Here is a 72,089-nt window from a genome sequence, read left to right on the forward strand (position 1 = left end):
GAGTAGAGGGCATTACCATAGACGAAGGAGTAGGGGACAGGGGCGTCGCATCGGTTGCCACGCTAGCAGCCATGGCAGAGGAGGGACGAGGCGCCTTGTATGCCGTCGTGCTGGGAGGGGGCACCACGCTGGGGAAGGGATCCTCTGCACAATAGGGACGCCATTAGAGTCGGCAACCACAGCTCTCAAGTTGTCCCTAAAGGCGACAGTGGTGGCGAGCTCCATGTCGACAGGATCCATCGGGTCGAGGGGCAAGGCACCGCCTTAAACTGCGCCGGAGAGGAGGAGGGGGCCGCCTGGATTTAGCCAGAGATGAGGGCATTGCTGTTAGGGTTTGAGAGAGGAGAGATAGATGAGAGGTGAGAGAATGAGTCCATACGGAGAGTGACGGGGTGGGTCGGTTCTCGTGTGGGATCAATAGGTAATGGTAGAGGTGGGTAATTTCAAACCAATTTTGATAGTTAATTCAGTAAGATAGAGTTTTACAATTCGTAGAAAGCTAAAGGAAATCAGTTTATTGGATTATAACAATCTAGAATGTGAAGTATTATAATCCATAAAAAAAGTTAATTATTTATTTTAATTTAAAATTGTAAAAGCTATAATTTATAATCCTAAACTGAAAAAAAAAAGCCTGAGGCGCGGCACGCATCGGCAGCGGGCAGCCACCTATTCCTGCCCTGCCTGCGCGCAAGTGGCCGGCCGGGAATCTGCCGCGCGCGCCGTGCACAGCACAGGCATCGCTGCAGCCTTGCGGGAGTGGGAACTGGCAGCGGCGGCAGAGGACGTGCAGTGCAGTCGTCGAGAGCATCCGAGAGGCAGCATTGCAGCAGAGGCCATCATCGGTTGCCGTCCAGGCATCCACACCGGCAGCGTGTTGTGTTGGCTTCTTTTTTATGCTAGGGGAGTAGCATAACTCCCGATCGAGTATAACTATTTCTGTGTTGGGGCCACGGTGAAGATATACTGCATTGCTGCATATGTAAATGGTAGGAATGACGATTAGAAACAAATGAATATATGTCTCAACAAATTTATTTGAAATAGGTAATTTTTATTTTTTTCACTCAATACATCTTAAGAAGAAACTACCACAAAAAGCAACGAAGCAGAAATTCAGACTCAACCCGAAAATTTCGATTCAAAAATAAAATTTGAAAATCCAACAAAATATGGGCCTCATAGTTGGAATCAAACCCTAGATTCTATAGCAAACCAATCCATAACTTAACTCCACACAAAATTGAATCTTTAGGGAAAACAACAAAAACTCAAAAAGATGATTACCGGGTGAATAAAATCTCAAAGTTGATGCATTAGAGGCAAATAAATTCAATACTCAATCGTGTAATTTTATACGCGAATTTTATGCCTCTAGCAACTAGAAGATTAACTATAACAAGGTAAAAAAAATTCAGCTCAAGCACGAAAACGAAAATCGCAACCGAGATTAAAAAATTGTAAAAAAATCAAAAGAACTAATAGAGGAAAACTAAAAGGAGCGAAATTCAAGCATATGCAAAAACATAAACTTTATTACTCAAAAAGATGCCCTATTTTAAACAGATTAAAAAGATTTTTCTCTCAAAACTCCCATCTATTACATAGATTAAACACTCATCATTTCTCTCCTCTAAAACACTAACACTAAGCTATCAAGTGGGTGAAATAAGAAAGTTTCTTAGCTTGTTAATAAAATATTTCTCTCTTGTAGTATACTCCTATCTACCACCGAGGGTATTTTGGTTCATTTCTTACTCCGTCTATCGAACGATCGCGTCGCCTTCACGACTTAGCTTTGCCTCGACGCAAGCTTCACGATGGTGTCACATACTCATCCAATCCTCCCACGGTTTTGAGATCCAATTGTGAAACCCTCTGCACTCTTGTCAATGGCTCGTCACTTGCTTATACCTTTAGCAAGCTCTTTGATGTCGACACGTGTACTTCGTTTTGCAATCCTGACCACCGGCAAGTCTCTCCTGCTTCTGATCCCTCGGACCGTCTTGTCACTTACACCGACATCCCTTTCGCTTGACTTTATCAACACGCCGTCTTCATCCTCCGTTTTATGCTTTGTTTAATCTACACGTGTACAACTAGGATCACCCTTGACTCCGTCTAGCTTCCTTGATCGTCCGGCACCAAGCACCCCTAGCCCCGGTCACCCGCTGTCGATTGTCAAGTTGCATCCGTCACCTGCACACCATGAGATAAGTAAACATATTTCTCCAACTCCAACTCCAGTTAGTCCATAGTCATAATGCTCAAACCAAGCTCAAGTAATTAAAAACTTGACAAACCAAATCGACAACCTTGTCAATCATTCATTATATATAAATCAAGTCATATTTCAACTTAGTTTCTCAATCTCCCCCTTGATGAGTGTATTTACAGCACCTCAAAGCACAATGATTTTGGTTTGAAGAAGATAGGCTCATTTAAATAACCAAAAACTCAAGAAAAAGCAAAAACATATCACTTGACATAAGAAAGTTTGCATAAGGTCTAAGAGAGGCTAAGACAATCCAAAAACCTCAAAAGGGTCATAACAACTCAAAAACATAAAATCAAATACTCCACCATGATGAATGCATATTTTTTATGTAAGAGTTTTCTTTGATTTGATACAAATTTTTTTATTTCTCTCATTTTTCATTCATTTCCCCCCTTTGTGAATGCAAACATCAATGATAAAATATTATGCAATGCATGAACATGCAATCTTAATAAGCTTTCACAAGTATACCACAAAGTATTTGCAAAAGCTAGAAACATCAAAGGGCTATGAAAAGTAGAAGATGAAGCTCACAAATACACAAAGGCTCCAAAAGAAATAGTGACACAAGAACATAAAGATGTACAAGCTAAACCCAAAAAATTAGTTGGTCCATTTAATTTTATATAGTTGAATCATATTCAAAACTACCACCACATAAGTATCCACTCGTGCCGAGGCAATACAAGCATTAAAAACTAGCCAACTTCGATCTCAAACTACACAAACAAGCATTCATGACAGTAGGCTTTGCAAATGATCACATATGAAATCAACACTTAGTTAGATCAAGTGATTTAAAACAAAATCGAGTAATTTAGGCATATTCTTTTATTTTTATCCTTAAGTTGCCTCTTATCTAAGCAAAGTATCGCACGATTGGATACGATAAACATCTTGAAGCTTCAAGACAATTGTATTGGATCACATTTTAGCACAAGATACTTGATTTCACAAGATTATTTATATTTTTACAAAGAATCAAGTTTTCACATGATTAAGTCAACTAGTGTATTTGCAACACAAGAAACACATGTTCCACTAAGGTACTATCATGAACTAAACATTTGACAAAGACAGAAAATACAGTACAATGTTTCCCAATCCACCGACTTGAAACAAGAAGCCTAAAGCAAGATATTCATCAAACTAGCCTTAACACAAGCATTGACTAAGCCAAAACATTACGAACATGATGATCAAGAATGTAGCATTTTATAGTTTACATGATTCATAAAATTGCTAAATTTCATCTTAAGAAAAACTACCTTGCTTGAAATATTTCATGTTAAAGCATCGAGAAGAGCCTAAGATTAAAAGCTTGTTCCGCACAACTACTTAACTTAGTCCAAATTCAAGTCTAGCAATCGAAAATGCTGAAGACATACAAGTCGAAGTTCAACTACTATGATTATCTTACATGATGCGATGCAATACAAATACAACAAAAATAAAATAGAATATATACAAAGGTAACTTCTCCCACAATACCATAGGGATGACACACACTAAGCTCTCCTCTCAAATAGGCAAATCTAGTAGCATCTAGAGGCTTGGTGAAGACGATGGCTAGCTGGTATTGGGTATCAATGTATTTCAAGTCTATATCCCCCTTCTCATTGTGGTCTCTCAGAAAGTGGAATCTCACATCTATATGTTTAGTTCTGAAGTGCTGGACCGAATTATTAGCTAAGCTTATGGCACTAATGTTGTCATACAAAAGTGGCACACTCCTGAAATCTAACCCAAAATACATCAAGGTAGTAACCATCCACAAAATCTGTGAGCAACAGCTAGCGGCAGCTACATATTTAGCTTCAACAGTAGACTACGTAAAGCTAGACTACTTGCGAGAAGACCAACACACAAGAGAAGTACCTAAGAAATGACACGTATCCGAAATATTCTTCTTGTTAATTCTACACCCAGCAAAATCAACATCGGAAAAACCTCAAAGAGAAATCGAAGACGAAGCAAAAAACTAGAGTCCATACCCAAGAGTATGCTTGAGGTACCTCAGAATGTGTTTCACCGCTTAGTAGTGAGACGTCCTCGGTGAAGTTTGAAAGCGCGCGCAGAGGTAGACGGCAAAGTGGATGTCTGGTCTTATCGCCATCAGATACAGGGAGAGCCAATCATGCTCCTGAACTCCCGTTGGTCCACTGCTTCGCTATCTTCATTTGGATCAAGCATAGTCAAGGTAGCCATCAGTGTTGCCAAGGGCTTCGTGTCGCTTATATCGAACTTCTTTAGCAACTCCTTGGTGTACTTTGTTTGGTGGACAAATGTACCTTGCTTGTATTCCTTAATTTGAAGTCCAAGGAAGAAGTTGAGCTCGCCCATCATCGACATCTCGAACTTTCTGCTCATAGTTTCTGCACCACAAGTGCATAAGAAGAGCAACAAAAAATAATATCATCCACGTAAATCTGAACAAGTAGAAAATCTTTTTACCATACATGAGAGTGAACAAAGTTTTATCAACCGACCCCATGACATACCCAGACTCTAACAATAAAGACCTAAACCAATCATACCAAGCCCTAGATACTTGCTTAAGCCCATACAAAGCTTTCTGAAGCTTGTATACTCTATGTGGATATTTGGTGTGCTCAAAGCCTGGGGGTTACTTGACATAGATTTCTTCCTGTATGAAACTATTTAGGAACGCACTCTTGACATCCATTTGATATAGCTTAAAATCCTAGGATGCCGCAAAAGCAAGAAGCATCCTAATGGCTTATAGACTAGCTACCGGTGTAAATGTCTCTCTAAAGTCTATCCCCTCTATTTGAGTGAAACCCTGAGCCACTACTCTAGCCTTATTTCTCACTACAGACCCATCCTCCCCCTGTTTGTTTTTGAAAACCCATTTTGTGCCTATGGTGTGAACATTAGGGGGTGGCTCTATAAGGATCAAAACTTGGTTTCTCTAAAAAAAAATTAAGCTCTTTATGCATGGTCTTGATCCAATTTGAATCAGATAAAGCATGTCCAACATCATAGGGTTCAAAGGAAGCAACGGATGCAGAATCAATAAAATAAGCATGATGAGTGGACTTGGACCTAGTTACCCTCTCATCGACATTGCCGATCATCATGTGTGGAGGCTGTCATCACTGAATGTGTTGAGGAGCCTCATGCCTTGAAAGAATCTTCCCTTCAAACATAGCTAGTGCAGGCTCGAGAGCAGCTGAAGTGGAAGTAGTGGTTGTAGGACCCTCTACTAGAGTAGAAGAAGCAGGAGCCAGCTCTGGAGCAGGAGTGGTCGAGGGAAATAGTAGATCATCATCGTCGTCACCAAGAGCTGGAAGTTGCTTTCTACAAAGATGCTCTAGCTTATCTCTTGATCACCTGCACACTCAAAAATAGAACTAACACAGGGGGTTGATTCATCAAAAGTTACATCACATGATTCTATGATGGTGTTAGTGTCAAGATTGTAAACCATGTAAGCATGACTATGAAGTGAATACCCTAAGAAAATCATATCGAAAGAACGCGACTCGAACTTGTCGAGATTGTCACGTTTTAAGATGAAGCATTGACAACCGAAAACTCTCAAACGTGAAACATTTAGCTTCCTCCAAAAGCGCAACTCATAAGAAATCAAATTCAAGATTGAGCGCGAGAAAATCTGATTTGAGATGTAGTACATTGTGTTAATGATCTCAGCCCAAAACTTGCTAAGAGTCTTATACTAATCGAGCATTGTCCTAGCTATCTCCACCAAAGTCCTGCTCTTTATTTCAACCATGCTATTCTACTGAGAAACACGTGAGGCAGAAATTGATACTTAATGCTATGTTCAAGGCAGAAAGTATCAAAGAGATAGTTTTTAAACTCGGTTCTAGTATCACTACAAATTGCTTTCAATGGACCTAGAAGTTCTTTGAACAATTTCAAAGCTAAGCTCTGAAAGTGTGAGAACACTTCATCCTTGCTTACAAGAAAGAAGACCCAAAAGTAGCTAGAGTAATTATCAACAATAACAAGTACATACTACTTCCCTCCCGCAGAACGAATCCGGGAAGGACCAACAATGTTTATATGGAGAAGTTCTCCCGGTCGTTCAATCATCACCAGATTGACTGGTGGGTGATGAGTGACAACCATCTTACCAAGTCGACAAGGAGCACAAACAAGGTTCTTCTGAAACTTAAGCTTGGGCAATTCTCAGATTAAGCCTATGGCACTCAAACGAGTAAGCAAATCAAAACTCATGTGGCCTAGTCTCCTATGCCACATCCAAAGCTCAGAAGAAGGTTGAGCAAGTAAACACCGAGAAGAATCAGAAAACTTAGAAAAATCGGCTATAAAAACTTTCCCAACCCTAAAAATCTTGAAAATAAAAGTGCTAGAAGAATAAAGAACTCGAGAAGTATCACACTTGAAGTGCACTTCTAAGTCCACATCTAGCAATTGAGATATAGAAAACAGGTTATATCCCAAATGCTTAACCAAAGCCACATCTTTGAGAGTGAAACTCTCATTTACCTTTACGGTCCCTTTGTCCTTCACTCTATCTTTCCGATCATCACTGAATGTGATGTACTCACGATGCTTTGTTAGGGTGAGGCTGGAAAATCATGATGAATCTCCGATCATTTTGCGCGAACAACTGGAGTCGATGAGCCACTTATTCTTCAGACCTCCACCTACCACCTACATATGAGAAGAATATAAGGTGGATGGCTCAATATTAGGGTTAGTCAAAAATCTCATGGGAATCTAATACTGGGTCATCCATCCTGAAGCAGAAACAGTAGGTGCATGCAACTCAACACCAACACATTGGGGGCGAGTACCACGAGGAAAACGTGGTCCGCCACAGTGCTAGGACTCAAAATCTCTTACACGTGAACCAAAACCATATGAGTCATAATAAAATCCACACCGAGAAATGCCTCTAGAAAAAGACTGAAAAACGCTAGAGACTCATGGGTAGGAGCAGGGAGATGGCTCATGTACACCAATAGAGAGGTGGTACATGTCCCAGATACTTTACTCCCACTCACGCTGCTCATCTCTCCTACGGTGAAAGCAAAACCTAACCGAGTAACCTTTCCTCTGGTAGTAGGTGCAATAGTAAAGTCTCTCGAGAGCTCGATTACCGGTTACTCTATGCTTTCTCACAGGTGCCCTCATCTTAGGCTGTGGATCTCTCTTGAGTGTGGATTTCTTCTTTATAGGTTGAGGTGTAGGGTTGTTCTTTTCTCGTATGGATTTTGAGGCATTGATCTTGGCTTTCTCTGACTCTAGGTTAGTAGGTGAGGTGAAAATAGTCTTGCTAGAAATGATGTAAGCAACTCTCTTAAAGCATAAACCCAAAGCTAATCTAGCCTTATCAGCACACATTTTGGTCTTGGCCAAGATCAAATTCATTTTACCCTTGCCTTCTAAGCACTTCTCCAAAAGAGAAAGGAGACACTCATTATCAGCTATGAGCTTTTCAACTTGCCCTCTAATCTAGCTGAGCTTGTCTTTAAGGATCATGCAGGTGGGATACTTTGGTTGTACATCCGTAGAACTCTCAGCACTGCCAATCTAGATTATAGCTCCTTTATGCGCTTATCTTTCACATCAGTATCCTTTGAGAACAAAAGGCAATTCTTGCAAGCGCCTAAGAGAGTAGGTCTAGATTCCTCCTCAAGGAGCTTCTTCTCGACAGTCTTAAGCCGACTGGTGACTTGAGCATACATAGTTTAAAGCTCAGCAAGCTCACTCATGACAACCAAGTAACTCTCACAATCTTTATTCTCATCCTTGGACCTAGACCTAAGCAACTCAAGCTTAGAAGAAACAGACTCATACCTGGGCTAAGCTCTTTCAAATCACTTACAACTTTCTTAAGTAACCTATTCTAGCCAATGAGAGCATAATTCAAGGTATCGACTTGGATGGAAAGCAGGTCGTAGTAAGATAGTACCTCGAAGGGATCAAGCTCGGGGTTGCTGTCGTTGTTGTCATCTGCCATGAAGCAGAGGTTGATGAAGTCCTTAGCCTTTTTCTTGTTTTTCACTTACGGTTCTTCCTCCTCTGAGCTCTCCTCCTCACTTGAAGAGGTGTCAATGTCACTGAGTGCTGCCAAGAACGCTCTAGAAACCTCCTTGACCGCCTTCTTTACCATCTTGTCACTGTTCTTCTTAAAAAAGGGTTTCTTGTTCTTCTTCTTGTGCTTATCGAAATACTAGTCGCGATCCTTCCTCTTCTTGAGCTTGGGTAATCCGTCTTGAAGTGAGTGGTATCACCACACTTAAAACAAGCATGGGATCTCTCTCTCCTCTGGTCTTTTCTGTTATTCTAGAAGCGGGTGAACTTCTTCACAATGAGAGTAAGGTACTCATCATCCATTGTATCCACCTGCTCCTTTGTGATAGAAACCAAGAAATATAAAGCAAAACCACTCGGTGAAGTGTTAGTACAAGAATAGCTAGCTCTAGCATGATTGCCACAATTAGGCCTGGAAACCAACGTCATGTTCTGAGACATAGGGTTTCTGGGGCCTATCCGAGCCGCCTTGGCTATCTCGGGGGACTTGAGCTTATTGAAGAGTTCATCACAAATTAGCATATTGTAACTTGGTGCTTTAATGCTCTAGATCTTCACTTTCTATATGCTACGATCGAGAGTATAGAGAAGCTTGATCGCCCTCTCATGATTAGAGTAGAGCAAAACACTAGTGGATCTAAGGTTGATCATAAGTCCATCAAAATAAGCAAATATAGCATCCAGAGATTCACCGAGCTCTTGTACAAATATTTGATATTCTTGGTTGTATGCGCTTTGATATCTGGCCTTAATCTGATTAGTGCCTTTATGAAAGACACTCAAAGTAGTCCAGATCTCCCGGGCAGTATAGAGGTACTAGACCCTGTCAAACTCATTCTAACTCAGGTTATTTTTGGTCTTGTTGTTGGTCTCATACTATTTAATTTAAACCTGAGTCGTACGAGCAACAAGGATTGCATAGTTGGAATCAACTATTGTCCATATTGCACTTCCTTGACTTAGAACATAAGCCTCCATGTGCACCTTCTAGTATGAAAAATTCCGACCATCGAACAAAAGAATCTTTTCACTTTTCTCCATATCGCCTATAGATCACAAAGCCGGTTAGGATCAACAAGTGATCAAATCGGCTCTGATAACAATTGTAGGATCGAGAATGACGACTAAAGGAGATGAATAGGAACCTCAACAAAAAAATTTCGAAAGAGATGACATTTTCCTATTTTCACCCAACACACATTAAGAAAGAATCACCATAAAGAGCAACACATCAGAAATTCAGGCTCAATCCGGAAGTTTTGATTCAAAAACCAAATTTAAAAATCCAACAAAAGGTGGGTCTCATGGTTGGAATTGAACCCTAGGTTCTACAACAAACCAGTCCATGACTCAACCCCACACAAAAATTAGATCTTTAGGAGAAACACCAAAAACTATAGAAAATGATCACCGGGTGAAGAAAACCTTCAAGTTGATGGATTAGAGGCAAAGGAATTCAACACCCAATTTTGTACTTTTATACGCGAATTTTATGCCTCTAGCAACTAGAAGATTAACTCCAACAAGGTAGAAATTTTTTGCTCAAGCACGAAAACGAAAATCGCAACCAAGATGAAAAACTTGCAAAAAATCAAGGTAACCAATAGAGAGAAACTAGAAGGAGGAGAATTAAGCATATACAAAAAGATAAACTTCATTACTCAAAGAGGTCAGTCCTATTTTCAGAAATTACAAAGGTTTTCCTCTTAAAACTCACACGTATTATATAAGCTAAGCACTCATTCTTTATCTCCTCTAAAATCCTAATACTAGGCTCTCAAATGGGTGGCACAAGGGGCTCAAGTGGTTGATTCAAACTTTTCCATTATCCATCTATTTATAGGTCTAGAAAACTTGAATTCTAAGTTTTATAGCTTGTTATCAAAGTATCCCTCTCCTATATAGTACATTTCTACCTACCACCGAGGATATTTTAGTCCATTTCTTGCTCTGTCCATCAAACGACCGTGGTGCTTTTACGACTTAGCTTCGCATCGACACAAGTTTCGTGATGGTGCCACATAGTCCTCTAGTCCTCCTACGGTTTTGAGGCCCAGCCATGAAACCTTTTGCACTCTTCTTAAAGTGTGACACATCACTTGCTTACACCTTAACCAAGCGCTCTAATGTCGACACGTGTACTCCATCTTCCGATCCTAGCTGTCGGCAAGTCTCTCCCGCTCCCGATCCCTCGGACTGCCTTGTCACTTGCACCGGCATCCCTTTCACTTGATTTTGTCAATATGCTATCTTCATCCTCCATTTTATGTTTTGTTTGACCTCCACGTATATAGTTAGGATCACTTTTGACTCCACCTGACCTCCTTGATCGTCTAGCACCAAACATCCATCGTCGATCGTCAAGTTGTATCCATCACCTGCATACTATGAGACAAGCAAATATATTTATTCAACTTTGACTCCAGTTAGTCTATAATTAAAATACTCAAACCAAACTCAAGCAATCCTAACTCGACAAACCAAATCGACGACTTTATCAATCACTTATTATATATAAACCAAAACATATTTCATTTCTCACCAATAAAATACAGTCAGTCAATATCATAAGAAAAGCAACACTTTAAACCACTTCCTACAATTCTACATTTTGCCTCTCACATATATATGTTCACTTGAAAATGGTTCATCTGAATTTAACATCATTGTGATAAAATCACTATGATTTTAACGACAGAGGATCCTCTAACTGTTCACTCGAGTCCGCCGCTGCTATCCATGAGTACGATCGAACTGTTTGGTCACGTGGCGTATGCATGCGAGGCAGGTTTTAAGCGGTCAGTTGCCACGTTGGCACACGCTCCGGATACGTATCCGGAGTATATGTTCGGAGCACCAACTGTTGCTACTCCCAGCCTCAGCCCTCACGGTGCTCGATCGATGTGGTTAGTCTTCCTGCAGCTCGATCCAAAAGGCTAATCAAACGCCTCAGTTAATCGCTGGTTGATCGATGCACGCAAATCTGTTTCATGAGTAGGAGGACGGCAGCCTGCAGCCGCCACCGCCAAGCCACGAGTTGGTCCGCTGGACAAATTTGGCCGTCCCACCAGCCTCAGGGCCGCAGGTGGCGAATGGCGATGGATGTTAATGCGAGCCCGTGCGGGCGCGGGGAGCAGCGCTGGGCACGGGCACGGGCACGGCAGGGAGCACCGGGACGCGGGTCGGGTGGCATGGACGTGGGACAGCGACGTGTCCGCGGGACCGCGGCGCTGTCGGGGGGAGGAGGGGCTCCCTGCCGGCTCTCGTGTCGGCGGTTCCAGCTCTGCGCCCCAACCCCACAACCACGGGCGCCTTAATTCCTTGGGCACGCTTGTTAAGTATTGATGATCAATTTTTTTATTGAACCTGGTTAAAGCGAAGTATTTATTATCGTAGAAAGTAAATAATAAGGATAAGTTTGTTTGTATGAATTTGTTATAATCTAATCCAATGGACATGTATAATTTTGAAAAGAGGTTTAATTAGCTTGTATGGTGCGGTGAGATGCAAATACACCCTCCAATCAAAAAAAGATGACGTTTTTGCCTCTATCCTAACAACCAAGGTACCATGATGAGGTAAATAATGTGACCATGCTACGCATGTTATTCAAAGCGTTGCATGTTTACTGCACGTGTCCATGCACCCTACATCTTTAAGTTTTTTTTTTAACCTGCCGCCCTTTGAGTTTCTTTTCTTTTTGGCGGACAACAGCGCCACATTTTTTTGTTTGGCGCAGAACAAAGCCAAAGCAGGCGTCAAAGGCAAACTGAGGTTGAGAGAGAGATATAGAGAGCTGCACTCTCATTTGGATGTGGCAAAACAACCATGAGTGCCAAAGACTATTACGTGGTATAGATTTGAACCTGGAACCGCATGAAGGAAATATTCTTGGCCACGAACAGTCATCTTCAAACGATAATTATTCTGTCTTTTTTTTTCTTTTGATGATATCTATGTTTATTTTCCATAAGTCAGGACAAAATCCTTCATCTTTTACAGTCATATCAACACTGACTAGATCATGCACACAAGTGAATCTTGGTGGCCGAAGGCCATTAGGAGAGGTAGATTTAAATTCAGTACCATTTGAAGAAATCGTTCCTGGCCATGGAATGACCTCCTTGAATGATAAAGTTTATCATTTTCTTTTATCATTTCCATTTTCCCATTCCACTGTCTTTGTAAGCCAATGAGCACTAGTATTTTTTTCATTTGAATATTCAGGTTTTGGACATACTTTAGGTTCCATAGAGCATGATGGGAATTCTTTGGATGGTGGGATTGGTGATGGTCAGGAGAATAATGAAGTAGTGAATGGCTCTAAAAAGAATCTTTTCGATGATAAACGGAGAGAAATACATGAAGCTTTGCTAGGCAAAAGCTTCAATGGAAACAAGGTCAAGAAGTTGCTGCATCATTTTCAGTCAAGAAAAGAATTGTTCAACGGATTTGGAAACAAGGTCAAGATTGTCGTAATCAAGGAATTATGGTTGATGTTTGTAGCAAGAAGGCCAAGAATGGTGGTCGAAAGAAAGTTGAAGTGGACCTTAACATGCTACGTAACATTCCTTTGTCAAAGCGGACAACACTAGAAGATGTGCGTGCTCATTTGTCAGAGCAGAATAAGAGAAATAGACTGCAGTGGTGCATATCTATGCTAGAACCAACGAGCATACCTAATAACCCAACATTCAAGGGTTTGTTTGATTATGTTTTCATCGATGAAAAATGGTTTAATGTTACAAGAAGAAATAACACGTACTACTTGGTTGTGGGTGAAGATGAGACTATACGAACATGTAAAAGCAAAAACTTCATTCCAAAAGTCATGTTTTTGTGTGCTGCTGCTCGTCCAAGGTTCAACAATGAAGAACATTGCACTTCTAATGGGAAAATTGGGTGTTCCCCTCTTGTTACATGGGAACCGACAAAGAGAGCTAGTGTCAACCGACCTGCAGGGACAATGGAGATGAAGCAGATCACATCAGTGACGAAGGAAGTTACTCGTGCTTTTTTGATTGAAAAGGTCATGCCTGCTATAAGAGCGAAGTGGCGTGAAGACGCTAACAGACCGATCTTCATCCAGCAGGATAATGCCAGTCCACATATTGATCCTACTGATCCATTATTTGTGAAGCCGCAAAACAAGATGGCTTTGATATTAGACTTATCAGTCACCTTGCAAATTCGCCTAATTTATAACATCTTAGACTTGGGCTTCAAGCAATTCAGTATAAGGAATATGCAAATACGACAGCTGAACTTCTTCCGGTTGTTGACAAGGTATGATATCCCTTTTTCTATTCTTCTATAAGGTTGTCATTTTATTACACCTTTTACATTTTCAAGTAGGCCTTTCAAGAATATTCAATGTCGTTAGCGAACCAAATATTCTTGACACTACTTCTTGTTACGATGGAGACCATGAGCATAAGAGAAAATGGATTCAAGATTCCTCACATGAAGAAAGGAGCCTTAGAAAGAGAGGGGCGTCTACCTTTACAAATCAGTTGTGATTATTCATTTGTGCAAGAGGCAAGGAGTAAGCTCACAGAATAGTGCAAGTTCAAAATGGTGCAAGAGCCTTAGTAAATGTTTGTTTAGCTGTTTGAGCGTGGAAATTAACCGTATTTCCTGATGCCTATTTTGTTGTAGTATGATTCTAACTGTACCATATAGTGTTTCCTTTATACCATGATTCCTGTTTGTACCACAAAGAAAGAAACACATTTGAATGACTCGAATCATATATATCAATCAGGTAACAAAACGAAACAAATCCAACTCACCATATTTTTCCTCCGTCTTCCTGCCCATCACACAAGTCTTGGCTTTGGTTGCCTCACCAGCCATAGCATGCACAATGTTCTCATTTTCTCCTTCTTATGTTGGTGTAGGAGTAGTACTCATACATGACATTAACTACTACATGCATGATTTAGTGCTTGGAGAACATGCACACACTTATTTCCGCGGGGGAAGAAGAAAAGCCATGCAGGGAATTAACTCAGGCGAGGGTAGAAGTGGCAAACCGGATTGAAACTTCCCAAATGTCACTTATGTCTGGCCATTATATTAAGTGCTAAAATATTATTCTTTTTAGACTGGAGGGAGTACACGATCTCATCTTGTCCGGGGTTGAAACTCTGTAGCCTGGGCATTTACATTTATTAGTGTCATATAATTATTTTCATACGAGCAATCAATCATAATTTCAACTCTTGTATCCGCTCATGCAGCCTTAATTCGGTCCACCAAATAGAACTCAGCTAAACCTATCCAAACAGATACAACCAAATATTCTTCTTTTCAATAAATATGACTCTGCTCAACCTGCTTCCTCTTCGCCTGCATATACGATACATGTGGGTAAGATACCGTTCAGGCAACCAAACACACCATAACATGTTTGGTTGAAGGAAAAGTATTGCTCGATGATGATTTTGTGCGTAGTTGCCCAATCTCCACATCCATTACCCTACGCCATGTGTCATGACATTGTAACCCTTGTAGCAATGTTCCAAGACTGACATTTCCATTTCATTCTTCTAGTGTAACATCCCCCAAAAAAATTCAAAATCCAAAAATATTTTTCAAATGAATCAATTCAAATCAAAACCTTTCCTCCTCTCCTCTCCCCTTGGGCTCAATCCAATCCAACTCTCTATCTCGTCCTAGCCCACTCTCTCCTTCTCTCTTCCCTTTCCTCTGGCCCGCTCCCCTTCCTTCCACTCCTTCCGGCCCACCACCTCCTTTCCATCCCATGCATTGACCCAGCCCAGCTAACCGCCCCTCATTCCTCCTCGTGAATAGCAGTAGCACCCTCCCGCTCCCACTGCCGCACGTGTGCCCACGTGCGCCAGCCACGGACCTCACACCAAGTCCCCGCTTGCAGCTTCGCCGTGTCGCCTTCGCCACCATGTCTCCCTCCCGTCTCTGGGAGGTCGCCATGCATAGAAGCCGGCAACGAGCACAAATCACCCGCACGGACCGAACCGCGTACAGGTAGCAGCAGGTCACCACCTTGCCTCCCGTCCTGTCACTCACTCGCTCTATTTGTGCTTGCACGCGCACGCAAAGCTAATGGTGCAAATTGACGCTAGCCTCGCTGCTTGGCCAAAAACCTCACGTCATGGCCTGACATTCGCCATGATTGCCAGGCATTGCCGTGCCTATCCCCCCTCCACCTATAAAAGGCTAGCCTGAGTCGCCTCCTCCCATCGTAGCTCGCCGTCCCTCCCGAGCAGGTAGCTCCCCCTCCTCTCTCTTTTCCCTGTTAATCCAACCATCGCTCGTCCCTCTCTATCTCTTCAATCGGTAGAGCTCCACCACAGTCAAGCCACCCAAAGCACCCCAGACACCTCTGCCACCCTCTTCCTCACTTATCATTCTCTCCCTCGCCCTCCATCGAGCCCCCCACAAGCTCGGCGAACCACAACAATAGTGGCTTGCTGCTGGCATGTCTCCACCCCTTTCCATAGCTCGGCGACCCCCAATATGGGTTCCCCTCATCTCCCTCATCCTCCCCGTGCGCTCGGTGTCATGAATGGCGATCGGGAGCACAAATCCAGCGATGCTCCGATGAGCTCGCCACCATAAACCGAGCGTCACCGCTGCCCCCTCTCGGTTTGGCCTCGCACCAACACCCATCGCCATTCTCTCCCTCTTTTTGGTCATAGGCCTAGTCATTAATGGTACTGCCTCATTGTTACCTCCCCGCCTAGGTCAAGCTGGGCCGTCATAACCCAGTTGTAGCGAAAATGGCCCTATTAGGCCATAATTATGATTTTGGTAATTAATGACAACATATTCAATGGGATTAACATGTTTGTCAAGAATATATGTTAGTAGGTCTATTTGATGCAATACATGAAGAAGCCACCGTAGCTGGGACAAAATTGGACTGAATTGGAGAAGTCCCAGGAAGATTTGCCTCACCGGATAGTCCGATGCTCTGGGTGTTGAACTCACCAAAGGATATTTGACAAATGGGTGAGAGAGGCTTGAAGACTTCACCGGAAGGTCCGGTGATTAGCAAGTGTGCTCACGAGAGTAATTCTTCCAGAGAAGGGTGTCGTGCTGAAGAATGAAGGTTAAGTCTCACTGGATAGTCCGTTGATCAAAGCACGGCAACACCAGAATATTTCTGTCTAGAAGGCAGAATGAAACAACCCATCGGATAGTCTGGTGATCAGAGAATGATACACATCGGAGCATTTCCACCAGAGAAGGTTGCAGCCGTGGAAGATCGAAGATCAACACGCAGGAAGGTGTAGCATATTGCTGAAGTCTAGAGGAAGCTCATACACACTTGAGAAGGCATCCAAGCCACCAAAGTGCTTAAGTGATTATCCAAGGTGATTAAGTATAAGATTAGTGAGTGATTAGTGTATATAGGCCTAGAGAGAGTGTTGCTAAGTTATTGCTACCTAGAAAGTGGATCAAAGAGTGATCAAACCTTGTACCAAGTGGTATGCCGACACCTTGGAGTCTTGGTGACTCACCGGCAAGCTTGTTGACCCTCCGACTTGGTGTGGAGCGGTGGCAAGACACGTGTACGGGGATGCGAAGATCCTTGTCTTGGTGGTTCAAGCTTCGAAGTGATCATGGCGATAAGGAACTAGAAGAGAGGTAGTGGTGAGACCTTACCTTGGTGGCTCATCTGGGTGGAGGCCTTGTCTTTATAACTTGGTGGCTCAAAAGTTGTGATCGGGTGCCGATCGGGAGCATATCTTTTGTAGAGCACAAACGTGGACTAGGGGTGACATTCATACCATTGATACCACGGGATAAACATTCTTGTGTCAAGTTTACTCTCTCTACCTTATTTACGTTTCCGTATTTACTTTCTTGCAATTTACCTTTCTAGATAGGTTGCAAGCACTTTGATCGGTAGAGTAGACACACTAGATAAACCTATAGAACATTTAGATAGAAATTCATATAGGTTTATCTGGTGTAGTTTTTGGAGCCGAATAGATTCTAAGTGTCCTAATTCACCCTCCTCTTAGGATGTCACTGATCCCTTCACCAGTGGCATGCAAGCACAGTAGCCCGCACAACTGTCACATCCCAAAATGCTAATTACGCAATTAAGCATCTATAGTCATCATGGCGTTATGTTTTATACGATTAGTTATTGTTTTGGATATTTTTTAGAGTAAAATAGTTTAGGAAGAGATAGGAAGACCCTAAATACCTTGGACAAAAGAAGAATAGAAAGAAGAAAGAAAAGAGAGGCAAATTTAGGAAAACTCAGCAAAGGATCCCTCTCACGGTCTGACTAGGATTCCCCACGGTTTGACCGCCAGTGGGCAGCTACATGAGCTTGCCACGTGAGCTTCCCGCGGTCTGACCGTCACAGCGCAGAGGCTTCACTTAAGGAAATCAATCAACTCTCTCACACTCACACTCTCTCACAACCTCGCTCTCACTCACCCTTCACCCACACCAAGAGAGAGGGAGAGACCATCTCGACGTCCACAACGATCAGAAATTGATGAAGGGAACTTCCTCGAGCTCCCCGAAGGCTTCCTCAAGCTAATCCCCTTTCATCCTCGTCATCGGGGAAGTTCCTATGTGCGTTCATCCACCTCAAGCCCCTACACCAACCCAGAGCCCGATCTCCAAATCAGAGCTTCCCCGGAGTGAACCCCTCAAATAGAAAACTTCTTTACGCTAAGGTGAGGCATCCCCTATGTCATGTCCCAAATCCGCAATTACGTAATTAAGCCTAATCATGCTTCATAAGCATTAGGTTTAATTTTGTGTAATTTTATTTCGGAGCATTAGAGCGCTTGGTTTTAAGCCAATTGGATGAGAGAAGAAAATTCAGGAGAGAAAGAAAAGAATTCGCAATTGAAACAGACTTTTTCTCTAATACGTGGGTCGCACCCGGTGGGCCAACCACCCCTCACTCTCTTGGGAAGCAGCCCGCCTGCCCTCTCTCTCTCTCTCTCTCCCTAACTCCCACCCTCACTCCCTCTCCTCTCCAACAGGCTAAGCCAAAGGAGCCCCTCCCTCTCCCAAGCACTCTCTCATTCTCCCCAAAATCCCACCTCAAGAGAAGGAATCAAGGTATGCATGTATTATTAATGCGATCCTTAGCTCCTAAGCTCCTCATCCATTCAATTCATTTTCATTTTCCTGAACGATTCGAGTTGATTTTGATGTCTTTTGGTGTTCTTGGTTGAAGCACGAGGAGTACCGGCGTTCTTCCTCTTCCCAAGCTTTTCCACCTTCCACCGATGGTCACCAACCTCGGCAAAGAATTTTGGATGAGTCTCCTAGGCTCCCATGGCAAGGATGCATGTTTTGGTGGGTCTATTTTGAGTTTGGAGCTAAGTTTACTAAGTTCTCGAGTTCTTGAGCTTTGGAGAGAAAAAATGAGAATTCAAATGAGTTTTGTGCTAGGAATCGTGTTTCTTGGTTGGTGAGTGAGTTCTAGACTCCATGAACTATCTCAAACATGTTTTCCTTTGGTTTGGAGAGGTTCACAAATCAAATCGGCCAAGTTTTCCCTCTCGAAGCAACCTCTCTGGACAACCTGGATAGTCCGGGTAGCCCAGTGAAAACCCTGATGAGTTGTGCTCAATAAAAGTTAGGGTTTAGGGTGCAAGTAGAGTCTAGAACCCTTTGTATAGTGTATATGTATGTTTATGTAGGATAGATTTAACATGCAAGTTAAATCGGTCGAAAAGACAACGCATAACATGTATTCTGTCAGAACCCGAAGGGTCCGAGTTCAACCCGGAGGTTCCATGTGATACTAACCAAAAAATACTCGAGGACCCCCACCCGGAGGTTCACCCAGAGACCCCAAAACCCGGAGATTCTGAGTTTAACCTGGAGATTCCGGGTGATCCTAACCAAAAATACCTGAGGACCCCCACCCAGAGGTTCACCCGGAGAATTCGGAACCCGGAGGTTCTGAGTTCAACCTGGAGTCTCCGACCTTCTGTTAACTTTCTGAAGTTGTTTAAATTGCAAAGTTTTCTATTATTTCACATGTCTTGAACTGTTAGCTTGATGTTATGCATATAGTACCATATATTGTTGCACTTCATTCATACTCATCATTGCATGCATTCTTCTTTAGTGAACGAGGATCTGGAATGTGATGTGGGTGTGATTGAAGGTGACACCGAGTCACACAGGTTCTGTGAATTCTGTGTGGGTAGCATCAGACAACCGCCTGAGCAGCAACGCAAGCATCTAAACATATTTCTCCTATTAATTTGGATCATATGTGTCAAATATGATAACATATGCTTTATGTACGTTATGCATGTTGTTAAGTTGACGTCAGGTTTGGTATTGGTAGAACCTATATTGGTGCATTACATCCCATGTCTTGAGATATTGATGATCCATATCCTTATAACTGGGGTTTAACTTGATAATAGTCTAGTTTAAAAGTCAACCAAAATGCTTAGCCATGCATAGATTCTTCAGTAGAAGCCGAGCGGTGGTTCAATCCTGTTCACGAGCTATAGGCTTTAATTACTATCACATTGATAACAATGTTGGATTGATGGTGTTGTTTGGTTGAGTAGTGAGGAAGAAGCGAGATGTGGACGGTGTTAGGGGTGTTTCTCCTGTCTCGATATGGAGTTCCCTGGGGTAGGTCGGGAGAGGAAGCCGAACACCATAGACTGCTTGCGTCGCTTAAGCACCGATCGTTGATGTAGTTGGCTCTAGTAATTACTGTACTTACCACATGTCGATCTAATGGTAAGATAAGCTGAATACCTCTATAGCTGTAATCATTTGAGCTTGCACATTGATGGTGTGAGCGGGTGGGCTTGTAAGAGACACTTGAAGTTGCTCCGGGAGTGAACCTAGATGGGCTCCGCACCGAGCGATGCCTGATTCAAATGGTTAGGGCTTATTGGCAAAGGTTGGCACGAGTACCCCCTAAGGTGAACCTGTGTGGTCACTCAAGCTGTATGGTTCTTGAGTCTTCTGGGTAAAGTTGTACCCCCTTGCAGGGTGTAAAAACATTTCAAAATGACACGCTCTCGGTCATGAGCATGCTTTTGTCTATTTGTAGCAGTCGTAGAGTTTCGAGTTTAGTTTGAGGTGGTTGATGGGTTGAGATGGTTCTTTACAGATATTATTACTATGGTTCCTTTTATATATATGTTCAGTTGATGGTTATGTGTTAGATAGTTGTGTTGGTTAAGTCTAGAGGCTCACACATATTTTTGTCAAACTTAGCTTTCGCATATAATTTTACTTAACTTGTGGCCGTATTCTTGCTAACATCCTAATTCATAATCCTTGGAGTCGGGTTATCTATAAGTATGCAATATGAATTAAGTCTTGCGAGTACCTTCGTACTCACAAAGCTCTTTTAGGTGCTACCGGCTAGAAGGGGCTGATCTTTGGCTACTTCACGTCCGTCGAGAGTGGTGGTGGGCACGAGTAGACAACTACTCGGAAGACGCGCTTTTGTGATGGAGCCTAAGGGCACATGACTCCATCATCCTTTTATTGTTTATAGTTTTAGATTCCGCTGTATAGTTCTCTTTTGTTTAGAAGTTGATTAGTTTCAGTCTCCTCATAGCTCTCTTTTGCTGCAAATTGTAAGAAATTATGGATGCTTAAGAACTTGTAATATAATTAAATTACTCGCTTTTGTTAAGCTTTGTTGTGATGTGATATGTTGGAAAAGCATGTGTTCCAACCTTAGGGTCAAAACACGTGCCGGGACTACCGAAGTGGTATTCTGATTAATCATTGAAGTCATGATTAAGTAAATGATTGATTTAATGATTAATTAGAATACTATTTGGAAAGTTTGTCACACCCTACTATTTCTCCTTGTTCCCGAGCTCTAATTGGTCCCTATTCCGTTTAGACCCAAGTTCAACCCAAGCCTAGAGTTTCTCCATGGGGTATTTTGAGTTTAGCCCGGTGAATATTGTCCAAATCACCTTAGAAGTACTCCCCTAGTCCCATAGACCATTTCGATACCCTTCACGGTTGAAGGCATTACTAGAACCTTCACTGGCGACCTTCGAAAGGTGCTGCTGGCAGATTCTAGTGGTCTGACCTCCACTAGGGTTGGTCTGAATGCCGACATACCATCGGTCCGATTGCCAGACGCCAAAACCTTCTACAGGCCGATGGTTAGACCGCCACTTCCACGTCGGTCTGACCGCCAGCCATTCAAGGTTGTACATACTTAAGTTACCTTGTCCGGGGTTTCAAACATTGAAACCCTAATCTTTCGATGGTCTTTTGCAAATATTTTCGAAACACGACGCTCTATTAATATTCAAGCATACATCATATCAACACTTTTTCATTATTTGATTATTTATGCAATGCATTCTTGATTCGTTTAGAGAGCGTTACGCCGAGGGTCCAAGCGAGTGAAGGTGACGCCAAGCTACCTGAGTTCTGTGAGTGCTCTGCGGGCAGTATCAGGCAACTACTAGAGCAACAAGGTAAACATCTAAGCATACTCAACCTACTACTTTGGATCTCGTATTGTATAACTTGATAAATTACTCTTTATGTATGTTTGCATGAGTAGTGGGTTTATTGTTAGGTTTATATGGGTAGAACATATATTGAATTGCGTTACATCTACCTTAAATTGTTGATTATCCATATTCTTGTAGCATTCATAACATAGTTGATCTCTAACTTAAGAGTAATTCAAAATGCTTAGTGTCAGTTAGAAGTCGAGCGATGGTGCCACAATTGTTCACGAGCTTAGGGCCTACTTGTTGTTTACAAACACAATGACAATGATGTTGGTCGGATGAGTTCTGAGGATGAGACGAGATGTGAGCGGTGTTAGGGGTATCTTCTGCACCGGAGGAGTTCCTCGTTGTACTCAGGAGAGGAGCCCGGATGTCATAAACCACTTGCATCGTTTAAGCACCGTCTGTCGGTGCAGTTGACTTTAGCACTTTTCGTACTTACTACATGTTGCATATGTCACGTCCCCAAATTCTTAATCACGCAATTAATCATAATCATGCTTTTTAAGCATTATGTTTAATTTTGCGTAATTATAATTCGGAATATTAATGCATTCGTATGAAATCATTTGGATGAGAGAAAGAAATACGGGAGAGAAAAGAATCGAATTCGCAACGAAAATGGACACTTTTCACTTACATGTGGGCCCCACATGTGGTCCCACCCTCCAACTACTCAAGTGGGCAGCCCACCTACTCTCTCTCTTTCTCCCACCTGCTCCCTCACTCCCACATGTGCAGCAGCAGGTGGAGCTCCCCCTCCCCACTCAAGCTCTCACTCCCTCTCTCCATTCCTTCTCAAAGTCCGAGCTCAAGTGAAGGATTGGAGGTATGCATGTGGCACCATTGCATTCTAGAGCTCATAAGCTACTCATCCATCCAATTCATTTTTGTTTTCTCGAAAGATTCGAGCCGAATTTGATGTCTTTTGGTGTTTATGGTTGAAGCACAAGAAACACTGGAGTTCTTCGATTTCCCTCAATTTCCTCCACTCCTCAACGGTCACCCAGTTCCACAAGCATCTTGAGTAAGTCTCTTAAGCTTCCCATGGCAAGAATTTGTGGTTTGGTTGATCGATTTCAAGTTTTAGCAAAGTTCATGAGTTCTTGAGGTTTAGGACTAAAATGAGAATTTAGATGAGTTTTGAGCTAGGAATCGAGTTACTAGGTTGATGAATGGATTCTAGACTCCATAATCCATCCCAAACAAGTTCCTATGTATTTTGGAAATGATCAAATTTTGATTTGGCAAGTTTTTCCCCAAATTAGGAGAGTTCTGGGAAGTGCGGAGTATCCGCATAAAAGTGCGGATAGTCCGCACATGTGCGGAGGTTCCGCACTAAAGTGCGGAGGGTCCGCACTTTCTGGAAAAATAGTATTTTGAATTGTATTCAAGATTTTCCTAGGTTTGAGCTGCAAAGTTAGTCTAGAACCTTTGGTATAGTATATGCACAGGTGTATGTAGCATAGATTCAAGTTTGGAGTTGAATCGATCGACAAATCGTCGAAAGACACATTTTAGCTAGGTCCGGAGTGTCCGGACAAAGTCCGGAGGGTCTGCACTTGTCCAGAGTATCCGGAGAGAAGTCCGGATAGTCTGGAGTTTGCCTGAGTTGTGCAAATGTCCGGATGTTCCGCAGAATTTTGCGGATAGTCCGAAGGTTCCACACTTTCAGTAACTTTTCAAATAGGTTTGAGTCCCAATTTTGTTCTAATTCGTATGTTTGCACTTTTAACATGTTTTACGCATCATATGGCATGCATTGTTGCATTTCATCCATACTCATGGCATTGCACGCGTTATTCTTTTTAGAGAACGTTGAGCCGGTTTTTCAGGAGAGCGAAGGAGATTTTGGGCAGCTACCTAAACAACAAGGCAAGCAACTAAGCATATTGATCCCTCTTGTGTAATTGGATAAGTCTAAAATTGATAAACTATGCTTATGTATGTATGCATATTTAGTGAGTCAGTGTCGGGTACCAATGGGTAGAACCTATGCCGATTGCATTCTTCTACTTTGAATACTTGTGTATTTACATTCCTTGTAGCCTTGAGGTGTTGTCAATGTCTAGACGCGAGTTCGACTTATATGCTTAGCCATGCTTAGGTCATTCGATAGAAGTCGAACGATGGTGCGTTCCGTTGTTCGTGAGCATAGGACCCTCTTATGGTTACGCACACTTGTTGAGGTTGGGATGGTTGTATAAGTGGTGAGTATGAGACGAGATGTGGGCGGTGCTAGGATGGTGTTTTGTCCTGCCCGGATGTGGAGCTCCCCTGGGTAGGCCGGTAGAGGAAGACCGGACACCGTAGACCAGTTGCATCGTTTAAGACCGATCGTCAGGGTAGTTTGCTTTGGCACTTACCTTACTCACCACATACCAATCTAATGGTAAGACGAGCCGAATACCTTCGCAGCTGTGGCTTTGTGGGGCCTGAACAACGACGGTGTGAGCGAGCGGGCTTGTAAGCGGTACTAGTTTGCTCCGGGAGTAGTTCTGGTACCGCCACGCCGAGCGTTGCATGTCGCATACGGTTGGGGCTGGTTGGGAAAGGTTGACACGGATACCCCTTATATGCACTTTAGCGGGTGGCATAAGCCGTATGGTCCCCGAGTCGTGTGGGTCTAGAAGTATCCCTTTGCACGGTGTATAAACAGTTCAAACTGCCGCGCTCTCGGTTATGAGCATGCTATTGTTTCATTTGCACCCAGTCGTAGAGTTTCGAGTATGGTTTGTGGTTTGGTATGTGGGAGATGGTGATGTGGGCACTTGTTAATTATTGATATACATGTTGTTACAGTTAGATGTTTCAGTTGTTAAATGCAGGGTAATTTTCATATGCTTTGGTAAAGTTTCAGTCGCTCAAACATATGTCTAGGATGCTTAGTGCTTATATTTTACTTAACCTGTGGTTCATCCTTGCTAATGATCAATGCATAATCATTGGAGTTGAGCTATATATATGTGCTCTACATGGTTTAAGTCTTGCGAGTACCTTCGTACTCATGCCTGCGCTTTCAGGTACTCCTGTTGTTGAGGAGAGACGGTGTTTGGCTACTTTGTGCCTGCCGATCAGGGTGGCGGGCAGGAGTAGCACACTCTACTCCAAACTCGGTGTTCTGGTATGGAGCCTAAGGGCATGTGGCTCCATATCCTTTTGTTGTATAGCTTTTAGTCTTCCGCTGCTTAGTTTTTTTGCTGGTTAGGAGTCGAGCAGGTTTTAGTGTCCTCATAGCTCTCTTTTGCTGTAAATTGTGATAACTTATTGCATGCTTAAGAACTTGTAATATAATATTATTTACTCGCTCTTTCTTAAGCTTTGTTGTGATGTACATGTTGGAAAGGCATGTGTTCCGATCTTGGGCACAAAACACGTGCCGGGACTACCGGGATGATATTCTGGTTAATCATCGAGGTTATGATTATGAATAATGATCCTCCTGGTAATTAATTAGAATATTATTTGGACGGTTTAATTATGTAGCCTAAACACCATTAGAACGTTGTTTAATAAGTGTATCAAACCCACTAAGCAACCAACTAAAGTTTACTTATGCATTTTTCTGTCAATATGTATAAATCTGCTATATTATACCCCTAAGAATAACGTTTGAGGTTGTGAGGCTCATTGGGGTGAGACGCATTCGAGAAAGATACGTGTAGTTCAGAAGCGAGCATACTTTCATGTTTCATTGCTCATTTTGCATCATGCCTTCGAACACGCATTTTCATCAATATATAGTGTATGGATCCAAGTAAGTGAGATCCGACATAGCAATGTAGCATTAGTTGGAGTTTAATTTTTTCACCTATGTCAGAAATTAACCTTCGCCTCTCTTTCTTCTCATCATCACAATAGGATGAGAACCCGTGGCAGTTTGGGAGATCTTCCCGAGGGTTCTAATGAGAACAACCCTCCGCCACCTCCACCACCGAGCATGGCGGATGTCCTAATGCAAATCGAGCAAAACCGTCAAACTCAGACGGCGCTCCTTGAGGCCCTCGTGCGCAACACGACCCCTCATGGAGGAGGTGGGGCTGGTCGCCAAGATGACTTCTCGGTTTTTCTAAGGACTCAGCCGCCTACCTTCACGCGTGCTGAGGACCCGCTCGACGCTGACCATTGGCTTTGCACCATTGAGCAGAAGCTCGCTCTCCTTCGATGCGAGGACCACGAGAGGGCACTTTTAACTCAATTAAGGATCGAGTTGGTGTGATATCTTACCTAATCTTCACTGTACAACCACTCGGCCTTGTATATGACAAGGCTTAGTCTAAACTCCATCAATTAGTCTACTGGTTATCCAGAGGCAAGAGTGCAACGGGAGACCATGGAGCAGGTGCAAGTTGGTGCATGCTTTTCGACCCGGTTGGAAGCCTAATATATGTCAGAAACCCCTGGTTAGCTCTCGTAGGCGACTAGTGGGATGATGCTATGGTGGGTAATAGCTTTGTTGAGTCGCACTTTTATAACGATGATTTGTTGTCAAGCTCAACTTATGGGTAAAGTGTACCATTATGCAGAGGTAGAACTATTCGAATAGTCATATCTATGGTCACGGGTGAACTATGGTTTAGTTACAACAACTAGCATGAGTTGTTTGCATTTCCTTGGAGCATGAGTGGGCAGGGTATGCCCATTTTTGGAAATAGATTTGACAGTTGTCGTGGGTTGCTGTGCACTGAGTGTCCAACAATATAAAAATTTGGGCTCTGGTGAACTTTCACTATGGGTGAACCCCTTCATTAATATCAATGATATTGTGCTTTCACAAAACTTGCCTTATGAAAATGAACCATTGCATGCTTGAACTTGGTTTTTCCACAAATGTTAAATTTATTGTCTTACCATTGCCAATACTATATGCATGTATTTATACCATTTAATATAGGGCAAGAGTTGTAACTTGCTGAGTATGTTTGTACTCACTTTTGCTTATGATTTCAGAGTAAGATCTGGACTTCAGCGACGTCGACGGTGAGGCTGATAAATAAGACTTGGTCACGTCCGTAACTGAGTTGTCTACGGAGTGACATGTTCTTCATACTGATCCCGTTGTACCCTCTAGTGATATGGATTTTGTTCCTCGTGCATCTCTGTGTAGTTCTTTATGTATTACTAGTTTGATGGAGTTATTTACTACTCCCTTTGTTAGATGACTACAATATATTATCTAATGAAAGATTTATATTTATTATTGATCGAATAAAAATTAATATAATAAAATTTTAAGCACGTGATAACCCAGGGCTTCATGGAGGCCCCAACTTATTTCCTTGCATCAATATTTTTTTGGTCATGTAAGCTGTTGGAGTATCTCCAAGCTGGACAAGAACAAACTTGCTTGTGAGACGTACCGCAACTGGGCTTCTTCCGCATGTGATTAGCTGATGCATTGTTTCCAAACCAGGGTTCAGCTTATGTATGGTTAACGCTTGAAAATCGCGGTAACTGGGCTTACCGCGTCGTATCGATAATAGAAATCGTACCAGTTTTGAATTTAAATTAAAAATTAGAAAAATAAAAAAATAAAAAAATCTTAAAAAACTAGAGTCAATTCTGAGACCTTCTGTGAATTTTTTTTAAAAATAACGTTGTTCGCATCATATTATATACGGAGGAAGATTGAAAAAAAAGAAAAAAGTTGAAACGTGAAACTTATTTATTAACTTATGTTATGGAAAATCTTAACATATAAATACATATTTTTCTTATATAGGAGTATCTTTAAAATTGGTTTCACTTCATTTAGAATTTTATTAATTTCTACATGATTTTTTACAAAGTTCACAAGCATAAATCGAATAGGTTAAGAAACATCAATGTAATTAACTTTGTTATATCTACCATTATTTTTCTACATAAAGCATAGTATAAGTAAACTAATAAAAGTGGTTTCACTAATTTTGGAGGTGTAATGAGTTAGTTATGAATTAATCTAGTTGCAACATATTTACATAATCATGCATGTAACGATAAATATTTCATAACTTCATGTATTTTTAAAAGATATAGGATCATGTAAGAAAACTAATAAAATTGGTTTCATGATTTTTGGATTAACAAAGTATAAACTATGCATTTAACTAAATTTAGTAAATACAATTTTTCACAGAGAATATTCAACTTTTTTATGAGTATAAATACTTTTATCATGTAGATCATGTTAAAGAAAGCCAACAAGAATTTGTTTCACTTGATTTGAAGCTCAGATGATTTAGTCATTGATTTTACAAGATTGAGCTATTTTTTGTTTTTTGAACTTCACTAAAATTCGAGAAAAGTGTTCGATAAATCACTAAAATCGAACGGTTATTGATGAATTCAAACGATTATCGATAATTCGAAAATATGGAAATATCGCTCGATAAATCGCTTAATGTGGTTGGTAATCGTAGCAAACCGACCGGTTGACGTTCGATTGATTTGGTTCAAATTCTCGCTGAATTTTAAATTTAACCGAGTGAATTTTGAACAAATTCTCACCGAATTTTTTATCACGATAACCGTGATTTTTCGGTAACCACCGGTAAGCAGTTTTTGAGACCCAAACAGTTTTATGAACCTTGTTCAAAGTAGCACCATCACGTAGCATTAGACGGTGGACTGCTCCTCGTTGGCATGTTTTCCCCAAGAGGGCAGTATTCCCCTTTGGTTTTGAGAGCTTTCTAGCGTTGCTCGATTACAGCTGACTCGCAGTCGTCCACCTGGAGCGGACGCGGCACAAGACGACCCCCGCAGAGTAGACTCCCACACCGAGACCAGAGGCCAGCAACCAAAGCACAAGCACCGCGCAACAAGAAGACAACCGGACAAGGCCCCCGGAAAAAGAAACCCCACCGGGGAAAAAAAGCGAGAAAACTTCGTTAAAAATCCTCCCGGTCGGCCACTTTTATTAACAACGGCAGGTCATCGGCTCGTCGCTCTCCCCGCTCCAAACAAAGGGGTGAGAAGACCACCTCACCTCATCGCTCTCTCTGTCTCTTCCCCACCCCACCCGCCCCAATGTCGCCGCCCCTCGAGCCCCGCGACTACATCGGCCTCTCCGCCGCCGCCGCCGCTGCCCCGCCGACCCCGACCTCCTCCTCGTCCTCGTCCTCGTCCTCGCCGGCCCCCCGCCTCACACTCCACCTCGGCCTCCCGGGCTCCGAGTCCCCCGACCGCGACTGCTCCGTGGACGTCGCCGCCGCGCTCTCCCTGGGCCCCCTGCCGGGTCCCCCCAAGGCCGCTGCTACCTCCACCAAGCGCGCCTTCCCCGACTCCTCCCACCGCGCCTGCCCCGTCTCCGCAGTCGGTGTCACCAGGACCAGCGCGGACAAGCAGGCGCCCCCCGCCGCGCCACCGGCCGCCAAGTAAGATTACATCGATTCGCGCAAAGGTGATTGCTTTCGTCTGAAATTGGACGCGGCCGGGCTGATCGATGCGGTGCTGTGGCGCCTCGCAGGGCGCAGGTGGTGGGATGGCCGCCCGTGCGGAACTACCGGAAGAACACGCTGGCCGCGAGCGTCTCCAAGAGCAAGGGGGCGGTGGCGGAGGAGGGCGCGTCCGGAGGGGGACCGATGTATGTGAAGGTGAGCATGGATGGCGCCCCATACCTGAGGAAGGTCGACCTCAAGATGTACTCGAGCTACGAGGACCTCTCCATGGCACTCGAGAATATGTTTAGCTGCTTCATCACTGGTGAGTCCCCGGACTGTCTAAGCTTCTTTCTGATGCACTTCGCTCTTGTGATTTCACAACCTTTGTCTTGGTAAGTATGTTGCTGCTACTTTAAGAGTCAGATTGATTCGATCCATTGCCATCTTAGTTTTGTAGATTTACTTGGAAAGCTTAACAGAAGAGTTTAGTAATTATCATCGAATGAAAACTGCTGTCCTGAAAGAGAGGTTCATAAGAACCCGCATGAAGTTAGTCTTCATACATGAGGTTAGCATTCATCAAGCAACGTGCTATGTATATATGATCATAAAGAACCACCATTTACATTTTGCACACAGGGAAAACACACTGCTCATCTGCCACGATCTAAGTACCTTCTTTGTCTCTTTTGCTCACTTTTTCATCAAACTTCTCTGTAGCTCAAGTATCTTGTAAGTACAAGTGTACAGCTGAGAACCTGAGACAAATGTGCACAAATTTGATGGTTTAAGGATGAAATGTAAACATGCAAACAATACCATACAAATTATTTTGCAGTTTTTTTGCATAGTGTTTTTTAATGGGGATATTTATTAAGCCTGTGAATTTTAAAGGTCAAAGTGGTTTGCGTAAATCACCAAGTAAAGACAGGAGTACTAATGCTTCAAAGACGGATGCCCTCCAAGACCAAGAATATGTCCTTACGTATGAAGATAAGGATGCTGACTGGATGCTGGTTGGTGATCTTCCATGGGAGTAAGCTCCTTAGTACATTGCGGTATCCATGTGCTGCCCTATGAAAAAAAATTATTTGCACAATCATCGCATGTGCAATGTTCTGCTTATATATGTTGTTTCTTCACTCCCAATGTAGCAAGTTATATGACCATATTTGGGTGATCTAAATGCAAGTCTCATAGATCTTTAATTGGGCAGTAAATACTACAGCTTGATCTAGTTAGTGTTAGATTGTTGTGGATCTCATAAAGAAAATACTGTGATATCAAAACATCCAATTTACTATTGACCCACCACCTTTTCCCTTTTCTGAATGCATAACCCAATAGCATCAGTAGTTCAGTTAGCATACAGAGAGTTCTTATTCTTAATTCCATCTCAAAACCAGTGCTGACTGTTAACTGTTCCTTAACCAGCAATGGTGATTTATTCAAACAACAGAAAGATGACAGGAAGTGCGAATCTGTAGTGTCCGTGCTTATAAACTTTTGCTTTGCATCCTTGAAGAGTTTTTTTTAGCGAGAAATCAAATTTCCATTAAGCAACAGAAGTACAGAACAGAATTGTTTGAATCATAGTCACCAGAAATTGGGCCGATGCCGCGATCCACGATCCCAGATCGAACGACCCCACGGGTTTGGTTCTCTTACCGGTGAGTCCAGATGGATCTCCACCCGGCGCCGATGCAGGAGGCGGAGGAGGACGCCGGCGGCTTCAAGCAGAGAGTGAGGTGGAAGCTAGGTGCGTCGTTCTTTGGCGGTGCGTGCAGGTGGAGAGGCGGCTGTGAGGACTGGAGGTGTGGAGATGATAAGGGTATCACTTGAGTAGGCTGGTGGGCTTTACTTTGATAATGGGCTAAGTAGTAGGTGTGGCATGGGCCAAATATGTCCTTAGTCTTTACAATGAGCCATTGACCCGGATGAATCGGGGTCGTATTCCGCATCGCTAGTTTGTCGTTCCGAAGAGGTATACCCCCTTGTACCACTTTTTTTTAGATGTTGACCCGCACCCGGCGACCCTGTTACTCAATCCAAATTTCTAGTGACTATGGTTTGAAGTTACAATATGACGACATATATACTTAGATGTACCCTCCCATTCTCCTTGGACTTTGGTATTCAATTGGCTATTGAAGTTCCTTAACATCTGCTGTATTAGTTTACTATAAATTGGTTACCCTGTAGGTATCACTCGATACTAATATTTTCAAGGAGTGCTGACTTGATTTGTTCCTTTGCAGCTTGTTTACCACTATCTGCCGGAAACTGAAGATCATGAGAGGATCTGATGCGGCTGGAATAGGTACTTGCAGTTCGTAAGAATAGATCTATAGAATGCGCCTGTATGTGATTTATATGCTTCAGCAGGCAAATTCATTTCTCAAGCACTAAGGTTTGCAGTGCCATTAAATACATGCAATTTCTTTATATCTCAATGTTTTGCATGAGTGCTGGTCACTAGTGCCAGTCCTCTGTAAATAAATTAGAACAAAGTATTGAAGTGTTACCCGAAACTAATTATAGCTGCTACCAAGTTATAGCTTGTATACGCTTTTAGGTAGAAATCATTTATCTCGGCTGATTAGTGAAGTATGTGATTTCTATGCTTCACTGGACAAATTTATTTCTCAATCACTAAGGTTTGCAGCGCCATTAAATTCATGCAATTGCTTTATATCCCAATGTTTTGCATGAGTGCTGATGACTAGTGCCAGTCCTCTGTAAATAAATTAGAACAAAGTATTACGGTGTTACCCGAAACTAAATCATGGCTGCTACCAAATTATGGCTTGTATACGCTTTTATGGAGAAATCATTTATCCCGGTTGATAAGTGAAGCATAAACTTGAGGCAATATTATGATAAAATGCTGATCAGAACAACTCATTCCAAGCTACTAAGGTCCAGGTACTGAAAATGTTAATCAGAACAAACAGTAGCTTGGAATGTGCTTCTGTGACCTGCAACTATCACAATTCACCACTGAATTTGATGACTTATTCTGAACATTGGGAGCATTGTGTTATTCAGCGGTAATTAACTTTGGCTACCAAGTATGCTTTGATCTGAACTATGTCGGTCTACCTGCAGCGCCAAGATCGCTAGAGCAGACAGGTCAGAACAAATAAGGTTGACTTCAGGTCTGCGCTCGATGAAGACATCTGAGCTAGCTGTGAGATGATGTTGAAGGCTGAAATTGGTCGTGGGAAGTTTCTCATTTCTCAAATGTCAGTAATGTAGTTTCATGTATTTCTTAGGCGTGTGCATTTGGGTTGTCTGTGATATGATCCTTGAGATCGTGCCACCGTGGGGTGCCCGTCTTTTGACCTTTGAAGTTCAGGCAATACACTCTGCTTCCTGTGTGCACGTTTTCCTACATTTCCTATATACTCTATTCTGAAATCATCCATCATGTCACAAGAACTGATGTTGCGTAATGTCAAGAAAGCTGTCCTAATTGCGTAATGTCAAGGAACCTCGTAATTGTGTTCTTTCACATGAGAAATGGGCAGCGCTCTGCTTGCTACCACATTGGTACCCAGTACTGACAGCGCATTTTACATACAGAGAACTAGGGTTTTGAGTTTGGGGTTTGTCACGGCTCACCGTTTGTTTGGGATCTCCAAATCTCACACGTAGTGATGCAATGGGCGGTGGCTGTGCCTTTTGCGGCCCTTTTGCCCCATGGCTCGCATCACTGGGCTCCGATTTTTCCTGGGGGACTTCCTCCGCAGCAACTAGAGAGCCCGGCAGGCGGCAGCAAGCGCAAAGTTTATCCTCGGTCCTTGCCCAACCAGCCGTTCTCGCCTGTGAAGGATCATGATGAATAAACGAGGTGCATTGGGTTTTAATTTTTTTTCGAAATCTAAAAACTAAGAGCAATAAATTAAAACAACACTAACCTATACGTGCTAGTATGACTATTGGGAGATTGGTACCACGTTGACCTCTCCCTTGACTTTAGCTGACCTCAGCTAACCCTAAAGTCAGGAAGCGATTGGTGATGCTAGCACTTCCGTTAGACTACTTTGGTCGTAGGTATGGATTCAAAGGGTGGCCAAGGAGCGGAGCTTGAATGCTAAACCTCCGAGAAGTTGAAGACCACTGAAGGTTTAGCCCTTTGTTGGAGCACTTGCCTAAGGGTAAGGGTGTAGCTCCCTCTTGATCCCACAAAGGAACAAGTGTTCTCTAATAATAGTCATTCTTCACTCTGGATTGGTGGACTTCCAACCGGTACATTTTCAACTTGAGGCTTCAACAACACTTCACCATAAATCTCACCAAGATCAAACATCACCAAGTGTAACAAGCTAAAAACATCAATGTGACGCTAATCACCAAGAGTAATAAGTTAAAAACCTCATTTGACCTAATCTAAACCAAAGAGATGGATGAATGCACACTAGCTACTCTCATAACACTAATGATGTCCTTTAATCTTGCAATTAAGGAGCTTAGAAATCACTCAAGTACTTCTTCATCTTGATTCTCCAAAGATGTGAATGAACTCACCAACAAGCCAAAAAGCCCATAAAGATGCAGAGGGGGTCTATTTATAGTATTTAGGGCCGAACTTCGGATTTAAATTGTGTCTCCATTTAATTTCTTGCAAGTTATTCATTCATATTGCTATTTGAGGCTTTGCCTCAAATTTATTGCTTGCGAGTATTTAATTGTGCCTCTATTGTTCAGTAGAATATATCCTTCTTAGAGTCACTGTGATAGCTCATAGTCTTTAGTAGAATCTCTTAAGCTTACTTAGTTTTCGAATGTTCTGTATAGTCTGGATAATCCGAGTCAATTCAGATACTCCAGTACTTGAAGTATCCGGAACTGCCCAGAGTCTTCGGACCCTGTTTAATCCGCTGCTGAGTTTTAATTTTCAGAATCAACCATTCACCCCCCCCCTCTAGTCGACATCAAGGACAAATAATTACTCCTTTACATGTACTCTCAGGAAGCTATCCTAATTATTCATCCTGAACCTCGTAGATGTACTCTTTTACTACAGGAGTAGTGACATTGTACGACTGCATTTTGATGCATGTGTGCTCCATGTTCATATGTATGCCTTTACATTTAGAATACGGGCATATATATGTATATATATGCATAATATGTATATACCAAAAAAAAAGAGAGAGAAGAAGGAAAGGAAAAGAAGAGGGTCGGTTCCTGGGCAAGGTGGGCTGCAATGGATTCAGAAGGCCTGTGCGCCCCTGCCTTTTTCTCCCCCTCACCTCTCTCTGGTTGGGCTAGCCTAGCACCGACCCCCTTTCTTTCCTTGTCGCCAGCACCCAACCCCCCAACCTTATCTCCTTCCTCCGACAGAACACGGATGCGGCTCCTCTCTCCTTCCCTGTGTGCGCCGCTGCCAGGGGAAGGCCACCCCCCGACACTTATCTCGGTCCAAAATCGTGCCTCCCCTCTCCTTATCCTCTCACGCACCTGAGCTATCCCTAGCCGATCGGCTCCTGTGTCTCTTCCTCACCCGACTGAGCCACCTGGGCACGCTGCTCCCCTCAACTACGGGCGTCACACCGCACGCTCAAGCCGCTATGTCCCTCTACCTCGCGCTGCACCCTGCGCCAAAGCCACCACTCTTTTGCTTGATGGTCTCTTCCCCCTTATCTTTATCCGCGTAGAGTCCATTTTCCCCTACGTGTTTATCTCATCTCTAGATCTTCAATCAAATTTGGTTGGGATCTCCTTTACCCCAAATTCGAGCCGGGCCTATATCATTAGGGGAGGCATCAGTTGGGAGGGTGGATATCGATTGGAGCTTGGCGAAGCCTTGCCACGATGAGTTGTCTTCGCCGCACTGAGTCGCCGCTGTCACAGTGCTCCTGTTCCTTGCAATCCTCGCCGATGGAAAAGTTCACCATCACTGCTCCTTGTGGTGGGTTCTCGCTCTGAGCCCCTTTGTATCTCCTTTCTTCCTGTGCTGCAGGTTGTCAGCCATTGGTGATGCCACGAGCCTTTGTTGGCTGCTAGTGACGCCGTGCGCTGTGATTGGTTTTGCCGGGGATCGCTGATGAGAAGAAGCCTGAGGCCACCCGTTGCTATGCTCCTGCTATGTTCGAGATCTCGTCGTGGGTCGGTGATGTATGTGAGGCCCTGGTCCGCGTCGCCTTTGCAATTGTCGTGGTCCTTCCTCCTACTCTGTGTTGATGCCCAGCCTTCGTGCTGAAGTGTTGTATTCTGTGACTGGCCTCCATGTCATAGACGCTAGAGCTCAGGCCGTGTGTCATAAGAAGTTCTGGGTTCTAACCGTGCACCGTCGAAGTTTTGTACTCTGGCCACAAGCTAGCTAATTCCGGGCCCTGGCCTCGAGTCGCGATAGCCTTGTCGTCGTGCCGCCCATGCGTGCCATCATGCTCCTCTCTCTCTCTAGAGTCCGGCCGCTTAGCTTTTTGGTTGCCGACATGCTTGAGCACTAGTGCCACACTCCTGCTCTAAGTCCATGATGCTTCCTAGTTCCTGATGATGTTGCATTGCTCCTCTGAGATGAGTTAGCTTTGCTCTGATGGTTTGATCAGTAGAAGTATTGTTGGTGAGCAGCCTGCTGTCATCGCTCCCACCCCTATCAGCTTGTTTTTTTTTGTTCTAGTCGTTGCATTTGGCTGTTGTTGGTTCGGTTGGAGCCATGTTGTTGATAGCCTTGGTAGCTGAGGTTACTCTGATATGTTGATAAGTGGAGCTGCCCTTTTGGTGTTGCCTTCCTAATGAATGGCTCTCCTTGTGGCATAATCCTACTGCCACTTTTCTGCTATTAGCTCAGTTAACCATCTAGTGGCCAATTCCTTCTTTATTGCTGGTTCTAGTTACCACTACTGCTACTGTGGGAGGGATGCTATACCTTTGCCTCCCTGAGATCTATGAGCAATCAGTACCGAGATGTGTGATCACCCGGCCTGTGTGGCTTTGCCTTTGTGGTTTTCACCTTTGTGTCATAATGCCTATGCGGCTATCGGATAACACAGATCACAGAGAAATTATGTGCCTTTGTGGTTCTCGCCTTTGTGGCCCACAAGTGATCACCCTCGTCTTTGTGGCTTTTGCCTGTGTGGTATCAATTACATGTTGCCTTCAGAGACGGCCGATGAGGATACATTAGAGGCCCAAATAGGGTGTTAGTGAGTCAAGCACGGCGTCGGAGCTCCTGACTGTGGCCACACTGTCGCTTCCTATTGAAGCTACGCATCGTGCCGCACTCCTAGCTCACCTCTTCACACATACACAATTCTGATGCCATAGGTGGCCGATGATGACCCGGGATACATAAACAGTCCAAAAAACTCATGATAGACGGTTATCCCATTCTTTATTGCTTTTATTTCTAACGCTTACTTTGCTTGGTCTTTGTCGCTGTGACTATATCCTTGCAGACTTAGAGACGATCTCGATATGACGATTGCCAGCGCAGCTTAATTGGAGGTAGTCCGATGATGGGCATAATTAACCAGAGAGCTTCATGAAGCCCTGGGAACCAAGACGAAGCAATCGCCAGATCCTAAGAGATAGTCAGATGGCATGTGTGTTGTGGAGTTAAAATGTATAATGAGAGAAATTGTACTTTATGATTTCGACACGAATGAATAAAGTTTGCATGTTTCTAATTATTACATTATCTCATATTTAGTATACTCTTCATACTGGCATGCGCGCAGATATTACATTCAAAGTTATAAAAATACAAAACTCGACGCAAGTTTCCCTTGCACGAAACAAAATGGCATGCCCATTGGGATATGGTTCTACTCCCATCTTTGTTGCACTGCACTGGTCATCATGATGGTTTCTCAAGTCTCCAAGTGCTACTTGCAAAGAGGTCATCGAGAATGTACTAATCATGAGACGCTATTGTTACAGGTGGATTCGTCCCTACCCATGACTCGATTCCCACGACCCTACAGTTCAGAACGCTCCCACCTGTGGTCATCTTCGAGCACAAAGGCAAAGTCTACTCAAAGATGACAAAAGAGCTACCTGAAGCTCAGATGATGAAGAAGTCTCACAAGCGAGCTTTCATAGAAATAAAAGAAGAATGTCGTAATGCTATCGTTGAGGCCAACGCTATGCTAGAGGGGTCCACCCTCATTAAGAAGACAGAGGCCGAGATGGTAGTAGCTTTAGATGTAGTTCGTGAGAACTTGTGTCAAAGCGTTGTCCTCGCCCTTTAAGCCGAAAGATCACATGCATGCTAGAACTGCCGGTGGAAGATTGTCAAGGCCATGAGGCTTCGACAACAGATTGCCTCTCATCTCACCTCACTCACTACTCCAGAAGAGGAAGTGGCTTCAAGTGAAGCCATTCCCCGCACATGGGCTTAACATGCTCACGAGCTAGGCTCCCCGCACAGGAAGCCATAGTAGAAGAATTCCTATCTCAACGCCTTGAAAGGAGGCGCAGACTCTACAACCCCAATCTAGCTGCCTATCAGCACTTGGTGCCTTGTTGTCAGGTCGGTGTGATGTCCGATCCATCCTCATCCAATAACACAAAACAATTCGACGTGCTTCCAAGAGAAGTGTCGGCACCTCATCCTGATGAGATGCAAAGATAGTTACAACAACTTAGAGACCAAATGAACGATCTTGAGAGACAGCTTCGCAGTACTGATGCGCTAGAAACTCCATAGACTAGGGGCAATCCCCGTCCTACAATTCGTCATGAACAACAAGATCGTCATGCTAAGGTTCCTCAACAAAGAGGTCCTCTACCTACATCACGTCGGCCATGCCAAATGTGGCAACCCACTCATTGGGATCAAGAGCCGCATCGTCAAGACTATGCACATCCGAGAAGGCCCTTTGGGCGCAACTGGAGGCCCCCCTACGAGGTGGTTTCCTCCAGTCGTGAGGCCCAAAGGCACGAGGCTTCTACACGACCGGTGTGTTGCCCTGCTTCACCTATGAGATACTCAGCCCCGTATACTCTCAATGAGAATCAACAGAGGCATGAGTGAAGAAAGAGAAACCAGCAAGCTTGGTTATGAGAATTACAAGGCCTTGTGCTACGTCACGTGCAAGTTCGCATCCGGGCGGATGGCCAAATCCACCCAGAGGATGGGAGAGTTAGCATTCAGATAACCCCAAACCTCGAGGAGCATCCGAGGTACAATTTCCTCTTAGAACGCCTGGCTCCAAAGCCACGTCAAACACAAGACACTAACACTACCCCTGTTTCAACATGATCTGCCGTGCAACAGCAGGGGGTAGAGCCGCCTCAACCCTCTCTTATCATCATTACTAAAGAAAGCAACAAGCTAGCAATGGAGTATAAACTTGCGACTGTCCTAAGGAAACAACACCGCCATCTACTACCAAAGCACCTCAGCAGCCTGTAGAGCCAAGCTCGTACGCTTCGTCAAATTATGACACTGCGTCCGAGAGTTCAAAGAAGTATAATGATGGAGACATCATGATGTGCGGCACCATCGGGGTCTTGAGCCCCGAGGAATCAAACTCTGACTGGAAACCCCTTCCCTTCACACATGAGTTAGCATACTCCTCTGAGGAGGAAATTTTGCCAAATCCAAAGGCTACAGAAGGAGGTCATAGTTGCCCCTTGTTTTCCCGTATCTGGGAAATACAAATCACTTGAAGGGGGGCCTTCTTCGTATGACCACCCTGACACCTACAGAAGTATTTCCTCACGTTTACCGCAAGACCAAGATCGACTACACATGGTGGCTACGTGCCTTGGTCCCGACACACGTTTGAAGATGAGCGCTCTACACCGAATGGAGAGTAGCCCCGTCACATTCGAGGATGAGGGACAATATAGTCCCCTCTCTTGAAGCGCTCTCAGTCACCACACTACTCCCAGCTAGCATCTTCGGCTTTGTCCGGGGACGAAGGAGATCTAGAAGGCATAAACGTTGCGCCTGTGAACATGGCCAACAAGAATGCCTGTGAACATGGCCAACAAGAATGAAGGCATTCGTGAAGGACTACCCGCATGTGTAGGTACAACACCATCTACCGTGCCCTTAGTGGGTACAAGTAGTCAACACCAATAAGTACATCTACCACAGTCGAGCGCTCATGATGAGCACAATAGCGCCCTTGAAAGACAAGTAAGCAAGCTGTCCGCAAGAGTGGACCAGCTTTGCGTCATGATGCTACAATTTACACCAGGAGGTGCCCCGCCAGTTTCACTTAATGTACCACAAGTTACTCAAGTTGACCTGCAATTTGCTGAGACTGAAGCTGCATCTTAGTTACCCAATCCTCCTCCGATGGGGGCAGGGGGCGCGCCTAGCCATCAAATGGGCGCCACTCCTCCACATGTCATGGTCACACCGATGAATTCAGCCGCACATGCTGCATCAGCCGTGACACTAAGAGACTATCATAGCATCGCAGAAGATGTAGTCAACAAAAGAATGCATCAACTGGCGACCGAGCAGGTCCCAAGACCATTAGAGAGTGAGCTTGACAAGCCATATGACGCATGGCATGATCGAGTCACGTTCTCCATGGGTTGGCATCTGCTGAAGTTCCATTTGTTTGATGGAACCGGCGATGCCACCGAGCACCTTGTCTACTTCAAGTAGGTGTGTGGAGACACCGCGAACAACCCATAACTACTACTACATCAGTTCTCAACTTCCTTGACATGAGTTGCCTTCCACTGGTATAGCCGTCTATCTATGGGTTTGGTGCCCAGTTGGATCTCTATGAAGGAATTATTCAAATCTCATTTCATTACCATGAGGAAGGACATCTCGATTCTAGAGTTGTCTCAAATCAAACAAAGACGAGATGAGAAGATCAAATATTACATCATTTGCTTTAGAAACAATTATGTTCATCTCACGAGAGAGATGCATCCTGAAGACACCATGCAAATGTGCATCCATAGCATGCTACAACACTGGTTGGTCGGCGTATCAAGACGCAACCCCAAGACCTTCAGTTCACTTGGCGATGCCGCTGCGGCTACACATCATGGAGATGTCCAAAAATGTAGTCTCTGTTGACAACACTAGACGATTCGGGTCTTCAAGTAAGCCTTCCAGAAATGGTAATAAGGTGAAGGCACCTGTTGAGTCAAACTCTACGAGTACCGTTCCAGTCTTTGGCTCGAAAAGTGAGCGGCCAAGACCAGTTGTGCATCCTTATGTCTGGGAAATGTTGAATAAGCAATATATCTTCTGACGAGACCTCATCAAAAACCTCTTCAAACAGATGAACGAGCAAAGGTTCATGAACCTACCTACTCCGACAAGATCCGATCAGGTCGCTATGATTGATAACCCCTTGTACTGTCTGGACCATCAGTACGTAGGACACGTCATTGAAGATTGCATCGCTTTTAAAGAGTGGTTGCAAAGAGCGGTTGACGAGAAGAGGTTGGCTCTTAGGCCTGAAGCTATAAATCCAGACTACCATGATACTAATGTGGTAACTCTGAGACATGAAGGCTCATCATCTATTCACATAAACGAAGAAGAAGAATATTGGGTGTCTTTCGTCTAAGTAGAAGATCAGTTTTAGAGGCTCCGACTTATGCCCGTCACTCATCATATGAGGAGGCAACAATGGCAGCATATGTCGTAAAGGTGCCCTCCAAGAGCCCGATGATCGAGCTATCAAGCTAGTCCTTCTCCGGCATCGGTACAAATTGCATGGCATGATCCAAGTCAATGGCGTATGCCTCCCTGATTCATTCCCAAGTCAGAGGGCGATGAAGATTTCCCGTGAAAAATCACTATGTTGCGTACACTAGGTCAATTCGTTCCTAAGACCTGGGGATAGTCAATAACATCCAGCGATGAACATTCTCTCGATGCTACTCTGTCTTCCAAGGTGGCACCATGTAATGCCATTTCCACAAGTGAAGATGATGAAGACTCAAATCCGGGAGTGGCTATTACTCCCAAATAGTATGAGGCCCTAGAAGCAGAAGCTACATCTGCCGAAGAGGGAGAAATTGAAGAAGTTAGTATGAATTTGAGAAACGGGAAAGAACTTCCCAAGCCAGCGAAGCCTCGACAGCCTCGAGCTGACAAGACCAATGGGTTGCAACGCTCTAAGCTCCCTATTCAAGAAACTAAGTCTTCATCGTCAAAGTTGCAGGCTAAAGAAGACGACGATGTGGAATACAATGTTATTGCTTATTTGAAGTGCATTCCAACACTATTGAGCGTCTATGATGCGTTAATGCTCATGCCAGATTTGCGTGAGGCCTTAATCAAGGATCTATAAGCTCCTCACATATACGATACGACTATGGACAAACATCGCCTCCTCAGCACTCTTGCTGAAGCCAATGAGATTTCATTCTCCGAGGAAGATAAGATGGTCGAGAACAATAATCATAATCGACCACTCTACATCGAAGGCAACATTGGGAGCGCACATATTTGTCGTGTGTTCATAGACCTTGGCCCAACAGTCAACCTTTTGCCTATTCGTAGTCTGACACGAGCCGAGTATACGATGGATGATCTCGAGCCGACTAACGTGGTCACATGTGTCTACAACAATAACGGGAGTAAGGCATTAGGCTCCATTACCGTGAAATTACAGATGTCCACCTTCAGCTTTAAGGTGAAGTTCTTCATCATTGAGTTTGTGACATCCTACTCGGTGCTATTGAGTAGACCCTAGATACACAAATACCAGGTCGTTTCCTCGATGTTGCACCAGTGCTTCAAGTTCATGGATAATAAGGGAGAGCAACACCGAATCATCGGTAACCTTTTCATGTATATGGTGCAAGAGGTACACCATGTAGACAACAAATACTTCTTCCCTAGCTCCAGTGGAGAAGAACAGTTGGGTCGTTCCACCCCAGCAGTGGATGTCCTGATCACACTCGACCTAATGTCCTCTAGTTCCAAGATGGAGTTTCTAATCACACCATGCTCAATACAACGAGGCTCTTTCCCTCACATTCATGGCAGAAGGTACTGAGGAAGGTCTTGATTGTATGCTCCCATGTCTTGACGACAACAAGGACCGAGAGCGATCAAAGAAGATAATCCAGGCATGTTCTGGAGTTGGAACTCTGTGTCACCTCTCTCCATGATGCCCCTAATAGCGGGGAACTTGGAGGATTCTTCGTCAACATCATCTATGACTACTAACATAACAAGGTCAGAAGCTAGGCTCTTGATAGAGGTGTCTTGCACTAAAGTTGAGGGAAATACACCTTCCCCAACGCTTTTCAAGTATAATGCTAATGCAGAAAAAACCCTTGTGACTGCTCATGAAGGCCCAATAGGTGCCCCTTTAGTCACCGCGCAAGCATTCCATGCGCCTAGTGAAGCGGCCACCTCCACACCCCCTGAGCATATAAAGAAGGGAGAGTGAAGAAGATAGTCACCAAGATAGAGAAGGTGACCTTGAGCTCCCCTCTTCTTCCATTCCCATCACTTTACACTTCAGTTTTTACACCACTAGAAGTCTGGGTTGTTCCTGATCCTCAGGAATACACAAGCCTGACCCTTTTCTATAAGGTTCCACATACTCAATGGTGTAGCCTTGTGTTGAATTTTCCAGATACTGAAGCAGATAAAGAGGAAATCATCGGTACTTTGAGGGTTGAACCAAGCATGATCCCCTTACTCGAGAAGTCCAGAATAAAGCTACAAATGAATCAATGATTACCATCTCCACCCAACGTGTGTGAAGAATGGTGGAGCCAGTCAGAACGACTAGTAAAGAAGGGTCGTCTCCCTCGTACTAGGTACAAACTTGGCTACCGTCCAATTGCCTTGTGTGAGAGAGATAAAGAGGATGAAGAGCACTCTGAATTCGTCACGTGTAATGCTATTTGTGCAGGTGAAGATTGGAGGCATGAGGATGATGAGGAGATTCCATCCGATGAAGAGGACTTGGTCGAGATATATGAAGTCCCTCATTAGCCCTGATCGTTCTGTGCTGCTGCAAACGCGCATCATGGCTTAAGAGATGAGTAATACCTCTTGGCCAAGATACATGAAGCGATGTCAGTTCGTCATGGAGAAGTCCTCAATGCTACCCCAGCTCCCTACTCGTTGGAGGACAGCAGGCAGCAGACTGTAGACGAGCTTATATAGATTAATCTCTGGAGTGAGGATGATCCTCACCCCACCTTTGTAAGTGTTATGCTCTCACTCGAAGAGAGTGAAGATTATAAACAATTTAAAATATCAAGATTGTTTTGCGTGGTTGTACAAATAAATGCCAGGTCTTAATCCACGTGTCACTACTCACAAGTGATCGATCGACCCTCAGTTTTGTCCCATTAAGCAGCATCCGTGGTGTTTCCGCCCAGAGTTACAAGACAATATTATTGCCGAGGTTAATAAGTTGGTTAAAGTGGGGTTCATCAAAGAGATGCAATATCCTCGATGGCGCGCTAATATCGTTCTGGTAATGAAGAAGAACGGACAAGACCGGGTCTGTCTAGATTTTCGTGACTTGAATCGTACTTGCCTGAAAGATGATTTCCAATTCCGATCACATAATTAGTGATTGATTTTACTACAGGTTTTGGAACCCTTTGTTTCATGGATGGGTTCTCCGGCTATAATCAAATCAAGATGGATCAACATGACGCTACCGACACGGCCTTCTGGACTCCGAAGGGAAACTTTTACTATACAATAATGCCTTTTGGTTTGAAAAATACATGTGCCACATACCAACGAGCCATGATGGTCATCTTCGATGACCTCATCCACTAGTTCGTAGATTGCTACATTGATGACTTGGTTGTCAAGACTCGGGAATGAGAGCATCACCAAGAGGACTTGTGTGTCATATTTGAAAGACTGAGCAAATATCAACTTAAGATGAACCCGCTCAAGTGTGCCTTCACTGTACAATCTGGCGTTTTCCCAGGCTTCATCGTTCGCTACCGAGGCATTGAGATCGAGCCTAAGATGACAAAAGTGATCCTTGAGATGCCTCTATCAGAGAATTTAAAAGGACTCAAGTCCTTACAAGGAAAACTAGCATACATAAGACGCTTTATCTCCAATTTGTCTGGGCGAATTCAACCCTTCTCCAAGCTCATGAAGAAAGTTGTGCCGTTCATTTGGGATGAGTAGTGCCAAAATGCTTTCGATAGTATTAAGAAATATTTGCTTCATCCACTGGTGCTGATATCCCCCATCAAAGGGTAGCATCTCACTTTATACATCACAATACAACATGCTTCTGTTGGTGCCCTTCTTGGGCAGATTAACGACAAGGGAAAAGAAGTTGCATGCTACTACTTAAGTAGAACCATGGTGGGAGTTGAATGCAATTACTCCCCCATTGAGAAACTTTGCTTAGCGCTAATCTTTGCGCTCAATAAACTATGACATTACTTGCCAGCACGGTCCAGCTAATTGCAAGAGCGAACCTTATAAAGTATGTCCTTAGTCAGCCTGTCATGGTAGGCAGGGTCCAAAAATGGGAATTATTAATGATGGAGTATGACATCACGTATGTTCCTCAGAAAGCCGTCAAAGGGCAAGCTTTAGCTGATTTCCTAGCACCACATCCCGTGACGGATGATTCGCCCTTAGTCACTGAACTGCCCAATGAAGAAGTATTCACAACTAACACGGAGGCTCCATGGGAACTCTATTTTGACGTGTTTCATGCACGAAGTCCGACCCCGATGGGCTCCTCGTAGGAGAGCTGGTGCGGGAATAGTGTTCAAAAGCCCCAAAAGAGAAATTTTATACCATTCATTTTCCTTGCTTAAGGAGGAACGTTCCAATAATAAAGCCGAGTACGAGGCCTTCATCTTCGGGCTCCTTCTCGCACTCACCATGGGGATACACATTCTTTATGCGTATGGAGATTTTCAACTCATCATGAGACAGATTAACAGAGTCCATGAAGTGCGTAAGCCTGAGTTAGTCCCGTATTAGGAAGCCACTCACAGGCTTATGGAGACATTAGAACTCATACAGATCATACACGTTCCTCGAAATAAGAACGCTCAGCAAATGCTCTTGTAAAGCTAGCCGCAGTCCTCATGTTACCCAATGGGTGAGCAAAAGTGAAAATTAAGAGAGATGACTTCTACCAGCCGTGGTCGAGCTCACCCCCAAATACCACGAGGTGAACACCGTGGTAACTACTAAAGTGGATGAACAAGACTGGCGCAAGCCATTATTAGATTATTTCAAGCACGACGGTCTGCCAAGTGACCCCATCGTAAGACACCAATTGCAAAGGTGACTCCCCTCATACGTATACAAAGCAGGAGTCCTGTATCGACGATCCTACGGGTATGAGATGCCGCTTTGATGTCTATCCCGAAGCGAGGCCAACAAAACCTTTAAAGAAGTTCACACAGAAGTTTGTGATGGTCACCAGAGCGAGTCAAAGATGTACCATAGCCTAAAGCTTTCAGGAGACAATTGGCCTGGTATGATGACCGATTGGATTCAAGTTGCATGAGCTTGCTATGACTGACAAGTACACAGGGACTTCAAGCATCGTCCTCCAATTCCGCTACAGTTCATCTTCGTTGCCACTGATTACTTCTCCAGGTGGGCAGAAGCAGTTCCTTTGAGGGAGGTAAATTCCAACAACGTCATCAACTTCCTCGAGCGTAACATCATCTATCATTGTCGAGTTCCTCATCGCATCACCTCCGACAACAGATTGTCCTTCAAATCAAGTAAGATCTACAAGTTCGCTGGAAAAATACAAGATTGGCTGAAGCTTTTAATAAGACCCTCATGGGCATTCTGAAAAAGACAATGACAAAACATAAGAGGACTGGCATGACCGTCTTTCGAAGCATTATGGGCGTATCAAGTCACTATTCATACCCCCACGCAATCCATGCTCTACTCACTTGTCTTCGGCATAGAAGTCGTATTACCCCTTGAGCTAGAGCTTCCCGCACTCTGAATTGTTACAGTATTATCAACAAAACATGATTTGAACATATGATAAGCTTATCAAACCTCGTGTATTCAGGAAAAGGGAGCTAGTACTCGTTTTGAGGCACCCAATCATACTCACCGGTAAAAGCAAAGGCAAAATTGAGCTAAAGTGGGAGGGACCCTTCATCATAGAACTTGTCTATGATGGAGTTGCCTATCAACTCATCAACCAGAGGGCGTTCATCCAATGCCTCCTATTAGTAGTCATTTTCTTAAAAAATATTTTGCTTAAAGCCGTCCTCCATTCCCCTTGGATCAACATCGAAAAAGGAGAACTCAGAGGCTCGGTACAAGTTTTTCAAAAAATTAAGGATGTCGATCCACCAACAATAATCATAGCCTTTCTAACAATCCAAAAGCTCATTCTAGACTGTTTCCATTCTTTATCGTTTTTATTTCTAACGCTTACATTACTTGTTCTTTGTCACATGTGATTATATCCTTACAGTTTCAGAGACGACCTTGATATGACAACCGCTAACGTAGCTTAATCGGAGGTAGCTTGAGAGCGGACATAATTAATCAAAGAACTTCATAAAACCCCAAAAACCAAGACGAAGTAACCGTAAGATCCTAATATAGTCAAATAGCGTGTATGTTGTACATTCTACCATCTTTCATATATTCTGTATGCTGACACATCTGCAAATATTACATTTAAAGTTATAAAAATACAAAACTCCAGGCGAGTTTCCCTTGCGCGAAACAGGCATTAGAGCCGATAATGGCGCAGTTCGGGGGGTGGGGGGGGGGGTGTTGTTCACGGTCAGGCAACACTTGTTTGGGATTCTCACACTGAATCTCACAGGAACTTGAGGAACGAGTGATCCTTCACTGAAGAATCACCAGTCTCGCCTCCCTGGGGCGCGTCGACCTGAACAATCTCCGCCTCCGATTTGGGTTTTGCTGCGACCAAGACTGCCTCTGCATCCAGATGGAACCCGCACCGAGGGCAGTGCAGCTGCAGCTCGGTCGCTGGAGCGCAAGAGTTGTCGCCGTCGGCCTTCCTCTTGGGTGGAGGCGCCGCCGCGGATGCTGCGCCCGAGCTCTCGTCGTCGTTCGCCGCCTTCCTCTTGCGTGCAGGCGCCGCGGCCGATGTCTCGGCGGAGTCCTCGTCGTCCGCCGCATGCTCCTTGCGTCCAGGTGCCGCCACCGTGACCGCGCCAGAGATCTCGTCGTCCGCCTTCCTATGGCGCCGAGGCGCCGCCACCGTTGCCTCACTGGATTCCTCGTTGTCGGATTTCCTCTTGCCCCCAGATGCCGCCGCCGCTAGCGACGCATCGGAGCTCTCGTCGTCGTCCGCCTTCCCCCTGGGTCCAGGCGCCGGCGCCGGCGCTGCGCTAGATTCGTCTTCGTCGGCCTCCGCCTTGAGTCCAGGCGCCGCCGTGGGTTTGTTGTCGCTGGCCTCGGGGTTGCGCGGGCTGCGGTACACCTTGCACAGAACGAGATTTCCCAAGGAGCCCTCTTCCGGAGCTTCGTGACCGTGCCCATGGTCGCGTTCGAGGCGGAGCTCCATCATGAGCCAACCCGTCCTGACCCGCACGCCGCCCTCCTTCTTCACGAAGGAGAAACTCTGGCGGTGCCCAATCTGTCGCCGCCCCTCGAGGCCGTCGACGACGGGCTTCGATTTCGCCTCGTTGTGCCAGCACCCGTCCCCGTTGGCCACGGTGCGCGCCTTCCGCCTCCCGCGGCCGTTCTTGCGACGCAGCGGAGTGAAGAAGTACCACGCCCGCTCGCCGTCCTGGGCGACCGCCGGCGGGAACTCCCGGGTGAGGTCGGTGGGGTCAGCGGCGTAGACGTCGGCCTCGTGGATGAATGTGCCCGCCTTGAGGCCGGAGGCGACCCAGGGGCGGAGGTAGGATTTGACGAGCTCCAGATCGGAGGGGTGCGAGTGGAAGGCCGCGCATGGTGGCTTGCTGGCCGGCGACGAGGAGCGGACCATGGAGGAGGGCGGCGGAGTTGGGGGAGATAATGGAATGGGCTTTGAACCGGTGAGGCGTCCGGCACGCGGCGCGGCGGTTTATATGCAGATCACAAGTCGGAACCCTCCGCGTTGGAAACTCGGAGTCGAATCCGAATGGGAGTCGAACAAGTCCGTCAGGGACGCGTGTACGAAACGCAAGTCAGTGACACGGGAAAACTCGGATTTACCCCTGGGGATAGTGGGCTAAAGCCTGGTCTGATAGAGCGTTCTGTTCTCTTCCTTTGTTGGGCCTGTTAGCCTAGTTTTACAATAAAGCCCACTAGACTGAGGTAATCTAGGCCTTCTTTTTTTTGTGATTTGGTAATTTAGGATTTTGTGATTTGGTAGTTTATTGGATGGAAACAGATTGGATGCGGATTGAATAGTTTATTTTTCATATTGTTATCTATATTTTAATACAAATACAAATACAAATCTGAATATTCTCAAATGTAATACGAATCAGATTGTTCGAATCCGAATCTGCATTCAGATATCTACTCGATCGGGTTGTATGTAAATATACTACACCTTTAACATAAATAATTTTTATTTTTGTAAAAAAAATTGTTCACATTTGAAATTAATGGAATTACCAAATTTTTAGAAAATTTGTTCAAAATTCATGTTAGAATTTAATTTTTTTGTTAAATTTGATAGAAATTTGTTCCTAGTTGATTAGGCTGGAATATATAAATTTTGTTCACATCCGAAATTTCTAAAACTTCAGCGAAATTTGGTTCTCTGATTGGCGATATTATCCATTTCACATCGAATTCAAAGCAATTCGGATATCCACATGTGAATCTGAATCTCGAAAACGAATTTGGATACATCCATTTTAGTATCGGTTTTATAACGAATACGAATATGAATATCTATATTCATATTTTGACGGATATAAATATCGGATAATTTGAATACCTGCTATCCATTTTCCACCCCTTATCCTTCAGCACGTCTTCTATATTCTAGGATTACTGGATTTTGAGTAAATTTTAAAAATCTACAGCTATTTTGATACATATTGTAAAAAATTATAATTTTAAATGCTCATTTCAAAATCTACAACTATTTTATCACATATTATAAAAATCTACAACTTTCTCTCTGTGAACCCACTTATCATCCTCTGACAATAAATGAGCTCACAGTTAATCTTCCTATTACATGCTATAGAGGATTATAGGTGGATCCATGATGAAAAAGTTATGATTTTTTGCAATATGTGTCAAAATAGTTGTAGTTTTTTGAAATGTACATCAAAAGTTACAGTTTTTTGCAATATATATTAAAATAGTTGTAGTTTTTTTAAATTTACTCCTGGATTTTAAATAAATTTCCAGGCTTTCGTTTCCACTTTCCAGTTCTTTTTCTTTCCAAACAAGAATTTCACATCCATCGACACCATGCAAATCCAATACAACATTCATAGGTTGCATTATCATTTTCTTTCGAAAAGATATTCGCATTCTCATTGGTTGCAATCACGTTACGATCAAAACAATGCGGCTGAAAACCTCCGCTTACATAAGGGAGGCCTTGTTAGCCCTCACGGCGGAGAAGTACCACGCCTTGTCGCCGTTGCAAAGAAGCAAAGAGCAGATTGCACCATCATGGATCGTGTCGCTGTGAGCTGGGCTAGGGAGCTAAGGAACTAAGTTGGCCCAGGCGGCAAGGACCATCCTCTTCCTCGATGGACTGAACCAGTGCGCCCAGCTCTTCCTCCTCTCACGACTCCACGCCAAAAATTTGAAGGGGGCTGGGGGCTCCGTGCTCCAGCTAGTAGGGGGATCCATGGAAATTGATGGGAGGGAAAGATCGGGAGAGAGTGATGGAAATTGCGCCAACCAGCCAGTGATCTTGGTCCCGATCTTTCCCTCACGATGAGGGATTTCAATTTTATTTACAATTTTTTTTCATTGGTGAAAAGACTGAAATTCACGAAATTTTGCCGAAATTTCGGTCATTTTTCGTACTCTGCTCCGTGGGTCTCATATGTCAGTGAAAAAAAATTCCGAAATAAAATATTTCGTTCACTATCAAAATTATTAAATTCGCAAAATTTCACCGAAAGTTCGGCTAAATTTTAATCCCTGCTCGCGATCCCTGAAAATCTCAATGCTTCCGAGATCGCCCTGAAAGCTAGCTTGGCAGTCTGAGGAGCTACGGGGCACGTGATGCAGCAATGCTGTTCCAATGAACCGCCAGTGGATCGTGCCGCTGGCGCATCCATAAGACCTACGAGGCGTGGAAATTTGGTCGCTTTGCTGCAGGAGATCATCGAGGCCAAACATGTCGTCGCTGCTGCTCGCCAAAAAAGAAAGCTGGTCGCCAGAAGAGTAAGCAAAACCAGCGGTGACAACCCCTCGACGAGGGCATGCTGAGCAGACTAAACAAGATTGCGGTGGGTGCTGTACTTGGTGCTGCCGCTGAACTCGCTGTAGTAGCCGAACATATATGCAGCCGCAGCCCCGCAGGTGCTGCAGGACGTGGCGAGGTGGTGATCCGGCAAGACAGCAACATGCAGGTAGACGTGGTGGCGACTGGCGACAACACGCGTGCTGTGATGGCATGCTGATGCAAGATTATCCAGCTACCAAAAATTAGTTACTAATTTAAAGATGGCTAGCTCGATTGATCTACATGGTATCTTATAGCTAGCCCTAGCTGGGGCAATTGGCATGAAGAACCTGTGACCATGATGAAGTGCTTTAGAGAGACATCAACAATTAACGATATCAATAACGAAGAAGACAAACTAATGAAACAACCGGAGTTGGAGTTAATCACGTGATTTCTGCAGGTTCATATATAGTGAATTCCCCAAAACATAGGGTTATGACTGCGGTTCGCGTGAGGCACTATGCATTCGGGTTTGTGCGGTTGTGGTGCCTTAATATCTTCTATGGAATATGATCAACTGGGCAACAACTGTTCGGAGAAGCCAGGTCTGCTTCTATTGTTACCTACTTGATCAATTACATCTTTACTAATTTAAAAGTATTTTACTCTAATTTAGTGACAGTGTATACGTATATCAGGCTTGAATATTGTTCTTTCCTCACAAACCAGTTGAATATTGGTCATTATCTTGCTTTGTCCATATAGTTACAAGTTTATTTGGGTTATGCTACGTTCCAGCTAAGCATGTTAATACTACTACTTTTGTTTCATGGTATTTATCCAGCACACTTACATAGGAATGCAAGTATGCATGATATGTACCGTTGGTATACGAACTGGATAAATGTCGTGAAAAGGAGAGTGTACCTTCAGTCCAAAATAGATGTTTTCTCAAATTGCACCTATTTTAACTCTTAAGACTATGGCCACCGCTAAAACAGATCGAAGAATATAGAAAACCATATTGCAAAATTAGTCGCGCAATTGAGTTAATTAGAGGAAATCTCGCACTAATTAATCAAGGAAAAACATTTATACTGTTTAATTATTGGATCTATATTATAATGATGGAAAGTAATCATGTAAAGATAGAGTCCTAAAACGAATACAGTTCCACAATGCATCTAGGACAAAAACCATTTTTTCTCTAAAAAGGTTCTGATTATAGCACACGTAAACTAAAATGACAAATACGCTCCAGCTTCCCCCGAGGTGGTAGCCATGAGCAAGCAATATATATGTGGTCTTTATGTTCTACCTGAGCGACAGTCATGTGCAAGCGAGAAGGTGTGGCGGAAGTAGCAAGAACCACGAAGAAGAAGATCTACTTCCAACACATGCACACAGTCGCCATCGATCGGCAACAATGGCACTCAAGAAATGAGCAGTACAGTGCAAGAAACAAAATTCACGGCACAAGAACTGGGAGATGAAGACGCACCTGCCGCGACGAGACGACAAGCAGGGAGCAGCAGGAGCTAGAGTCCTTCAAATGTATCGTCTCGCACGAATGCAGCAACAGGTAACGGGATGGTGGATGGGGGAAGCAAGGGGATGGGCAGAGGGACACGTGCTTGGACCTGGCTAGTGGCTCCTCTCTATGCTGGTCGGTGCCAGAGCTCGGGGGAGGCCGGAGGCCGGAGCCCCAGCCGGGATCCCGCAGCCGCCCAGCCACCCCCCGCCCAAGCCCAGGCGAAGGCAGAACCGCAGAAGGCCGAAGGGAGAGCTGTTGGTCACGGCGAGGAGGCACGCTGCTGGCGGCGATCACCGGCCATTCCATTCGCAATACGTGGTTCGCCTCGCCCTTGCCCGTTCACCATCCTTCTCAATTTTTTTTATATAAGAGGCGAGCGGAGGCTGATCGCAAGGACTAAGGCTCTGTTTGTTTCAGCTTTGGATTCTGGCTTTCAGCTTTTATAATCCGAAGCTGAAACAAACAGGCAGCTTTTGGTTATAGCTTTTTAAAATCTGCTGGTTGGATTGTGAGAATCTGAGAAGCTAGTTTTTCTTAGCTTTTGATAGATTGTGAAAGTCCATTTTACTAAACTGTCCATTAAATTTTTTTAGAATCTACAGTCTAAAAGCTTTTAACAATCCAGCTTTTATAAGCTGCTTTTCAGAATCTCTAGCTGAAACAAACAGGCCCTAAGGAGCACTGATGCTGTTGGGCGTGACGTTGGGGATAGAGCTTCGTCGGTCAGGCACAACGGGATAAACAGAACCAAGGCTAATTCGGCATCTAATGTGATGGTGTTGGCGTAAGGAAAGATGTCTTTTATAAATAAAGTATGACAAGAGTTTTTTTAAGTTTGGAGAATAAGTGGAGAGGAAGAAAAACTAATAATGTGTTGATAGTAAAAAAGATTTATTCTTTGATTTGATGACCATGTATCTGTATTTATAGTGTCGTTTAGGGTATAAATGTGCAAATATATCCTTACAAAGATAGCGATATAAACTAGCACTATACTACAGAGACCTAAAGCCAGTCGAATTGCACAACATAGGTCTAAGTAGGATGCATTACCCCTAATCAGAAGATATTATCTACTATAGCTATACAATGTTGCAAGTGACCTTATATGTGTAGTACTCAGTTGGTCACCTATTACGGCACCGCACTGTCCAAGATGTCAGTTCGGCTCTCACTTGCGCAGGGATGTCAGAACGGCATCCAGTTGCATTGGTATTAAATGTCAGTCACTTCCTTGCAGATGGAGGACGACTGGTGGGCCCCTTTGGCTGATCTTTCTCCAAGACCTGATGACTCGTCCCTCGTGCTTTGGGGAGCCTGTCTAGGCTCCGAAGGACTAGGGTTTCGGGAGGCTAGGGCTCTGGAGAGTTCCGGAGCCCGAAGATCCACAGGGCCTCTAGAGACCCATGGTCCATAGGCGTAGGCTGACAGGACCAGGGGCGTCGAGGGTCCTTAATAACGAGGGTGGCCAGCGGAGCGACCGGCCTCACGGTTTTTTCAAAGCAGGGCCTCTAGCGGTTCCTGGCACCGTAGCCGATGACCTATAGTCATTTTGTATTGCTTGAATTGTTTTGAAAAGTCCAATCTAATTGGTTTGAACCGACCGTACGATAACACTTGTGAGATGGGGCATTAAATGTGACCTACGGTTAGTGGCGTGGTTACTCCTTGTGAAACGGTAGCAGAGCATGTGACGTCTCATCGTTGGAGGGTCGGGGGGGTTCACTCCCCCATGACCATGGCTTCATGGGTGAAAGGACGAGGCGTACACATTTCCCTAGGAGGAAATAACTCCTCCCTTAGCTTTATAAGGAGAGAGTCTTGACCAAGCAGCGGCCTTACTTTGCACCTCTGCTCACATCTACATCTGCTTCAGCCCGTCCGCTCTGTCGGCCATAGCACTCCCCTCTTCCACCACCGTCCAACGCTTCTCACCGCCTCACAGGAACCCTCATAGCTAGTTCTGGTGCTCAAGGTGGGGCCGACATGTCATTGTCAAGCAGGGCTGTTGATGTGCGCGGGGCAACGACCATTCAGGCGGTGCCGATTCCTCCCCCACTGCCCGATCCACTGCTGGGTGTGGATCTCCGTCGAACCAGTAGGAAGCATCCTCGGAGACCATCATGCTCAAGGAATCCGCCGTCACTGAGATCGAGCTTGGCCAGATGGTCGTAGAGGAAAAGATCCCCTTCAGATCCGCTGCCCTGGCCCCACGGGGCGAAGTGGTTCCAGAGCCTCTAGGCCACGAGACCGTGGTGTTGAGGCCTTTTTTTATGAAGGCCTTGGCCTTCCAACCGTGATGCTCCTTGAATAGGTGCTTCGCTACTTCTATGTGGAGCTCTCGCATTTGTCGACCAACGCCATTGCCCGCTTGGCCATATTTGAGTAGGCTATGTGGGTGGAGGGATGCGAAGGGAGAGCGGACCTTTTCACCCTCATCCATGAAGCGAGTTGCCAACTGAAGATACGGACGGAGGATGGGGAGAAAAAAGCCCTCATCTTCGGTAGCGTGAACTTCCAGCTATGTCTAGAGTACAACGATGCGTTTCCGGTGAAGGCCATCAACAACCGGTGGTACACCGGATGACCGAATGTTGGTTTTACTATGTTGTTGGCTTCAGATCCCCCTCCGCTCTACGAACTGGGCCATTGAGTACGTTCGGACCCTAGTGGTGGATATCTCCGACGCACAGTTTGCTTTGAGGTTAGTGCTTTTCCATAAGGTGGCCCGAAGGATGAGTATGCGCGATCTCGTGGAGGTGTTCACGATGCTACGCGTTTGGCCCCTTCACGCGGACTGTAATCATGTCTTTGAACAAGATGGGGAGGACAAGCCAAATGTGTACTCCGGACCCACCATCCATTCTGATGAGTCCTCTTCATTGTCTAGTTTGGAATCCACATATGTGAAACACCCTTTTCTTTCAGAGAATTGCCTCCCGCTGGAGCAAGCGGCTGAAATTGTGGAGGAGTTCTTGGGCACACTGTGGGGACCCATCCAAATAGTTTTCTAACTAATCATTGAGTCAATTATTTACATAATCACGACCGTAATGATTAATCAAAATACCATCCCAGTAGTCCCGTCATGCGTTTTATGTCCAAGATCAGAACACACATCTTTCCAACATATGTCATCACAATAAAGATTCATAAAGAGTGAATAATAAAATTATATTACAAGTCTTTAAAGAATTATCATTACAACAATTTACAATGCACGAACACTTGAAGGATAAAGGACAGTCTCGCCTCCTAAACACCTAGCTAGGGGTGTGATACTGCTCGGGGAAGGCTTCGAAGCGCCTCTGGCCGTGGCCCCTAGAGCGGGGCGGGTTTGGAGCCCCTAGACCTTGATTAATATTGTAGATGCCACGCCGCTGTCATGGTTGTACCTTGCGGACTCCGGAGCCATTAGCCTCTTCGGAGCCCCTTTTTGCTAATGGAGGAGGAGGAAGGGCGTGTGAGGACCCTGCTTGCGAGGTTGATTTCGGTTCGACGCTGGGGGTTGGGGCTGCTTGCATGAGCCCCCATGTGAGTCGCTCTTTCTCTACACATGTATATTCCTTGAATCTGCACATGAGGGCCTCCACTGAGCCCATAGGATGCCAGTGCCATCGGTCGAAGAGGGGCCCATCAGCCAAACCCTAGGTAACCGTGTCAATGACCAATGACTCTGAGATGATTTTAATCTAGGCCTTGGTTTGGGAAAACCTTCGGAAGTAATCTCGGAGGGTTTCACCTAGTTGTTGCTTGATGCTAAACAGGCTTCCGGAGGTCACCGGTTCGATGAAGGTGCCTTGAAAATTATTGCAGAAGAGGTCTCAGAGCTGGGCCTAGGCATAAATAGTCCTAGGCTCCAGCGTCCAGAATAATCGGAGGGCTACCCCTTCCAAGGCGAGAGAGAATCACTTGGCCATGGCGGCCTGTCCGCCTCCGTTGGCTTCTAAGCCTAGGGCGTACGAGCAAACAAACTTGTCTGGATCTAAATCGCCTCTAAACTTAGGTAGCTTCGGGGGTCTGAAAACCCTACGGGAAGGGTGCGGCATGCAGGTATCTGCAGGGAAGAGTCGTAGTCTTGTAATGGAGCCTCCCGATGATAGACCCCAGGTTCCGGAGCCTGCGCACCAATTGCGGGGTGTGCTTGACGGCGATGGGTCACGATGATGAAGCCTTCGTTGACCCTTGGAGTCTAGGCTAGGACGGCGTTGGTCGTTAAGGTAGCTACAATAGTTACATGGGTAGGTTGCTGCGCACCCCGCAGGGTCATCTGTAGCTCCTCCAGCTGAGTTTGGAGGGCCATCACGCACGACTGCTGTTTGGCTGAGGTGGCGTTCACTATGACAATGCCAGCTGCAACCCCTAGGGACGCAATAGAGCCCTCACTATGCTACTACTGCTACCGGGCCTCCGAGGAGGGGGCCCCTACTGTCAATCATAGCTAAGGTCGTGGCCAGGTTGGTGGTGGCCATGAGACCTTCATTCCCCTCGGTCGGGGGGCTATCGTTGGCGTAGTTTGCACTTGATCATGGTGATTGTGTGGATCTTCGCGCATGCGTGAATGAGGAGTTGGTCCCCTATGTTGTGGCCTTGGTGGTATTCTTTTTGGGTGGTATCCTACCTCTCTTGTGCTTCTATGTTCAGACCCCCACAGACGTTATGCTATTAGCGGAAGATAATATGTCTTCCACGAACAAAGTGCGACGAGAGTCGTTGATAGTAAAAAAGATTCGTTCTTTAGCATGATGGCTAAAGTTTGTATTTATAGTGCCGTTTAGGGTGTAAATGTGTAAACATGCCTTTACAGAGATAGCGATACAAACTATCACTATACCATAGGAACCTAAAGCCGGTCGAATCGCGCATCATGGGTCTAGGTAGAAAATATTTACTCCTAATTAGAAGATATTATCTACTATGACAATACAATGGTGCAAGTGGCCCTAAGGACCTGGCACTCAACCGGTTTCCTATTGCGGCGCCGTACTATCCAATGTGTTAGTTCGGTTTCCACTTACGCTAGAATGTCAGAATAGCTCCTACTTGCATCGGTATTAAATGTTAGTCACTTCCTTACAGGTGAAAAACGGTTGGCGGACCCCCTTTGGCAAACTTTCTCAGAGATCTGATGACTCGCCCCCCGTGCTTCGGGGAGCCTGCCCAAGCTCCGGAGGACTGAGCCTCCGGGAAGCTGGGCCTTCAAAGTGTTTTGGAGCTCGAAGATCTGCAAGACATCCGAAGACTCGTGGTCCATAGGTGTAGGCTGACGGAACCAGGGGCGTCGAGATCCGTAATGACGACCCCAACAAATGTAGAGGGACAATCTCTACTATATAAAATAGGAGTTAGTTATGCGTTATTCTTCCCACCTCTTGTTCTCCACTCTATCTAATAAAAAACCGAAAAAACCGTGCTCTCCATCTCACGTCCTATTTGTATGGACCATCTTGTTAGTATTTTTAAAGGCCACCTTGTTAGTTACCTGCATATAAGAACAAATCTTCTCGTTATCAAAAATCACAAAGCAAAGGGTATGATTATGATCCCACAAATATCTAGCGTCATCCAGGTTGAGTTTACTGTGCCTACAACCTTTGCGGTGGATGTCTCTTCCCGCGCGGCGACAGAAGCCATTTCTGGGCTTATCTCCAAGCCTATCTGTCACGTAAAAATCGCACAGCCATCCGCTTCAGTAATCCCGGCAGACGTCGCCGCTCATCCGCCATGGCGGCCTCCTTCCTCCGGCCCCTCCTCCCTCCCAAACCCTTCCTCTCCGCCCGCAAACCTCGTCTCCTCGCTGCTCCCGCCACCACCACCGCTGTACGCTGCACAGTCGCGCCCAAACCGACCACATCGACGCCGAAACCCAACCAAGAAGAGACCAAGAACCGAGAACAACAAGTACAAGAACCCAACGGCGCCGCCACTCCGGACGAGGCCAACCCCAATCCTAACAGCATCCCCGACGACGAGACCCCGCCGTCGGCGACGGTGACAACCACGTTCGCCGTGGCCCGGCGATTGCCGTCCGCCATCACTCCCGACCGCCGCCGGCGGACGGCGCTGACGCAGGAGGAGCCGCCCAACTACGAGATCGGGTGGAAACGCACCAAGAAGCTGCCCCTGGAGAAGCCCAGGGGGTGGGCCATCGCCGACTTCCTGGAGAAGCTGGAGGGGCTCATGGCGCGCGAGCGGTACGGGTCCGGGCAGCTGCTGGTCACCGTGGCGGGCGTGGTGACGGAGCGCGCGCGGGAGGAGGCCGAGATCCTGGTGGCCGAGGGCGGCGTGGAGGAGCGCGTCATCACGGAGCTCTTCCGCGTGCTCCGGCTGGTTGAGATGGACGTGGAGATGGTCAAGGCTGCCGTCAAGGAGGAGACCGTCAAGGAGCGCGTCGAGACGGCGCGCGCGCGGTGCCGCCAGGCCATCCTCGTCGCCCTCTCCCTGTGACGCGCGGCACCGGACGCACGCTAGCTTCGGGTGTTCAGCGGGCAGACTGCTGCAGGCGCGTACTCTGCTTTGATGGCAAGAGAGTCAGTCAATATACGTCTGTAACTACGGTGTAATAAGCAGGTGAGATTACTAGGAGTATTGGTTTATTCAGTCGTTACAGGAAATCAGCCTTGCCGCGTGCTGAAATTCTGAACGTCCCCCATCAGTAGCTCGTATGTGATACTCCAGATCTGCTGAGAATGCGATGCTGTAGTAGACGCAGACATGGGACATGTACAGGCAAGCACAGTTAGCTCACCGGCGTCAGTGGAGTGCAGACAAGGTGGAATTGCAAAACGCCTGATCCACTCGCCTGAGCGTGAGTTGCAAAACACGCTCTCCAAACATGCCCTTAAAGTTTCTACTGTACTAAAGTAGAAGAGTTGCTCTGGTCTGGTCATTCCTGAAAAAAAAAAAACCTATGCTGGGAGACCTCTGATCACATCTTCGTGGCGTGCTCGTTTCGAGCTACGGAGCTTGACAGGGGCGCGGCATTTAGGTTTTGTGCGTAGCGAGTAGTCAGCTACGTCGATCGGTCTTAGGTTGCTTTTTAGTTCGCAATTACGACCTAGTCTCTCAGGTTAGCGTGAGTGCATCTGTACTCCGCGTTGTTCAGCTCGATCATCAAGCTACTAATGTAAAACAATCTAACCTTCTCAATTCAATCTTCTTAATACAATGATGCACAGCCGGGAAAAAAAATCTTCATTTCGTCCATTCGATTTGCACGGGCTGTGCCAGTGTGCCCAGCTCCTCCACCTTCTCTCGGAACGAGCAGTGCATCAATTATGAATTCATAGCTCCGGTGCAGCACATCATTCTGCGGGACTGCTCCTGATGCCAACTGCATCCATCAGTTGTCTGATGCACGCCTCAACTCGGTCGATTTCAGCAGTAATTCAGAGGGAAAATGGCCTAAACCTCCCTTCTCTCTCCGCACATGGGACCATGTACGGCTCGGCCCGAGCCGTATCGATCAGATGGGTTACGGGCTCTGTCTTGCTGTCTCAGGCACTACTTGGGCCTGTAGTGTGGTTTGTTTCTACATTACAGCTAGGCTCGTTGTTCGGCCTTTCTAGTTTCCACGCGAGGTCAGGCCTGATTCTAGCCCAGCGTAAAGGACAGCCTGGCCTGGCCTGCTTTTTTAACATGTCTAAATGATAAACAGATTTAGTCTGAAACAAATGATAAACAAATGCTTACCTTGTAGAACAAATACAGAAAACCCAACAGGCTAGCGACTTTCAAGCTTCAAATGCCTTTTAGACATGTCCGCTTATGCATCAACAGATATCCAACAGACCGAGGTTTCATACACTGATCGACGAAACGGGTTATTCCATATTCATGGAATAGAAGCATCGTTAGCTTGATACAACAATAAATAGAAACGCAGGCCGTGTCCAATCATTAAGTCTATGACAACCTATGGCAAATTTAGTGTTAGTCAAACCACGTGCCTCCGTGTCAGCCTGAGCTCGATAACAACCTGGCCGCGACTTCAAATTTCTTTTGTGCCAATGTAGTGGTCGTTCTCCAGTTCCATCATTTCTTTAACCTCAAACCCCATCTCCAGATTAAAGAAAGGTCAACCTTGTGCCAAGCGTGTAGCGAAATGGTCGTGTGATTTGATGTTAGTGCAGCAACCTAGTTGGGGCCTTTTACATGCATGTGTGTGGTGATTGATGTGGCCACGCAGGAATTGGAGCTTCTAGCTTGTGCTTGTGATGATTTCTCAAGGCTCAAAGAGCTGGGAGGCTACTTGGCTAATCCATGGCCACGAGCTAAGTAATATATAACTGTACCTTCCATAAGGCGTATGGCGGTTTCTTTTTATGGTTAAAGGCATATGGAAAAGGTTGATGAAAGAAACAAAACAGAGAAAAGAGGAGTTGGTCAGGAACAAAGGTAAAGAAAAAGGCAATAATTTTAGGTAAGTCAAGTAGCATTTGGATCTTGACGTGCTGCTAATTAGTATAATTTGCAGCCGCTATACCCACAGTCTAGTCTGACAGACTTCATGCTGAAATCTAGCGAGTTTCACAGGTTGACCTGGAGTCTTCCCAGAATTAATCCCAGCTAGCTAGATTAGATCCGACTTTCCCTCCATTTTTTTTTACGAAGATGCCTTACTTTCCACTCCATGTCTCCATCTCTCCTCTCCTCAAGTGCACGCTAGTCTGCCGAGTCACACGACGCTCACACGTGCGCGTTGGCACCATCCTTACACTCGCAGCAGCATATAGCCAAGAGCAAGAACGAGCAAGATTTCAGCCTTTCAGCTGTCAGAGAGCAAGAACGAGCAAGTATGAAAGCTGCAGGATGGCTCCATGTTGCACCCTTCCTGCTGAAAGAAATAAACAGTGTTTCTATTTGAACTGACGGTCTTGGATTGCCAGGCTGGAGTCGAAACAGCATTTGTGTCTTATTAGAAATGTATTGCCTCAGTCTGATGGTACGAATCATGATAAAAATCAAATCATATATATATTTTATTTATTTATTTGACAAGACATGGTGATTGGATCAAGAACCAGGATGGACTCATCTCGATGTTGATAAAATAGTAGTAATATAAAATCAAATCATATATATATATATATATATATATGTATATATGTATATGTATATGTATATGTATAAGTCCTGCAATGCCGGTACTGTGAGTTCTTCTTTCCAAACTAGCAATTATATTAAAGTTCTTATCAAAAATAAATTACTGTATTAAACCTATACGGAACTCTTGTCCCCACTATAGCAAAGTAGTATGTGGAGTTTCAAGAACCAGGATGGACTCATCTCGATGTTGATAAAATAGTAGTAACCGACGTTTTATCTCCTGTTTGTTCTCTCGTTTAGTCCAAAAGAAATCATTCTGCTCCCAGTACTCCGTTTCCAGAAAAGTTTTATGCCCTAGGTTTGACCTATCGCTATTTTTTACTCTCTCGTATTTCTTCCGGGAGAGATGATAGATGTTCTTCGCTTTCCGATTGCTACTTCCTAGCTTAATTGGTCGTCGCGTCGCATGAAAATTGTTAACTGAAGCAGCCTCCGAAGAGTTGTACTTTCAGCTTAGTTCTTTTTGGTAACGTCCTCCGCTTGTATCTCTATACGAGGAAGAAACTCAAACTGAAGCACACCACGCGATGTAACTTGAACAATTAAAGGATTTGAAACTCTTGTGCCTTTTCTCTTTGTCGTCTCAACGGTTTGAACCCGGTTTGGCCAGCTTAGCCCTTCAGATGATATTGTACATTAGATCAGTGTAACTTACAGAAAGGATTTGAAACCGATCCTTCGCTGGATCGTACTCGTACCGTGCTTCTACTTCAAAAATAAAAGAGTTCCAACGTCCAGCCTCAGTTAGTCAGTTTACATATCTATACAGAGTAAATCAGACTGCAAGCGAAAGTCAGTTTCAACGACAGTTTGTTTGTGAGAATCAAAGATTCTAGGCTAGACGGTTTACCTAGGACGGCCACAAGTTCAACGCGTGCACGCGAAAGTCAGTTTACATAATCTCTTGGAAGAACCGAACCCACCGTGCATCGTCGTAACTAAAGAAGATCAGAGGGCAACTCACGTGGTGTTAACGTCGCTTGAGCCCTTGGCCACGACGGTTCCATGTTATATAAGCATCAATTGACGCGAGAGATTACAGAGATGCGAGAACCATGGTGCGCCATGAGGAGAGTCCTGATTTCTAGAGATTACATCAACTGTTCTTATCCTATCTTCTAATCATAGCAGGACTCTCCTAAAATAGCGCATGGAAGGTTATCGCCAGCACATTACAATCTGCACGGTGAACGTGCAGTACAAGATAGATTACTTCTAATAGTAACAAGAGGAAAGGAAACATCCATGGTCTCGGAGCTAACAGCGTTTGGGCAGCAGTATTATTCTCGCCTCCTGTCCCTTGTTTCGGTTTGACCCATGACATATTGCGACCTGCACCGACGCCGGGTCACCGGCCTCCTCGTCGGACGACGAAATATTTGGTCCCAAAACGACGTCCACACGCCGATGCAGTGGCGAAGCTTGTGACAAAACGATGATAGTGCACTAATTTATCTGTATCAAGCAACACATGTAATTTTAAAGCGTTATATGGTAAATATGTGTTCTTTAGTAATAAAATTTAGATTCATCTATTTTATGTACACCACCAAACTACAAGGTAGCGTCGCTACTTCGCCAATGGTCACCAACTGGTAGACAAGCAGCCACAACCCACGAGACCACAACCACCGCGCCAACCAACTACGCTCGGGCGCACCGCACGCCGCAGCCGAAGCCTCGCTAGCTGTGCGCTCGTGCCGGCGTATCTAGCCGTGGTCCCGGTCGCACGTGAAGCGAATATCCGCGAGCCCAGAGCAACCAAGCCGGAGCCGGCAGGCGGGAGAAGGGGAGAGACAGAGACCCCATCGATCGTTTAATTAACGCGCGCGAGATCGATCGGTTGCGCGCGATGCCCCCCCGGGCGCATGTCCGCGGTGGTCGATCGGTCGATCCACCCACCGCTCCGGGCTCTGGCGCGGGAGCCACCAGCGAAGCTTCTGATCGATGGACCGGATCCCGTGGGGGACGCTTCCCGACGCGGGCTAAATCGCGCCAGTATCTCGGGTGGATCGCCTCTGCGTTGTACATGCCGAAGCCGATCCGCGGCCCCGGTCCGGGCGTATAGAATACGCCGGCGCATGGTGCGCGCCGCGCGGTTTCTTTACTCTCCTCCGCCGTGTCGGAGGGATTTGTTTAGCCCGCGCGAAACACACGTCGCGTCGCGGTTCGCTGCAGCCCCAATGAGTTGGCGCACCACGACTAGCTGTGGGTGCCCGTCCTTCGAGGTGTGAGTGACCGGGCAACCGAGCACTGGCTGAGCTCTTGCAGAGACCCTCAAGTTACAATCCTCGCACCATTTGCAAGCAAACAGACTGGCATCTAGCGTGATCAGGGAGAGTGCCAGTGTGAGAATGACAAGTACGTTAAGAATCTTTAAGACACTATCGTATCGTCGTGCAGAAGATTATATATGATCGGCTGCATCATGTGACGCTAACGAATTGAACTGCTGTACTGCACGATCTATGTGGTCTAGATTCTATAAATGTACACTTTTATTCTTACGCGCGCTGATCAGGTGCCTCTACAGGTCGCGTGGAATTGATTCCACACAGCATGGCGTGGCGCACATTTCCCACTTCCCAGCCCAGCTTTCCGACTGCACTGAACCTCAAGTCGCGCCGTTCTAGCTGGGCGTGTAAAACGATTGTCCTAATTGTATTGTCAGAACAAGATGGTTCGGTGCTTAATTACAACATAGCTAACGTGAGCAGAGTGACCTGATCACTATGTGACAAAAGGAATGGATCGCTGTCAAATTCGCCCAGCGACCCCATATATGCCATCCTTTTCATTTCTTTGATCCCACCAGAGTTTGCACCCCAGCTAAGAGGAACAAAGGCCCCATGCATTGCCCTTTCTCCCTCTCTTCAATTTATTTCTCTCCTTTGAAATGTCAGCGTAATGGAAAAAGTATTTCTCTAAACAAAAAGATGGTGTCATTAACCCATAATTATTCAAACAATCGACCTCAAATGATGCTGCATTTTTTCTTCCTGTGTACCCTAAAATCGGCACATCACTGACTGTGACGGGCAAATCTTCCAAAGTAATCAAGATCAAAACTTATCGATAAGCTCATTGGTTAGTTAGATTTCCTTGCTCTATGTATGATACAGCTGTATATATACTGAGTAAATGAGAGTATCTACACGCAAACTAATACTACTTCGCTAAAGATGATGCCCCAAGGGGCGTTTTGATGGAAAATATCCTAGGAGATCACCAGTTCACCACCTACCAATTTAAAATGAGCTGCCTCATATTCTTTAGTTTTGTGTAGATTTTTCTTTCAAGCGATAGGGTTTTGTGGCACATGATATTAACTATAATCTAAAGATGGCCATGCCACTAGATGCAATTTAAAACTTGAGACAAGAAAAGCTTGGCGAGGACAAGTCTCCCTTTTAATAAGAGATGGGATATATTGGTCCTTCAAGGAGATCTCTCCCTTCCATTTTAAAAGGGTGATGTGCATAATCCAATCAACTCTATCCGTCCCACTTCTTCTCCACTTTGTTCATCTTCTTCTTTCAAGTCTTCCTTCTAGCTAGGTCTTCGTTCTTGGATATGAGTGGGAGCAACTTTGGGGACAACATGGGGTGGAGCAGTAGTGGGAGATCGTCTGGCTCCAGAAAGGGCAAGAGAGGCGGCGGCGGCAGCGGCGGCGCCGACAAGCCCAAGCAGCCGCAGCGGGGGCTCGGCGTGGCGCAGCTGGAGAAGATTAGGTTACAGAGTGAAATGGCCGAGTACTTCCATCCTCTCGGCCAGCCCCCCAGCTTGATCCACAGAACGGGCAGCCTTAGCTTGGTAAGTACTGATGGGTGTCGTCTTTACAAACCGCAAATCCTTTCTGTCTAGTGCATGCCATTATATATGATTAGGCGCGCCTAATTTCTTGTGCTTTTGGAATGGATCGATCAAGCAGGAGGATGCACGGGCGTCGACGTCCTCCCTGTCGTCGTCTCCATCGTCCGGCCTCCATGCTACCACCGTCTCGTCGCCATTCCCAATCCATCCAAATTTTGCGGTACATGGCCACTTTTTCCTTGGAGCGATTACTAGTTCTATATATTAGGAAGAAATTGGTCTACTATATATATATATATATATATATATATATGATACTTCCGATAGTATGTATTTTCAGTACATATCTTATAATATATAATATAGAGAGTATCTTATGTAATAAATAGGATGGATATGAAACATATGAGTATATAAATATATTCATAGTGATAAAAGAGTATATTCAATTCATTTATATGATATATCATAATATAAAGTATGTACTTGAAAGTACAGACTAGTTCCCCCTCCCCCCTCTCTCTCTATATATATCCCTCAAAAAAGGTTCAGATATATCTAGCTTCAACATGAGAGAGAATCCCTCCCAATGAAACTTCCTTTGGATGATTCGGTGGTTTTGTGTATACTTAGCAGGTGATGCATGCATGTGAAGATGTAGCAATTAGTCCTTTATTGTGAACACAGAAGAAGGGGTTTAAAGCCTAATTCTCTGCAACCAGCAGTGATTTAATTGGTCTTTCTCGTTTGTTCAGAAGAAAATCTAAAGAACCATGCTTTTATCAGTTTGAGTTGAGTTGCATATGCTTCCAGTTAGCTAGCTACCTCGAGATCTTTTCGTTCTTTCTGATTCGTTATTTGCCACATTTTTCTTATTCGCCTTTAACCTCCATCATGTTTTCTTTGTTTGTGTGGTTCTTCTCTTATATGTAAATCTTCACTACTGTTTTGACTATAAAATAATTGCACAATATCGAACTATAAAAGAAGTATATCATCTTCTTGTGCGCTGTTTCATAGTAACACAAGTAATATAGGAATTATTATAACTCCAAGATAGCGTTCTTACAGTATTCCTGACTTTATCGTGCAGATGGCATATAGAGAGAGAGGAGACGTACGATACAGTGAATTCCAAACTCCCATCATCAGGTAGTGCACTCTTATATTTCAGAGACACCTAACTCCCAATCATTTGTGATCAAGCCCCAACTAACATTGCAAAAATTGAATTTAATTGCGTGTCAACCAGATCACCGAGCAGCAGTGCTATCTATGGCGCCCCACATTACTCTCATCCTGGCATCACATTGCCACTCTTTGAACCAGAGGTATGTAGACGGTAGACCATAAGAAAGTGAGGTAGAATTGAATGGCTATTCTAATCATTATTCACCCAGGCATATGCTATCTTACCGTTAGGATCTATACAGTTTTCTGATTATGCGAGTGGTTGTAAAGTTTTGTCAGGAATCCGCTCGCTTGAAGGGACATCATGATCGAAGCCGGTCGGCAGATTCGACAAGTATGAACTCCGATGATCCGCAAGACGTGGACCTCGAGCTCAAGCTATGATCCTAAAATGTTCCTCATCCTTTCCCCTCTCCTTCAAACGTGATGTGATAGCTAGTCTTGATGGGGGTTTTTTCTGTTGTGGTGCAATAAGTTTCTCAATTGGTGCCACTAGCTGAACCAAAGGTTTTGCCATCTTCTGTAATGCCTACCAGAAGAGAGGAATAGATTTCACATTCTTTTTTATCAAGACATGTTGTGTGCATGGGTATGGGATCTGGTGGTATCTAGCAGTTGTTTTGATTGACTGTGAAGCATAGATGTGTTGACTCTTGCCTGCAACTGCAAGCATACACTGACACAGTTCGTACATGATTGTTATTAATTTATGGATCACAAATTTCGTACATGAATGTTCATATGTGCATGAGCACTTGCATGCATGCCAGAATATTTTGATCCAGAAGCACAAGATGGAAATAGAATAACAACTTTATCTGCGTTATCTCGCACAGCTGTCTTTTGTACTACTTCTAATGCAGCTTGTCTCAGCCGTTCTATTATTAGTTTCTTGAGTGTTTGTGTAATCATATCATCTCTCTGCACCGAAGGGGCTGAGGCTCAAGAGTTCTACTTGATCCATCTACCTGTGTGCACGTACGATTATAGACATCGTAATGCGTTTGTTGAGATCATATCCGCAGTGTGCAGCTAGCTAGAGGCATATGCATGCTTAGGCGCGCGAGAGATGCATATGCTCCAAAGGCTTTCGTACTGATCCTAATTGATGTTTGTATATTTAACCTACGTAGAATTATCACATTGCTATACTTACAGGCTTCAACCGAAATGCCCCCGAAAGCGGCATCGCCGACCCAAATGCCCCTTAAAGGGGGACCCCGGAGGCTCATATTTTGATTGCTTTGCATATGTTGTAAGTAATATGTATATTTTAGAGTTTGTAGGTACATACATGCTTCCTTACATACATGGCGCAGTAAAAGGGAGATTGGTAAGCTGGATCGATCAGCTGTCCCAGATATACTCAACGATAAGGTATAAGGTATAACTAGCATGATGATTTGTGATTAGTCTCGCTGCAATATTTTATCAAAATAATCTTTATTTAAAAATTAGTATCTTTAATTTTTTATGACGTTAGTCCTATTTAGTTATAAAACATATAAAGTTACAAGAAGAAATAAAAATTATGTTAGTAAAAAATAAAATTATTTATGTTCTAAACTTGTACCCAAATCGTATACATGTATTGATTCGATTCGTATACGTTTTGATCAATTGTCAAAATCGTATGTCAGATGTAGGTAGCCTAAACAAAATTAGAATAGGTTTGTCTTACCTGTGTACTGTGCTTTGCTTGTTGTCTGCTTGATGTGACGGCCTTAAGCTACACGATACTTCTTAATCTATTATCTTAATATGAATCTTGAATCTTATTTTATTTTTATTATGACTTTTAGCTACTTATTAATTGTATTTTATATAGACTCTTTATTTAGATATTTGATTTTTATATGACTATATTTGATATGGATCCTTATTTTTCTATTCTAACCTCAATTTTAAGTATTATTAATTTTATTTTATTTGGACTATTTATTAGATATTTTGCTTCTCAAACCATATGGAAATCAGACTATTAATTTTCTATAATTTTTAATTTCGAATTTAGGTATTTATTAATCGTATTTGATGTCAACTCTTTGGTTTCTAAATTTAGCATTTACTAATTATGGACTCTTTGGTTTAATTTAGACCATTAGATATTCATAACAATAAATTATCTAGTTCCTTTTCTTTTTTCGATTAACATGATAATTTTGTGACCATAGGAGCGAACATGCTGACTACTTTTTCTTCTCAAATAATAATATAATAGATTTTCTCATATGATCAACTTCTATATTACTGTGCCTGCTTATCTACTTAACTAGTACATTTAATTTAAGGAAGAAGTTCATTTTACTCCCTCAAAGAATTGGCGTAGTTCGGATAACTCCATAAAGTATAAAACCGTTGTTCAATTTACTCCCCCAAAGTTTCAATATCGGATCACTTTACCCCCTCAACCGGTTTCAACAACGGTTTTCTCATTTTTAATTAGATAATTTTGCATTTAGGTCCCTAAACTTTTATATTTTGACAAAAAGCCCTTGTTTTATATTTACTCCCTTATAGTTTTATTTATTTACATATAAGTCCCTAAAATTTTACATATAAGCTCCTAGACATTTTCTATTTTTACTAAATAGCCCCTGCCTTTTTACAGAAAACCATCGTAACTTCAAACCTTTATAACTTTTTCATACGAGCTCCGTTTTATGTGATTCTTGTGCTCATGCGATCGTAGCAACGAGTACTTTCTGTTAGAAAGCTTTTTATAGCACTTTGCTATTGTTTGATATACCGTTATTACTTATTTATGTTTTCTCTTTTGTCAATTGGTCCTGCGAGGCCCCCTCTTGTGCCACTCAACAGTCAACCGATGCCTACAGAGTAAGGATGATATCTAGTTAATTGGCCAAGTCATACCCATAACCCTAAACATGATATTCATATTGACAAGCATGCGGTAGAAATAAAAGACACACTTTCCTACAATGGGGTCAATATGATCAAGGGCACTTGCCTGGATGCTACTCAATTATCTCAAACTCCTACTCCTCAAGATTTTCGTACTGCTTTTGAACGTAATCATCTACTCACAGGACCAACCAACAAAAGAGAAAACATAAATAACTAAGAATAGTACACCAAATAGTAGCAAAGTGCTATAAAAAACCTACTAACAGAAAGTACTCATTGCTACGATCGTGTGAGCATAAGAATCGCCTAAAACCGAGCTCGCATGAAAAAGTTATAAATGTTTGAAGTTATAGGGGTCTTTTGTAAAAAGGCAGGGGCTATTTAGTAAAAATAAAAAATGTCTAGGGGCATATTTGTAAAATTTTAGGGACTTATATGTAAATAAACAAAACTATAAGGGGTAAATGTAAAAAATAAAGGTTTTTTTGAAAATAGAAAAGTTTAGACACCTAAATATAAAATTACCTAATTACTGAGGGGTAAAATGATTCGTTATTGAAACTTTGGGAGCGTAAATTGAACGGTTTTATACTTGAGGGATTATCTTGACTACGCTGATTCTTTGGAGAGTAAAATAAACTTATTCCTGTATGGTCTGAATTACTTTCTTGTGGATTCTCTATGCAATGCCTCCACACATGCATATATCAGGATATCACTATATATATATATATATATATATATATATTTTATTTGGTTACATATGTGCTTAGTAATGCTGGTTAATTGCTCCTACGTATGGAGTTTTCTTAACCAGAACTAGCGTTCCCTTGAAAAAACAAAATTAGAGCAAAAAAATCATGATACAATACAAATTTTGTAGGATTTACGTGTGAGCAGTATGCACTTTCTTAACGCTAAAAACAAACGCCAAGCACACCCCCCCCCCCCCCAGCCTGTACAATTCTGCGAGCGCGCGGTAGAAACACACGTATGGACACATATCTTAACAGCTAACAATAACATCTTCAGACTTCCTATTGCCACACACACAAAAAGAAAACCACAATGTCACATATATATACAGTAGTGCTATTGTATTCGAGTTTGACAGATTGCGATCTAGAAATTAATACCCTTGCTTTCTTTTGGAGAACGAACTATAGCCATGGAACTAATGCAATTAGTGTGTGTGTATATAGAGAGAGTAGAATTATACACGTATCATCAATAGCACAATGACGTAGCATCTATTAAGCCCGAGAAGCACGCTTTTCAATTATTGTCAGAGCACCAATGCAAGACTATTATTGTATGCACGCCTTTCTGCCATTAGATGACAGACTAATCAATCAACTACAGATAAGTACGCGACATAATCAAACCAGATCCTCTCAGTCTCCATCTAAGCGTGTACGAGTCTTCCAGGAAAGATCCTACTCGTGCTGTCATATGAAGAGCGCCTCGCTGTCCCCCCAAAGGCGTATCGGCCTCGATCGGAAGCGAGTTGCACCAAATCCCAAATGATAGTATTCTAATCGAACCCTTCTCTCTCTCTTATATATATAAGGCTATTATGTGTCTACGAACATATGCTATTTGCACCACTTACATTCACCGGTTACAACTCGAAATATCGTGAGTACTAACTTATCAGATAGATCAGTTACAACTTCACATCCAAAAATGCATAATTATAACACGAGAAACTAATACTGTGAGTTACAACTTGTTATTTGCACTATGTACAGCCCCTAGTTACAACTCGAAACACTATGAATTATGATTTGTTAGGTAGACCAGTTACAACTTCACGTCTATAAATACATAATTGTAACATGAGAAGTTAACACTGTGAGTTACAACTTGTTATTCGCACTGCGCACATCCCCTAGTTACAACCCGAAAAACTGTGAATTACAACCCGAAACACTGTGAGTTACAACCCGAAACACTTTGAGTTATAATTTATAGGATATACGCAGATATGAACTATAGTAAATATACCTACAAAATATATATATATATATATGTATATATATATATATATGTATATATATATATATATATATGTGTGTGTTTGTACGTGTCGCGCTGTATTTTATATACACATGCTGCCCGCCTCACACAATCTTTCAGAGAGGAAAAGAAAGCAAGCCCTGCCGTACAGATGGCAGTATATTTTGTACATGTACCACCCACAGGGCATGCAACTTGCTACGTAGAGATGAGATGGCAGTATATTTTGTACATGTACTACCCACAGGGCATGCAAGAGGCACGCATGGATGCACGTTACGGCCGCAGCAACTTGCAGTTCATGGAATTCTGCCAATAGCCACCTGCTTACCTTCGTAAAAGGCCTTTTTAGTATTAGTTTGGGAGGGTGGCTGTAGTACCAACATGGAACACTTGGATGGAGCAGTTGGACACTGCAGTTGCAGTGCTACTTGATCATGCAATAGGATCAGATATATATATACGCGCCAGTTGGCGTGTGTGTATATTCCAAAATCATGCTGCTAGCGCCGGCCCTGCCGTACATTTATAGGCAGGAAATGATAATATATATTGCAGTATGCTCACTGTAATTCATGTTTGTGCACATCTCACAAGTTATAACTTATAGTGTTTCGGGTTGTAACTGGGGATGTGCGCACTGCGAATAACAAGTTGTAACTCACATATTAGCTTCTCATGTTATAATTATGTATTTTTGGACGTGAAGTTGTAACTGGTCTACCGAACAAGTTGTAACTTACAGTGTTTCGAGTTGTAACTAGGGGATATGAGCACTGCGAATAACAAGTTATAACTCACAGTGTTTCGAGTTGTAACTAGGGGATTTACGCAGTGCGAATAACAAGTTGTAACTCACAGTGTTAGCTTCTCGTGTTGCAATTATACATTTCTGGACGTGAAGTTGTAATTGGTCTACCTAACAAGTTGTAACTCACAGTGTTTCAGATTGTAACTGGAGGATGTACGCAGTGCAAATAGCAACTGCGCATAGGCGCAGAATAGTCTCTGCCGTGTGTGTGTGTGTGTGTATATATATATATATATATATATATATATATATATATATATATATATATATATATATATATATATATAGGACACCTATTCTATACTCCTAGGAGTATGTACTCCCACATGCAATAT

General features: G+C 44.1%; 4 protein-coding genes and 1 long non-coding RNA gene across 5 annotated transcripts; 4 read left to right on the forward strand and 1 right to left on the reverse strand.

Annotated features, from left to right (window-relative positions):
* The first annotated feature begins 28,759 nt into the window (after window positions 1-28,759).
* Window positions 28,760-32,612, forward strand: LOC133908470 (auxin-responsive protein IAA5-like). The gene is made up of 5 exons (XM_062350508.1): window positions 28,760-29,183; window positions 29,276-29,511; window positions 30,084-30,225; window positions 31,448-31,509; window positions 32,298-32,612. Exons 1-5 carry the CDS (start codon window positions 28,837-28,839, stop codon window positions 32,333-32,335), a joined length of 825 nt encoding a protein of 274 aa, XP_062206492.1. The 5' UTR covers window positions 28,760-28,836; the 3' UTR covers window positions 32,336-32,612.
* Window positions 32,613-34,409: 1,797 nt separating this feature from the next.
* LOC133908471 (uncharacterized) lies at window positions 34,410-36,829 on the forward strand. The gene is made up of 2 exons (XR_009908211.1): window positions 34,410-35,106; window positions 36,596-36,829. It is a non-coding gene; the product is annotated as an uncharacterized LOC133908471 (long non-coding RNA).
* A 9,866-nt stretch (window positions 36,830-46,695) lies between these two features.
* On the reverse strand, window positions 46,696-48,112 carry LOC133908472 (NAC domain-containing protein 22-like). The gene has a single exon (XM_062350509.1). The coding sequence runs from the start codon at window positions 48,041-48,043 to the stop codon at window positions 46,904-46,906; it is 1,140 nt and encodes a 379-aa protein (XP_062206493.1). The 5' UTR covers window positions 48,044-48,112; the 3' UTR covers window positions 46,696-46,903.
* A 9,430-nt stretch (window positions 48,113-57,542) lies between these two features.
* Window positions 57,543-58,587, forward strand: LOC133908473 (protein CHLORORESPIRATORY REDUCTION 41, chloroplastic-like). Its single transcript, XM_062350510.1, has one exon. The coding sequence runs from the start codon at window positions 57,669-57,671 to the stop codon at window positions 58,389-58,391; it is 723 nt and encodes a 240-aa protein (XP_062206494.1). The 5' UTR covers window positions 57,543-57,668; the 3' UTR covers window positions 58,392-58,587.
* A 5,709-nt stretch (window positions 58,588-64,296) lies between these two features.
* Window positions 64,297-66,691, forward strand: LOC133910024 (protein SPEAR3-like). The gene is made up of 5 exons (XM_062352547.1): window positions 64,297-64,865; window positions 64,984-65,085; window positions 65,959-66,017; window positions 66,118-66,196; window positions 66,327-66,691. Exons 1-5 carry the CDS (start codon window positions 64,626-64,628, stop codon window positions 66,438-66,440), a joined length of 594 nt encoding a protein of 197 aa, XP_062208531.1. The 5' UTR covers window positions 64,297-64,625; the 3' UTR covers window positions 66,441-66,691.
* The last annotated feature ends 5,398 nt before the right edge of the window (window positions 66,692-72,089 follow it).

The sequence above is a fragment of the Phragmites australis genome, chromosome 2, assembly GCF_958298935.1.
Source record: "Phragmites australis chromosome 2, lpPhrAust1.1, whole genome shotgun sequence".
NCBI classification, from domain to species: Eukaryota; Viridiplantae; Streptophyta; class Magnoliopsida; order Poales; family Poaceae; genus Phragmites; species Phragmites australis.

Bases quoted from the DNA above. Each gene is read 5' to 3' on its own strand.
- LOC133908470 (XM_062350508.1), top strand. From the start codon at position 28,837: ATGTCGCCGCCCCTCGAGCCCCGCGACTACATCGGCCTCTCCGCCGCC. The intron at 29,512-30,083 runs GTGAGTCCCCGG...TGAATTTTAAAG, and splicing joins GTTTAGCTGCTTCATCACTG to GTCAAAGTGGTTTGCGTAAA. The intron at 31,510-32,297 runs GTACTTGCAGTT...GTCTACCTGCAG, and splicing joins ATCTGATGCGGCTGGAATAG to CGCCAAGATCGCTAGAGCAG.
- LOC133908472 (XM_062350509.1), bottom strand. From the start codon at position 48,043: ATGGTCCGCTCCTCGTCGCCGGCCAGCAAGCCACCATGCGCGGCCTTC.
- LOC133908473 (XM_062350510.1), top strand. From the start codon at position 57,669: ATGGCGGCCTCCTTCCTCCGGCCCCTCCTCCCTCCCAAACCCTTCCTC.
- LOC133910024 (XM_062352547.1), top strand. From the start codon at position 64,626: ATGAGTGGGAGCAACTTTGGGGACAACATGGGGTGGAGCAGTAGTGGG. The intron at 65,086-65,958 runs GTACATGGCCAC...TTTATCGTGCAG, and splicing joins CAATCCATCCAAATTTTGCG to ATGGCATATAGAGAGAGAGG. The intron at 66,197-66,326 runs GTATGTAGACGG...GTGGTTGTAAAG, and splicing joins TGCCACTCTTTGAACCAGAG to TTTTGTCAGGAATCCGCTCG.